Source organism: Cricetulus griseus, chromosome 2 (assembly GCF_003668045.3).
Source record: "Cricetulus griseus strain 17A/GY chromosome 2, alternate assembly CriGri-PICRH-1.0, whole genome shotgun sequence".
Classification (NCBI taxonomy): domain Eukaryota; kingdom Metazoa; phylum Chordata; class Mammalia; order Rodentia; family Cricetidae; genus Cricetulus; species Cricetulus griseus.
The window spans coordinates 377,908,409-377,980,497 of NC_048595.1; the positions used below are offsets into that span (position 1 = coordinate 377,908,409).

General features: G+C 40.8%; 1 long non-coding RNA gene across 1 annotated transcript; it reads left to right on the forward strand.

The window, feature by feature from the left end:
- The first annotated feature begins 10,526 nt into the window (after positions 1-10,526).
- On the forward strand, positions 10,527-43,730 carry LOC113834511. Its single transcript, XR_003483067.2, has 4 exons — positions 10,527-11,287; positions 18,672-18,760; positions 37,042-37,109; positions 42,716-43,730. It is a non-coding gene; the product is annotated as an uncharacterized LOC113834511 (long non-coding RNA).
- Positions 43,731-72,089: the final 28,359 nt, after the last annotated feature.

Genomic DNA, 72,089 nt, shown 5'->3' on the forward strand with positions numbered 1-72,089 from the left:
ACAGCAATAGAAAACCCTAAGATATCTCCACTTGCTATGCATTCTGTAAACTTCTGTGCCGCACAGCTCAGTGCTTAGTTTCTTTATGTATGTGAGTGACAGGTTATGCATTAGGTGACATTTCTTCAAGATTTTGAGGGTACACTATGCCTAGTGTAGTATAAACCATTGTTCACAATTATTTGCACCATTCTTGTCATCCATGTCAATGTCCAATTCATTGGTTTATCTAAGAAGCGGTGTACATTTAAAAACTTGGCAACAATTGGGCATGGTGGCATAACCTACAATCCAAGTACTCTGGAGGCTGAGGCAGGAGGACCACCATGTATTAGAGGCTAACCTGGGCTGTGTGAGACCTACCTCTTAAAAAACAAAGGGATTGGGATGTAGCCCAGTTGGTAGAGTGTCTACCAGTCATGAACAAAACCCTAGGCTTCATCCCTTGCACCCGCCCCCCCAAAAAAAGGCTGGTGTGATAGTTTATGCCTTAATCTCAGCATTGGAAAGCAATGGTAAGAAAATACCATGACCTTGAAGGCCATCATGATTCACAGCAAACCTTGCCTCAAGGAACTCAAGTTAACAGAATTAGTGTGCAGTGTAGAAGGAGAAATAAGACTTTTCTTTACTCATTATAAATGGGTAACAAAAATATTCTGCTGAGTCAGATATGGGCGTAGACACCTGTAATCAACACTTGGGAAACTAAGGCAAGAGGATTGCCAGTTCTAGGCAAGCTATACGGTATGAGGTGAGAGGTTAGGGTATCTAGTGAGACTCTGTTCCTCTAAACAAAAAATAAAGCATAAAAAATGTGAGAGCTGGAGAGATGCTCAGTCAGTAAAGTCCTTGCAAAAAGACCTGAGTTCAGTCCCTAGACCCTAAGGCTGGGTGTGGTGGTGTATACTTGTAATTCCAGCACTAAGGGTCAGAAGACAGAAAATCCCTGAGGCTCACTGTCCAGCTAGTCTAGGCTAACTGATGAGCTCCAGGCAATGGAGGTCCCTGTCTCAAGGGAAGTAGACAATGATCCTGAAGATGACACCTAAAGTTGTCTTCTGACCTACACATCCACATGTACATACATACATACATATACACACACATACATTCATACACTCCCCCAGAACAGGCATTACAAATAAATGAAATAAAAGTCTTATGTGACCTGCAGTTATAGTGAAACCTGACTTAAGTCTTTCTCAGAAAGCTTGATAGCACAGTGTATGGTGTACTTCACAAACATTCTGAAAAGCTGGTTGAGTTCCTACTGTTCCTTATGTGTAGTACTTAAATCCCCCACCAATGCTACCCCAACTTCCAAGAGACTTACAGTAACTTGTGTTCAGGTTTTCAGAGGGCAGTCATGTTTTCCAGCCCTTTTGTTAAAGAATTGACTATTTGTCCTGGAGGCAGGCTGGAGGACCTAATAATTGAACAGACTGGCTTAGTAGCCCAAGGTGAGATACCTGTCTCTCTGAGATACCTGTCTTTCTCATCATTCCTGGTTTAAACTGCTCTCCTACACCAGGCAGCCTTTCCTAATTTTCCAGGTAGAAGAGTAAATTTGACACTTTAAAGTCAGAATTTTACAACCAGGTGTGGGAGGCAGAAGCAGTTGGATCTCTGTGGGTCTAGGACAGCTTGATCTACATAGTAAGTTCTAGGTTTCTGCAAACCAGTTCCAAGGCTTCCTCTACTGCTCCAAGTACTATGGGGGGAATAGCATGTGCCCTGCTGTACAATGCTTTTCAAAAGAGATGAGTAAGTCATAATATTGTATTGGGTTGACTTTATTTTTTCCTAAAAATGTGTGCTTATCCCACAAAAGGGTTTATTGAGAATGTCTCTTGGGCTGGCACTGTATTTAATGATACTGATGAAGTATTAAGTGACCCTCTGATGCAGACTGTCTTAGTGTTCTGTTTTGTTTCCATGACTAGGGCAACTCTTAAAAAACAAAGCATTTAACTGGGGTGTAGGTAGAGTTTTCCTGTTGCTTGGCACTCACTTCCCAAATAACCATTCAGAGACTTAATATAAAATATAAATGGTTGACCAATAGCTCAGGCTTGTTAATAGTTAACTCTTACATTTTGAATTAATCCATATTTTTTTATCTATGCTTTGCCACATGGCTTGCTACCTTTTCCAGTACAGCATGCCCTTCTTGCTTCTCTCTGTATCTGTTTGTGACTCCTGACTCTGCCCTTCTTCTTCCCAGAATTCTCTGGCTCTCCCCCTAACCTTATCCTGTCCAGATATTGGCCAGCCAGCGTCTTTATTAAACCAACCTCATCAACATATATTCACACAGTGAAAAGGAATTTTCCACACTGGGGCTTGCTTACAGTTTCAGAGGTTTACTCCATTATCATCATGGCAGGGAGTAAAGTGGTACACAGGCAGACATGGTGCTAGAGAGGTAGCTGAGAACTCTACATCTAGATCTGCAGGAAGCAGGAGAGAGCTACACTGTGCCTGGCTTGGGCCTTTGAAACCTCAAAGCCCATCCCCAGTAGCACACTTGCAAGGTCACACTTACTCCAACAAGGCCACACTTCCTAATCCTTCTCAACTAGTGCATAACTAAGCATTCAGATATCTGAGCCAGGAGCCATTCTTATTAAAACACCACACAGAACATACCTTCAGGAAGTTTACAACCTTGTAGCCCACACATAAGCAAGCTTAGGGAGTATTGCCTTTACAGTTACCAACACAGAGGAAGGGCACATTCAGATTATCTATGAGATGAGATGGTGTCAAAGATTTCACAGAAAAGATTACCTAAGCCTGCTTCTGTCTATAAATTGAGAAGTTTGGCCTGTGGGTACCTCTAAGAGGAAATAGCTTGTACACAGGCACATGAAACCATGGGTGCTCTAAGGAAACAAAATGCAAAGTGGCTTTGTAAAATGAAGTCAGAGAGGCAAGCAGGTACTGGACCTGGTACAGCATGGAGTGGAAATTATATTTTCTTAGTCAAGATTTTGTTCTTTCTGAATGTCATTCTAACGTTGAAAGATGAGTATTGAGTATAAGAACACAATTTTGTTGTTGTTTTTCAAGACGTTTCTCTGTGTAGCTTTGGAACCTTCTGGCACTTGCTCTGTAGACCAGATTGGCCTTGAACTCACAGAGATATGCTTGTCTCTGCCTCTGGAGTACTGGGATTAAAAGCTTGCACCCCCACAGCCCAACAAGAAAACCAATTTTTTTTTTTTCTCGAAACAGGGTTTTTCTGTGGCTTTGGAGGCTGTCCTGGAACTAGCTCTTGTAGACCAGGCTGGTCTTGAGCTCACAGAGATCCGCCTGCCTCCGTCTCCTGAGTACTGGGATTAAAGGTGTGTGCCACCACTGCCTGGCAAGAAAACCAATTTTTAAAAATGAGTAAAACTAATAAAAAACAGATGAAGTCAGTGGAATAGGCACCGGTAGGAAAAATCACACTGAAATATTAGAGATTAGAATTAGTAAAATTTGGTGCTAGGCAGGAGCTGATGACATTGCCAGAGTTCTGATTTGAGTGAGATGATGACATTTCATATGAGGCAGAGGGAGAACACATGGAGACAGGCTGTTTGAGTTGTAGTTGTACTGAATTTTAGGGACCTGTGGCACGGGAGGTAGAGAAGTCTATTGGCAGTAGGCAGTAATATATCTGGTTCTAGAGGTTGGTGGTTACATTTGTGAAAAGAGATAAGGACATTGGAACTATAAACACAAGCTGGTTTTTCAGAGCTGGACTTAGTGGTGCACACTTACATCCGGAATTTGAGGCAGGAGGATCATGAGTTCAAGGCCAGCCTAGATTATATAGTGAGACTCTCACTCAAAAGAAAAAAAAAATTCACCAAATATGAGTAGCAGAGAAAAAGAGACACCAGCACAGAATTTAGGATTAAAGGGATATGTATAGTTGTGGTTTTTGTTTTTTACTCTTTGCTTTTAACTCTTATGGGGGCCCACCACCCAGCTCCCAAATAAATACATGGAGACTTATTCTTGCTTAAGAATGTGTGGCCTTAGCTTGGCTTTTTTCTAGCCAGCTTTTCTTAAATTATCCCCATGTACCTTTTGCCTCTGGGCTTTTTGTTAGTATTCAGATATCTGTACTGGCCTGCCCCGGTGTTCTGTCAGGATATGTCTTCAGCTGCAGCCACTAAGAGCACCACCTGTGCCCATTCACTACGCTCCCTTTTAAAAGGTCCCAACTCCCATCTTTCTCTTTCCCTTCTATCTGTTCCCTCTCCCTCTGGCTCCCTCCCTTTCCTTCTCTGCCTCACTGTCTTGTGCTCCTCCCTTCTCTTTTCTCTTCTACTGCCCCTCCCCAGAGGCCAATCTCCCCTCTTCCCTTTCCCCTTTGCCATTCCCTTTTCCTAATTAAAACAAAAACAAACAAACAAACAAAAGAAATAAAAACAAAAGAAAAAAAACCTCTATGTGAGCTCTGTCCCATGGTGTCTTTCTCTGGAGTACCACTTTTTAAATTACAACACTTTTACCTTTCTCTATTTCTTTATATCTTTCCTTCTTATTCCATGTCTGGCTGGTGGCTGGGTGGCTGACCCCCATCATCTTCCTCTCCTCCTTTTCTCACTCCTCCCTCTTCATTTTTTCTCCTTTTATTTATTCCCTCTGCCTGGCAGCCCTGTCTATTCCTCTCGTGCCTAGCTATTGGCCGTTCGGCTCTCTGTTAAGTCAATCAGGTGTTTTCAATGCCCAAAATAACACAGTTAAACAAATTCACCATAAAAGAATGCAATACGTCTTTACATCAATAAACAAATCTTCCACAGCACAAACAAATGTAACACATCTTCGACTAATATCTGTAACAGATATGTGTTTAGGAATGGGCAGACCTAAGCATTTCTAAAATATTGACCTAAATTGAAGCTGTGAAGGTAGCATTTCCAAATCTTGGGGCAAAGTAAACCCTATGTTTTGGTGGCTAAACACTCCTGCCTGCTTGCAACTGTGTTCTAGGCTTCTGCTATTAGCTGTGGAATTTAAGTTAGCAGGTAACCTTTTTTTTTTTTTTTTTTTTCTACTTGGGCTAGCAGTCCCCTCACAGAACTGGCCTGGAAAGACCTTTTCCACCCTCCTTGCTGGTATTCTGTACTTCTCTTACATGTATGGCTTCACTTAAGATACCACCCTTGGACATCTTTTTTGTTTTTGTTTTTTTTCAAGACCAAGTTTCTCTTTGTAGCTATGGCTGGCCTGGAACTCACTCTGTAGACCAGGTTGGCCTTGAACTACAGAGATCCTCCTACCTCTGTCTCCCAAGTGCTGGAATCAAAGGTGTGTGCCACCACCACTGGGCAAGTTGGTAAATTTTTCAGAGACTAGAGCTAAACAATGTCTTCGGATCAAGACAGGACTACCGAACTTGTGAATTTATAGCAGCTGTGGCTGCCTGTAGAAGACCTGTACTAGATCAAGCCTTTGCCTCCCAAGTGCTGGGATTAAAGGCATATGAAGCCACAGCCTGGCCCCCTGAACAGCTTGATAACCAGTTGCCATCAGTGTATGCAGTCATAATTTTCAGTGTTCATTTGTGTCTCATTTGGTTTCACAGGCCTGTAATCCTGGTCATTGGAAGGACAAAGCAAGGGTATTTGAGGTTAGCCTAAGCTACATAGGAAGACCCTGTCTCTCACACCCCTACCCCTGCAAAAACAAAACCCTCCAAAACCCAAAACAACGACCAAAAACAAAACAAAACAAAAAATCCACAATAATAAGGCATTGCTTGGTCTAGAGAGATGGCTCAGAGATTAAGAGCACTGACTGCTCTTCCAGAGGTCCTGAGTTCAATTCCCAGCAACCACATGGTGGCTCACAGTCATTTGTTATGAGATCTGGTGCCCTCTTCTGGTGTGCAGATATACATGGAAGCAGAATGTTGTATACATAATAAATAAAATCTTTAGAAAAATAAGGCATTGCTTGTCTAATATGCACAAAGTCCTGGATTCAGTCCCAGTACTTGGGAAGCAGATACAGGGATCTCTTAGTTTGAGGCCAGCCTGGTCTACAGAGCAAGTTCTAGGACAGCCAAGGCTATACCAAGAAACCCTGTTTCAGAAAGCAAAAAAAGAAGTCTTAGGTTCCATCCTTAGTACTTTAGAAGTAGCAGGGGGATCAGAAATTCAAGTCATTCTCCCCTATTGAGGGAGGTGGGGCCAGCCTGAATTATGTGAGACCCTGTCTCAGAAAATAAATCAATAAAATATATAGTAACAAAAATGTGGCCAGGTGGTGGTGATGCCCATCTTTAATCCCAGCACTTAGGAGGCAGAGGCAGGTGGATCTCTTTGAGTTTGAGCCCAGCCTGGTCTACAGCATGAGTTCCAGGACAGGCTCCAAAGCTAAACAGAGAAATCCTGTCTGGAAAAAACAAAACAAACAAAAAAATTGCAGTGTTCCAAAAAACAACAACAACAAAAAGCCGACTGGGCGTTGGTGGTGCACAAATCCTTTAATTCCAGCACTTAGGAGGCAGAGACAGAGGATGTCTGTGAGTTCGAGACCAGCCTGGTCTACAAGGGCTAGTTCCAGGACAGTCTCCAAAGCCACAGAGAGAAACCCTGTCTCGAAAAACCAAATAAATAAATAAATAAATAAATAAAATAAAATGCAGTGTTTTATTTTGTTGTTTTTGTTTAGGTGCTTTTTATTTGCTTTGTTTTTAGTGCTGGAGTATAGCATATTCCTTAACAGTCTGCATTTCAAGAGCTACACTAAATATATGCAGATGCCACCATCCTTCTTAGTAAGAACTAAGTAAGAACTTAGTAAGAACTAAGAAGGATGGTGAGGGGAGAGACTGACTGATGACGGGCTTTTTCTGTGCTGCTTGAATTTTTTAAATGAGAATTAAGTTGAATCACACTGAATAGTTAAGTTTGAAAATTAAAACCCTGTCACATCAGAGGTGATACTAGAAAAGTAAGTGTCATTTGTTGAATATATATGTCTTTCACCTTGCCATATTCCCTAGGAAACTCTCAGCTGTAATTATATCCTGTGAGTTTAGTTAAATACTTGACTGTAGTCTATTTCATTTAACAAGACCTGCTGGGGATGGATGAGTCCAAGGTCTGCAGATTCTCTGGTTGCTCCTTAAGAGAGTAGAGGAAACTGTAGTAGTTGGTAGCTTACCACCATGACAATGCATGACCAGGTGGTAGGGTTAAGATTACTTCTGAGCATTTCAAAATAGTCGTTTGAAGGCATTTTCCTGGTATTCATCTCTTATAAGGGAAATACTTCTGTAGATAACTTAAACTGTTAGTTTTAGAATCAGTGTTTATGCTCTTCTTCAATATGTATGTACTCAGTACAGATAAGTCAGGAAGCTTTTTTGAGAAACCCAGTTGGAGAATACCTAGAATCCAGGAATGGCAGAGCCCGCAGATAATGTCAGCTACTTGGGAGGCTGAGGTGGCACAGTCACTTGAGCCCAGGAGTGCAAAGATGCCCTGTCTCTTATAAGGAAAAGAAAGCACCTGGAAAATTACCTAGTTTCCCGTGCTCATCTGTTCCTGTCCCAGTGTCTTTTTGTTCTTGATAAGTGTCAGCGAGTGTCCAAGATGACAGTGAAACAGGCAAAGGATCTTGTTGGTTACCATCTCCACCTAAAGTTGTCTGTCAAGAGCATATGTAATAATGAGCTACATTGTGACATTGGTGTAGAGTTTGGACTGATGATAGATCTAGAGAGAAGTCATGGGTCAGTCTGGGCAGAAACTTTAATCAGAACAGAGAGCTAAAATGAGACAGTGTTGTTCTGTTGATAATCAGAGGCTGACAACAAACTTCAGAATCTGACCCTTCTCTGAAGTGCCAAGGGTCACATGTAACTATATAGCATTGGGTCTTCCAGGAGGACCAGATCTGTCTGAGGAGGTGCAGCCATCCCCTTTAACTTCTTCAGTGCCATTTGATGGGGAACTGCCAACATTATGCATTAAACTCCAGGGATGCAGTTGGGGTTCATTTCAGCACATGTGAAAGCCATCTACTCACCAAATTAAAGACATGTAAAACTTAATCTTTGCTGTCAGGGAGCTCATGCTGGGAAAAGAAGACAGACACATGTGTATTACCAGTGTAACACAATGTATCTCAGAGGAGGATCTGGAAAAGTCCTGGAGAGGATACCAGCGGCAATGGAGAGGAAGGGGATCAGCAAAGAACCTCCAGCAGCAATTAGCTCATGTGTGGTGGACAAGGAGACTAGATGCAAGTTGGAATGCACAGTGGAGAAATGGGTCTGATAAGTTCTTTTTTAAAAACCTGCACTAAAGGTAATGGATACTTACTCATTTTAAGTCACAGCATACATAAAGGTCAAATTTACTTTTGAGATTGTTTAACAACAGTGTGTATAACAGAAGCATGAGAGTAATTAAGATAGTCCTAATTCTGCTTGTAATACCATTGGTGTATTGATTCAAACAGTATGAGGTATGGAAACAGAAGTGGTGGTAGATGTGGTCATTCAGTAAAGTACCACTTCAACCGTTGTGACATACTGGGGACCTAAGGCTATTCCTTATAGTGTATAACCACTATAAGCATGGGGAATGGCATGTCCTCTCATAGACAGAACATAAGGTTGGTTGTGAAACAAAGTAGACAACTTCTAGATGGAGACAGTTTTCTGGCAGCCTGGCCTGGCCTTGTTTTTACCCATCTCTACACCCAATAGGTGCATTCTGAACAGGAGAGAGACTTGTCATTAGAAAATAAAGTCACCACTGCATTTACTAGCTGCTGGTAATGAGCTAAATTGAAGCGATTGTACCAACTGTTATTTAGCAGTGGATTGGGGAGGAGCAAGAGTGGAACAGAGACTTTGAGGAAGCAGAGATAATGACAGTGAAAATGAAGAATTATGGGTGGAGCTGAGGTGCAAAAATTGAAAGCATACTGATGGACTTGTATGAGAGGCTTGGGGGTGAGATTACTTGAGATGAACTTAGGTTCTGATCAGGGCCTTGGTATAGACAGTGAAGAAAGAGAGTAGTCTAGGAAGGGTGGAGGTAGAGTTTGGGTCAAGTTGAGTCTAGTGATTATGAGACATCCAGATGGAGACATTGAAAGGGCAATTTGGTATTTTTGAGGTAGATAGAACAAATAAAATAAGAAATAGTAAAGATTTGCTTGTGGTGGGTGTTGGTGGCACACACCTTTAATCCCAGCATTGGGGGGGGCCAGCCTGGTCTACAGAGCGAGTTCCAGGACAGGCTCCAAAGCTACACAGAGAAACCCTGTCTTGAAAAACAACAACAACAACAACAAAAACAAACAAACAAAAAAAGATTTGCTTATATTGCTCATGCTTTTAATCCCAGCATTTGGGAGGCAGAGGCAGGTGGATCTCTCTGAGGCCAGCCTGATCTGCAGAGTGAGTGCCAGAAAAGCGAGGAAAACCTGTCTCCGGAAAAAAAAAAAAATGTGCCTTGTGGCTTGCCTATAATCTTAGCACTAGGGAAAGTGAAGCAGGAGGATTGTGAATTCTTTGTTGTTTCGGTTTTTGAGACAGGGTTTCTCTGTAACTTTGGAGGCTGACCTGGAACTCGATCAGTAGACTAGGTTGGCCTTGAACTCACAGAGATCTGTCTGTTTCTGCTTCCCGAGTTCTGGGTTTAAAGGTTTATGCCACCACTACCTGGTAAGGATTGCAAATTCTTGGCCAGCCTGGGCTATATAGGGAGACACTACTTTTTAAAGACATATTCTTTATTCTTTGAAATTATAATTCTTCCAATCTCTTTTCCCCATCAATCTCCTCTATGCATGCACCCCTAATCTCAAATCCATGGCTTCTTTTGTCTTTAATTATTGGTGTGTGTGTGTGTGTGTGTGTTTTCCTAAATAGATAATTACAACCTGCTCAGTACATATAATGCTAACTGCATATGTGTTGATCTCAGGGTGGTTCACTTGGTATTGTATGGAGCTATTCCCAGGGTAAGATCATTTGTCCCACTCTCAGCATTCACCAGTTGCCCATAGCTCTTTGTCTAGGGTTGAGACTCCCCACTCCCTGTTAGTATGATCATTGGTGTCATTGTTTAGGCATTCATGTTGATGAATGAGACTTAAGGGATGTAGCCTTTCTGACATTTGTAGGAGAAATTTTGTTCCTTTGGCTCTTATAATTTTTCCAGCCCCTCTTGTGAAATGAACCCTGAGCCTTAGGTGTAAGAATTGTGTTGTAGCTGTATCAGTTGGAAATGGGCATCACATAAGGTCTTGTTCTCTGCATTTTGATTAGCTATGTTATTTTTTTTTTAAATAATGGTCTCCATCAGTTTCAAAGAAAAGTTTCTTTGATGAGGAGTGAAGGGTACACTTACCTGTGGGAATAGGAAAAATATTTAGAACGTAGTTAGGGATTATGCAGTTGTAGGTTCTCCTCCAAGATCCATGACTTCATTAGCGCCAGATAATTGGCTAGGTTTTCAGTACCAGGCATGATTTTTCCTTTTGTTGAGCAGGCCTTAAGATCAATTACAGGGCTATTGGTATACATGCCACTGTTGAACCCTTAGGGTTATCATGCCATGCTGGTCATTGTTGTGGGTCATATGGGGAGACAGTATCACCAAGCAAACAAACAAAAACAGAGATGCTCAGGACATAAAGGTGCTTGTCTAACAACCCGAGTTTAATCTGGAACCCATATCAAGGTGGAAGGAGAGAACTGATTTCTAAAAACTGTCCTCTTACCTCCACATGAACACTGTTGTATGCTTTTTCTCATTCACACACACACACACACATTATGCACACAGTAGTAATAAAAAAAACTCAATTTGTTTAAAAAGAAAGTAGTAAAGATTGAACAGATTTTAATGTCACTTCAGAAATTGTTGTTTTCATGTGTTACTAGAGCCTCAGACTCTGGGTCAGGACTTCACCAGGGAGCATCATCCCCAGCCTTTACCCTACATTTTTAACTACAACTTGGCCTTTATTGAACGGGTGTTCAGCACCTTGTGTAATAAGTACAGTTTACTCTTTTTCACTTAACTTTGAAAGAACCCTTGAGTAAGAGGTTTGCAAAGTTAGGCCACTGTCCACAAACTCTAAACAAAAGAGTGAACTCAGATGAAATTTCCTATTCTGCTGCTTCTCTGGACAGCTTACATTGTCTGAGTGGTTCATTGTCATTTTTTCTTTTCAGGGTTTTGGCTTTTTGCACTAAATGTAACCTGGACTGATTGTCTCAGGCTTGTGTTGCCCCAGGATACTGTCAAAGGTAGTAAGTTTTCCTGTTTTTTGTTTTTTTTTTTAAATCATCAGCAGTAAATCAAGGGTCTTCATTTTAAAAAGAAGGAAAGTGTATGGGAAGGCTTCTTTCTTGCATTCGCTTAAAAATTTTTATTTACAAACTGGAGAGATGGTTCAGCATTTAAGAGCACTGGCTGTTCTTCCAGAAGACCTGGCTTCAATTCCTTACACCCACAGTGTGTCCCCAACACCACACATGCACACACTCACAAAATGCACTGGCATTCATATTGATACTGAGATTTGATTCTTGGTCCCATACTGAGAAGTTAGTTGTTAGGATTAGGAATTACAGATTTAAGTGGGCATTCTTTACTGCTCTAACCCACATTTGCCTTCTAAAGGAGATTTAACAAGTCACTTTGCTGAATCTGCTCCTGTGGCATCTTGGGGCCTATAGAACCCTTCAAAACTTAATTTCAGTCTTTGAGTCTGCATTGTTTAATAAAGAATCTCTATCTGTAAGTCTTGTCTTGAGTTGTCTTATTTGGTGGCGCTGGCATCAAACCTAAGGCTTTGCATATGCTAGGCAAACTCTGTACCACCCATGTTGTCCCTATTCTTCTATAAGACTGTTTCCTGTTTCCTAGATAAGCAGTGGTTCTTTTTGTGGTTTTGTGTCTTGGTTGCTGCTCTTTCCCTTCTTTCAGCATTTAGAAGAGGAAGGAGACACAGCTGCTTTACCTCTCCTGCTGTCCCTTCTTTCTGAGTTGAAAAAGCCTGCTGTTATTGCACTAGTAGTTATCCATTGTTTTACCCTGATGTTATTCAGCATCTGTAGTCTTGCCTATAAACTTCTTAAAAACTTTGAAGGGTTTTTTTGTTTGTTTTTTTTTCCGAGACAGGGTTTCTCTGTGTAGCTTTGGAGGCTGTCCTGGAACTCACTCTGTAGACCTGAACTCACAGAGATCCACCTGCCTCTGCCTCCCGAGTGCTGGGATTAAAGGTAACACGCCCAGCATGTTTGTTTGTTTGTTTGTTTGTTTATTTGTTTTTAACAGATATATAAAAATAGAAAAATCACCAGGTGGTGGCAGCACATGCCTTTAATCCCAAAACTCGGGAGGTAGAGGCAGGTGTCTGTATAGGAGCTCGAGGTCAGCTTGGTCTACAAAGCAAGTTCCAGAACAGCTAGGACTATAACACAGAGAAAAAACAAAAACAAACAAACAAACAAAAAAAGACACAGATGTTGGGGTTAAACCTGAAGATCAGAAAAACAAAACAGCTAGCCACTAGCTCTTACCTTTACCTCAGATTGAAAGAGTGATCCTGTGTCCTTGAATCCTCAAACTCCTGCCTAGACTGCACTGAGCTCCTGCTTTATATTTTCTCTAGTGCTGGGATTAAAGGTGTGACATCCCAAGGCTGGGATCAAGGGTGTGAGCTCTGTTTCTCTTTTAGACTGATTCACTGTCATGCAGTCCAGGGTAGCCTTGAACTCACAGAGATACTTCTGCCTCTGTCTCCTGAGTGCTGGGATTACAGGTGGCCACCACTGCCTGTCCTCTATGGCTAACTAGTGATTTAGCTCTTAACTAGGTGTGTGGCTAACTAGTGGCTTAGCTCTACATTCTGATCTTCAGGCAAGCTTTGTTAGATTACAAATAAAATATCACTACACAGAATAGTGAACTTAATTTGGAAAGTAAATATTACATAAATTGGGACAGAAGAGCATCCAGTAAATAATACTTCCCCTACCAAGTCCTGAACTAACAGAGACATAGGGCAAAGGAGTGAGACAAGTAGAGATTACAATTTCCCTTCATTATGAGTATAGTATAGAGGGCTGGCTTCTGTCCGAGGGCAAGTAGGCCTCTTATTCTGAACTCTAGGACCTAACAGGTATATTGAGATGGCAGCCCTAGTCTGAGGTAAGACTCCCTCTTCGAAGAGTGGGGAATAGAGCAGAATGAATATCTGCAAGGTAAAGGAGCAGCAGAGGATTTGGATCCTGCAAGTCCAGGTTGAATTTCTTCTAGACACACTAATCAGATAAGTACTTCATCCTGACAACTTGTGTCAGGATTTGCATCTCTATTATTAAAACATTGATACTGTATCATGAGGAAGAAAGTATCAAGAGTATCAGCGGAGGGGCTTTCTTTTTTTAGCATGCCCTTTTATCTCTCAGAGGAATGGTCTTAACCAGTAGGTCTGGGTCTGCCAGGGTATGCCCAGACCCTTCCTTCCTCTCTCACAAGAGTTACAGTCAGAAACATCTTCATTTCCATTTCCTCTGTGAAACACCTACGTATGTCTAGCACAAACAATTTAAACATAGAACTTTGCTGGCTTTGTAATGTCTGTGCTGCTTGAAGTTCAGCTGCCTTGTAGCTTATAGGCAGCTAATAATTGTCTCACTCAAATTGTCTAAAAGGTGTGTGTGAAGAAAGTCTCTTGTCCACCATCTAATCTTTGCCTCAGCCATGCTGGTTTAAGAAAAGCTGGGCAGGCATAATTCAAGGTCAGACAGCAATCTCTCTACACTGAAACTACCCAAGCCTGCTAATGCCCTGTTCTCTTTGCTGAGGCCAGCACAGCCGGCATTTGCTTGCTAGGCCAGAGTGGTCAGTGTATGCTGAGGCTACCTGCACAACTGACATTTAGTTTATATGAGCTTTCAGTACCACCAACCACTGTGACAAGCTGTGGCTTATTCTTGGTGAGACCTACAAACCCCTAAGCTTTTGCTAAGGCTCTGAGCCTAATGCATGCAGCATTGTCTCTATAGAAACAGCCACTTACCTAACGACAAAGTTGCCATAACTACAGTCACTGCTGAGGTCAAAATGCTGGGTGGCCTCTAGATTATAAGACTCAGTAGCTAAAAGCTAGTGTATAGCTATAAACACTCACTTGGCCTAATGTACAAGAAAACACATTGTGCCTCCCTGAAGCCCAGCTTAACAGAAACCTCAAAATCCCACATATAAAATGCCCTAAAATTTTAGTTCATGTCTTTTTATCAAGATTTTAGTCTCAGAGCTGGGAAGTTGACTCAGTTGTTAAGGCATTTGTTGTTCTTGCAGAGGACTCAGGTTTGACTCTCAGCACTCACATGGCAATTTATAACTCCAGTCTCAGGGGATCTGATGCCCTCTCCTGACCTCTAAGGACACCAGAAAAAAAATAAAAGTAAATTTCAGTTCAGTACTCCAGAGGTTAGGGTTGTTGAAATGGCACTGTCCTTCTGCTGATAGTAAACAAGATAAAAGATGATGTCATTCAAGGGGCCATGATGCCGCTTCTGTTACTAAACCTATATATGGAGCAGAGAGTTTCTTAGTACTAAACCACAGAACTCAACAGACTTGGTAGGTGTGTTTGTGTATGCCTATAGTCCCAGCACTTTGGGAGATGAATGCAAGAGGAGCAGGAGTTCAAGACCAGTCTCAGCTACATAGTTTAAAAAACACAAACAAACAAACAACCCTCAGTTGACTTTGTCTTCTATGGGAAATTGTGAAGTTGTCCCACATTTATGAGGAACCAAGGAGAATGCGTGCTTCTTGGGCTGCTGCTGCTTGAAGAAAAAGGATGAAGGCCACATATCTTGTCTTTCGGAGTTCTCAGGCAAGTTTCTATACCTGTTCTGGGGCAGGTACAGAAGTAAAGTGGTGCAGAAAGATGAGGAAGGCTTCCTTTCCAGGTGCAGTCACAGCAGTCATTTTCTCAAGGTCACACATAAATAAGCATTAGTGTTTGAGTCTGTGGTTATAGCCACAGCTATCTCCGAATGTCACTTGCTCTTGCCCTTTTGTGCTTAGTAACAGTAAGGTTGTCTGCCTTTGTCAGCTGCTGGGTAATTCAGTATTCTTTGTTAGTCTGTTTTAGCCATTTCTACTCTAACAAGTTAGAAATTTGAGGGCTGGAACAGACCAGACCAGACCCAATTGGGCTGTGATGAATGGGAAAGAACTTGTGAAGAGATAATGGATTGAGAAGTGATTATAGGGGCAAAAGTTGAGGTTAAAGTCTTGAAGGTAGAGGGTAGTAGGAAGGGTGGAAGACAGATGAGTGTTTCTGGGGATGGGGAAGGGAAAGAGCAGTGACTGACAGAATAGGGGACTGATAAGCCAAGCAAGTCAGGCTAGAACAAGATATTAGAAAAAAAAAAAAAGACCAAGTAGGCAAATCCAAAGGGTTAAGGTAGTAAAACTATAGCTGAAGTTAACCTGATAAGAATGAGTAGTTTGTAATAGAACAGCTGCTCAGCCACTGCCAGTCTTCCTGTCTACTGTCAGTGAGTATCACATGAGCCTAGTCAGTGGCCAGCAGATAAGAGGGTTCAGGAAGGGGCTAGAGAGATGGTTCAGTGGCTCATAACTATCTATAACCCCATTTCCAGGGACTACAGCAGTCACACATGTGGTACATATACATATATTCAGGCAAAACATTTATAACATATAAAGTAAGATAAAATAATCTTTTAAAAAAGAGGTGAAGAGCTGGTTAGTGGTGGCTCCCACCTTTAATCTCAGCACTGGCGGGCAGACTCTTGAGTTAGAGGCCAGCCTGGTCTACAGAGGGAGTTCTAGGACAGTCAGGGTTACACAGAGAAACCCTGTCGGGGATGGGCAGGTGAAGATAATACCTCCTAGATGGGGCTGGAGAGATAGCTCAGCAGTTAAGAATATTTGCTGCTCTTTTCAGAGGACCAGGGTTCAATTCTCAGCACCTACATTGCAGCTCATAACCATCTATAATTATAATTCTAGGGAATCTGATAGACCAGATCCACACATGATGTGTGGACATATGGAAGCAAAATACCCATACATGTAGTAGGTTTTGTAAAAGAAAGGCTGGAGATAGAGCCCTTGCCAAGGAAGCAGGGATCTAGAAGCTGTTGGAGAGAAACAGCATCATCTGTGAGCCACAGAGGCCTGGAAACCCAAGCAAGCAGGGTCTGAGTTATGCTGATGGTACATGGTGTATGACTGTGATCTTTACTTTAACCAAGAGGGAGACAGTTGTGAAGCACTGTGCATGCCACATCTTTCTGGATAGGTTATTAAATTTTTCCGGTGTTGCCAACTTTTTCTTCTCTTCCTCCTCCCTTCTCTTTTGCTTTTGAGGCAGGGCCTTGCCCTGTCTCCCTCAGTTTGACTTCAAATTTAAAGCATCCTCCTGATCAGTCTTTGAAGTGCTTACATTTTATAGTTATACACACCACATCTAATTTTATAGGGTACTGGGGATCAAACTCGGCCTCAAAAATGCTAGGCAAGCACTGTACCAACTGAGCTGAATTCCCAGCTCCACCAACTTAATTTTCATAGAAAGAACAATTCTATTTATGCATAACTGCCATAAAAAGTGAAGGACATGATCAACTCCAGGAAGCTTGTTTCACTTGGGAGCACAGACAGTTCATCTGGGCTCGAGTGAATAGAGGTTGAGTGACAGCTACTACTATGCCAGTTTTGCATTTCTCATTACATAAATATACATTTGTTCCTTAAAAACTTTATTAGTGAGCACAGAATTTTGATACCCCTTTGTCTCATAACCAATGTTAAAATGTAGAAGTCCCTTCTTGGCTTCAGGTCTTATGACTTGGCTATAGAGAGGCCTGCACCAGAGTAGATATCGAGGGCTGGGTACATTCCCAAAGACTTTCTCTGCATAGAAGCATGCATTATGATCATCTTTTAACTGTCACTTAGTGGTCATTGTGCTGTTCAGTTGTGTCCACTGTGATTGTCAGCCATAATAGTAATGGCCATGGGTACTTTGGTGGTCAGTTGTAGTGTACACTGTAGTGGTCAGTCATAGTAGTCATTGTGGTGGTCAGTGATAGTGCCCACTGTGATGGTTAGTCATAGTGGACACTGATGATCATGTAGTCATCTGTAAGTGGTCACTGCCATACACACTGTGGTGGTCAGTTGTAGTGTTCACTCTGAGGGTCAGTCATACTGGTCACTGTGGGGGTCACTTGTAGTGTTCACTGTGATGGTCAGCCACAATGGTAACTGTGGTGGTCAGTTATAGTGTTTCCTGTAATGGCCAGTCACAGTGGTCACTGTGGTGATCATTGGTGTGGTCAGCTGTAGTGGCTACTGTTATCACTGTAGTGGTCACTCACATTTTTCACTGTGATGGTCATCTTAGCGCTGACTGTGGTGGCTAGTTTTAGTATTCACTGTGGTGAACATTGATGTGATCAGCCATATTGGTCATTGCCATAGTCACTGTGTTGGTCAATTATAGTGTTTGTTGTGATTGTCAGTTGTAGTGGTCACTTGCATCCATTGTAATGGTCAGTCACAATGCTCCTTTTGGTTTGACTGATTATTTCTTAATAATTGCATATTTGGATTCATTAAAATATAAGCCAGATTTTAAGATAAATATTGCATATGTTCTTTTATATGGGAACTCTAGGTTTAAAAAGAAAAGACTAAGCTGTGGGCAGTGGTGGCACATGTGTTAGCAGAGGTGGGCATATCTTTGTGAGTTCAAGGTCAGCCTGGTCTACACAGCTAGTTCCAGGATAGCTAGGGCTGTCTCAAACAAACAAACAAACAAACAAAAGAAGAGGAAGAAGAAAGAGGAAGAATGTGACTAGGATGGATGACAGGCAGTTTTGAGAAATTTGCAAAAATAGAAAGTGTCAAAAGGAAACTTTAAAAGTTAGCTTTGAGGGCTTGAGCAGTGACTCAGCAGTTAAGTGTACTTACTGCTTTTACAGGGATCCAAGTTCTGCTCCCAGCACATGCATGATATTTCATGTCACTGGCCTTTAGCTCTTACTATTAGAGAAAACTTTTATTAGACTACTTTTATTGTAATCTATAGATAGCCAATTTGTGTAAAAATGAATGAGCTGACATTTAGTTTCTTAGGCATATTTCCTTTAGAAGGTACACAAAATGATAAAGTACATCAGTTACAAAAGCCTAGGATGTTCAACATAGCTATAACCCAAGAAAGACAGCCAGTTTCAGTAGTGTAATACTCAGGAAGGTAAACCCAGTGTGGTATCACCTCTTTGCTCATTGGCATCCTTTCTGGCAGGTGTCTATTGTAAGTGTCATTGAAATTTTCTATATCACCTTTGCCAGAAGTCTAGCAAATAGGTCAAGAAATATAAAGCTATTAGTAACCCATTGTCTTGAACCTTTTCCAACTGTCCTTCAAGATGGAGAAGATTTCCACTCTACCTTTTCCCAAGGAGGATGCCTCACCATACATATATTCACACTGAGAAGTACACTTGGTTAAAGTCATTGCTTCACATCATCCAGAATCTCCACGACAGATTTCCATCTAAATATTTGAAAAAGCAAACTTTTACCTTGAAGTCTTTACATGTGTTTTTCTCTTTTACCTTCCAGGCAGTGTCTGTGTTTCTGCAGAGTTTTGCACAGAGTCTGTTCCCATGCAAACCAATGAGGGAGAAGTAGAGGAAGAAAGCTGTTCCAAGGTCAGTACATCACTCAACAGGGGAAACAGCTGGAGTAGAAATTAAACAGTTAGTGGCAGTGGATGGACTGAGTGGGTGTTCATTTTGGGTGAATTGAGAAATCAGATTGATGAGATCTTTCTTCTCAGTATACTTCATTATGCTACATGACAATGTAAAAACAAATTTTTACCGGGCTGGAGAGATGGCTCAGAGGTTAAGAGTACTGGCTGTTCTTCCAGAGGTCCTGAGTTCAATTCCCAGCAACCACATGGTAGCTCACAACCATCTGTTATGAGATCTGGTGCCCTCTTCTGGTGTGCAGATATACATGAAAGCAGAATGTTGTATACTTAATAAATGAATAAAATCTTAAAAAAAAGAAATTTTACCAAATTGATGGATTGATTGACTTCTGTGCATTTGTGCATGCCTCTGTGTGTGTGTGTGGGGGGGGGAGACGGGCTACTATGGACTAAACCCAAGGCCTGACTGATGTTAGGCAAGTACTCTGCCTCTGAGCTATACTCCTATTTTTTACTTTTTTTTATTTTGAGACAGTGTCTACATAAGTTTCCTAGGCTAGCCTTGGACCTACTTGGCAGTCTAGGCAAGCCTTGAATTTGTGATCCTAAAACCTTAGCCTCCTACACAAGGTTGGGTGATGGTTGTAATTCTTTCTTAGAATACTAGTATTGTATTGTAAATTGTTTTCTGAAAGTTGTATATACTTGTGAAATTTGAAACAAACCAGAAATATATGAGGCAAGGAAAGATTGACTTTCTTGGGTTTTAGTTACTTAAAGGTGTAGTTCAAAATCAGACCAAAAATAAGAGAACAAAGCTGGGCATGGAGACTCAAGCTTCTAATCTACTTAGGATGCTGAGACAGGAAGATTGCCTGGGCTATCAAGTGAATAGCAAGCCATGCAGGCCTGCATAGCAAGCCCTTGCCTCTAACAAAAAATGAAATTGGATTTTAATTTCATCTTCAGCAGTCCTTTTAATTAAAACATTTTATCTCCCTGTCTTGCTTTTTATATAAAATCTTATATTTGTAATGATGTTTTTGTTAATGTAGGACTTTGTCACAGTACTATGTTAACTTAACTTATGGATATCTGTGAATAGAAAGCAGGTTCTGAGGATAAGTGGAACATTTTCTATAAGATGTGGTTTGAGCTAAATCTATTTCTTTTGTTGTTGTTTTGGTTTTTTTTTTTTTTTTTTTTTTGAGAAACGGTTTCTCTGTGTAACTCTGGCTATCCTAGAACTTGCTCTGTAGACCAGACTAGCCTCAAATTCACAGAGATCTGCCCACCTCTGCCTCCTGAGTGCTAAGATTAAAGGTGTAACCCATCATTATCTAGCTTCTATTTCTTTTTTCAATAATTATACTTTTAATGTTTTGCCTGCATGCATGTATGTGCACTCCTAGTGTGTCTGGTGCATAAGCAGGTCAGAAGAGAGTGTAGGAACTCCTGGAACTGGAACTGAACTGGTTGTGAACCACCATGTGGGTGCTAGGAACCAATCCTGCGATCTCTGTAAGACTAATGAGTGTTCTTAGCCACTGAGCCACCTCTCCTGCCCCTCAATAAATAATTTTTAGTCATTTGTTAAAAGGTGATATAGCAGGGAGTGGTTAATCTCACGATGGCCACTTTCTTAAGAAAGGCAAATAAAAATAAAGATAGTAATTATAACCACTATAAGTATTGTGAAAATGGAAAATAAAGCATAGATTAAAAGGGGCCTAGGAACAGGAGCTTTGACTATTGAGGAAGGCCTCTGAGACAAGATATTAACCACAGGACCAGGACGCCAGCTATGTGAATAGTGAGGAGAGCAGTGTTCTAGACAGAAGAAAGGTCTACAGAGGCCCCCAGCCTGTTCCAGGAACTATCAGATGCCCAGGTGGCCTGGTGTGATAGCAGATTAGAAAAGGGTGTAGAAACTGTGCTCCTCAAAGGCTACATGTGGACCTATTCTCTGAACTGGGCAGCCTTGTAAATTGTTCCCTTTGGCAGGACCAATCTACCATGAGTGTTTGAAAGGTCAGTCTAGTTACCTGGAGACTGCTGGAGAGCCATGATTCTCCTGTCTCCAGTGCTGGCATTGTAGGCACATTTGGTTTCTGTGGTACTGGAGATAAAACCCAGAGCTTCCTTAGTGCTAGGCATTCACCCTACAAATTGAGCTACATCTCCAGTCCTGGATATTTTTTTTAAAGAAGTGATAAAAGCTAGTATGGTGGTTTACACCTGTAATTCCAGCACTTGGGAGGATGAGGTAGTGTTGTGAGTTTGATGCCAGCCTGGACTACATAGAAGTTTCTTGGTAATCTCAGCTACATAGCAAGACCTTGTCTCAGAAGACAAACAGAAATAGTGACAGGGTACATCACTGTGAAAGATGCCTGTAATCCTAACACTGAGTCCAGAAGTTTGAGGACAGCCTAGCAGAACCCATCTATAAAAACAATAGTAAAAGACTTATTAAAGAGAAAAGTCAAGAAAAACCTACAAGAAATGATGGAGATGCTGTGTTTGATAGAGTGGTGTAATTTACAATGATAATAAAAATTGCAACTTTATCCAGTAAAATTGTAAAGTAATAGTTATTGAAGCCAGGCGGTGGTGGCACATGCCTTTAATCCCAGCACTTGAGAATCAGAGGCAGGTAGATTTCCATGAGTTTGAGGCCAGCCCGGTCTACAGAGTGAGTTCCAGAACAGAGTAACACAGAGAAACCCTGTCTCAAAAAAACATAACAACCCCCCCCAAAGTAGTCATTAAATATGGTGACAGATGAGTTGAGGTATAGATGAGACAAGAATATCAGACTGTGGACAGCTATTGGAGCTTGAGGATGGCTATGTTGAAATTCATTCACATTTACTTTATACATATATAAAAATTCCTGTAACAGAAGTTGTAAAACTTAAAAAGCTTTAAAAGTTTTTGATAGTTTGTTTTTGTTTCTTCTCTTTCTCCCTCTCCCCTCTCTGTTCTGTCCCCTCTCCTCTTCCCCTCTTGTTTTTTGTTTTGTTTTGTTTTGTTTTCAAGATAGGTTTTCTATGTGTAAACTCTGGCTGTTCTGGAACCCACTGTGTAGGCCAGGCTGTGTAGAACCCAGTGAGCCACCTGCCTCTGCCTCCCAAGCACTGGGACTAAAGGCATGCACCAACACCATCCAACTCTTTTTGTTTCTTAAAACAGGATCTCTCTATGTAGTCCTGGAACTTGATCTATATACCAGGCTGGCCTCAAACTCAGAGATCCAGCTGCCTCTACCTCATATTGTTGGGATTAAAGGTATGCACTACCATGCCCAGCTTAAAACCATTTTTTAAGACTGGAGAAGGCTGTGCTTGCTTAAGAAAAGAAAAGAATGAGTGGAAGGAACAGTGGAAATATAAAAGGGCCATCAGATTTGCAAGCTTGATGGAAGCTAGGAATCAGTGTGCTATCATATCTGAGCTCAGGCTAGATCCTGCTCCTACTTGGTGGTGGGTGTTGTGGGGTGACAAACATTTAGAGGAAAGCAAGTGATTTTAGCTTTTCTTTGTATTGTCTTGGAAATGGAATCACTGATCCAGAGAGTGGAATACGTAGTTGAGGACTTGGAAGGACAAGACTTCTTGAGGGGAAATAGAAAACAAAGATGCTTTAGAGTGGGCCTAGGGAAGGGACGGCTTCTTGGAGCATGGTATTCCTCATGAAGAGAATCTCTAGAACTGTGAGTGTTTTCTGGACTTGTTCCTGGAGAGATGCTTATGTTCAGAGATTATATATTATTCCAGAGTTGGGAACTGCAGATTTTGATTGCTTGAGCTGAGGAAGATTCTTTTTTCCTGCCAAAAAGAGATAAAGCAGTCAGTAGGTAAATCATAGATAATTCTTAAGTTATGGGATGTGTTCTTTCCATTATTTCGTTCTGTATTATTTTTGAATTTTTAAAAAATTTATCACACATATGTGTGTATGTGGACACATGGCACAACACATTTGTGGAGGTTAGAGCCCAGCTTTAAAGAGTCCACTTTTTTGTGGGTTCCTGGGCTTGAAGTCCGATCATCAAATGTACTTTTACGTGCTGCCTTGTTATGTAAGACATGGTGTTTGCATGCTGAGAACTTTTAGTCTACTTGAGACTCATACATGGGCAGTAGTACTGTTATTAAATGTTTATCTATCATAAAGTATTCAGTTCTTCCTGAAAGGAAGCTCCACAGTGAAGAGTGAATACTAGGACTGGGCTTTTGAGGAAGAATAAAAGGATTTTATTTTGCTGTTTTGTGTGTAGGTGGGTAGAGGTAGAACAGTATTATAAGTAGACAGAACAGTGTGGTACATAACTAATAAAATATGGCAGAAGGTGCTGAATAGGTTTGAGTGTGTTTCAGATATTCTACTATGTTGAATGTACACCAGAACTTATTAAGTCAATTCAGTCTCCAGAACACAAGACTACTGAATGATTTATGTAGATACTCCACTGAAGGATGTAGATAGTTACTTCCCATTCTTTTTTTGTTTTAGTTTTGGTTTTGGTTGTTTGGTTTGGTTTTGGTTTTGGTTTTTCAAGACAGGGTTTCTCTGTATTGTTTTGGAGGCTGTCCTGGAACTCGTTCTGTAGACCAGGCTGGCCTGGAATCACAGAGATCCGCCTGACTCTGCCTCCTGAGGTCTGGGAGTAAAGGCATGCGACAGCCACCAATGCCTGGCTACTTCCCATTCTTTTAATGTGGCTTCACATAGTGGAGAAACCTGGCAAACACCCTTCAGCCAGAGGATCAAGTTCATCGTCATCAGTGATGCCATTTTTTCATTCTTGAAGGAGTGTGAACTTTAAACTTGTTGCCCTACTCTACTCAAAAAAATACAAGAATGATCCGATTGTGAGGATATTCTACAAAATACCTGACTGCAGTTATCAAGGAAAAGGAAAATGTTGAAGAAACAGCTAAGAGGAGCCTAAGGAGACATAATGATTACATGCAGTATGCTGTCCTAAGTAGGATCTAGGGATGTATGTAAATACTAATGAGATCTAAGTGAAATGTGCACTCTAGTAAATGATAATGTGTCATTATGGTACTATAACTATGACAAATGGACCAGGTTAGGACCAGGGTAAAAATGAGCTTAGACCGGGTTCAGGGTTTATATAGGAATGCCCTGTCTTTGCAATTTTCTTGTAACATTTAATTTGTCCTAAAAAAGGTAAAGTTTCTTTACATATTTTAAAACTCTAGTATAACAGCCTTGCTGTCTTTAATGAGTTGGTGGTTGACTGTGCTGAGTAGGGCAGTTCTTCTGCTCCATGTTGTATTGGCTGGCTCTGTAATCAACTGGATGCCCAGTTGTCCAGAAATGTCCAGAACAACTCAACCTATGGCTGGCAGCCAGTGTCAGCTGCCAGCTGGGAGCTCAGCTTGAAGCTGTTGACTAAGCTTTGAGGTGCATTTCCATGTGACTTCTCTACTTGCCTTAGGGTGGCTGGGATCCACCAGGGTATGTTCCAAGAATACAGAAACCACAGATACCTTAAGGCCCAGCCTCAGAAGTCCTCCATGGTCTCAAATTAAACCATGTCACAGAATGACTCCAGATTTAAAGTTCAAGGGCAGCATTATTACCCCTCAGTGAGAAGTTGGCAAAATACTCAAGGCTGTCTTTACTCCACAGTGATTAGAATGCTAGATGCCAGATTGAAGAAGAGGGGTGACAAAAGAATGGATTATTTAAGACTGCAAAGTTTCCAGAATAGGCAGCAGAATTTGAAAAGGAAAATCCTTATTTTACTTGACGGTTTGCTTTGACTAGGCTTGATGGAGGAGATAGACTAAAATACTTGCATCTTGACCTTGAGGTTTTCAAAGAAAGAGAATCTGAGCCCCACATGGTAGCACATAACCATAATCTCAGCACTCAGGCTGAGACAGAAGAATTGTAAACTCAAGGTCAACCTGGGCAACACAGTAAGACCCTGTTTCAGAAAAAAAACAGGGAGTAAGAGAGAATAACTAACCCAACATGTATGTCAAGTTCCTTTGGGTCTTAAACTTTCAAAGTAGGTCCTAATATGAGGTATGAGGAGGGTACACATGATTAGAAAGCAGCTACCACCTTTCTTGGGGTTGTCTCCTTTTTTTGTTTGTTTTCGGGGTGTGCGTGTGTGTGTGTGTGTGTGTGTGTGTGTGTGTGTGTGTGTGTGTGTGTGTGTGTGTGTGTATGTGTGTCTGTGTCTGTGTGTCTGTGTGCGTGCGCGTGTGCGCACCTACCTGCCTGCCTGCCTGCATGCGTGCGTGCATGCCTACCTGTGTGTGTATGGGGTAGTCTCCTGGTATGTGTGTCTGTGTGTGCTCCATAGCATGTTTGTGGAGGTCAGAGGACACCTTGCTAGAGTTATTTCTCTCCTTTAGCCATCCATGTTCCAGGGATGGAACTCAAGTAGTGAGGCTAGGTTGCAAATGCCCTTACTAGCTGAACCATCTTACCAGCCCTGTACACCCTCCCCCCTCTGCTTTTTGAGACAGGGTTTCTCTGTGTAGCCCTGGTTGTACTGTAAAACTCTCTCTCTCTAGACCAGGCTGGCCTGGAACTCAGAGATTCACCTGCCTCTGCCTTCCAAGTGCTGGGATTAAAGACTTGTGCCACCAAACCTAGCCTTTTTTGTTTAGAGTAGAGGCTGGCCTAGAACTCCTGAGCTCAAATAGTGCTTCTCTTTCAGCCTCCTGAGTAACTGGTACTACAGGTGTATGTCACTGTGCTCTTCGTTTACTTATTTATTTTTGAGAAAAGGCTTCACTAACCATGTAAACCAGGCTGGCCTTGAACATCTGCCTCAGCTTCCTGAGTGCTGGGATTTAAGGTGTGTTACCATGCTTGGCTCCTCCTTATGTTTCTTATGAAGAATGGACTATGGTGATCATTTTCAACTCCGTGGCTATTTCTTTTTTTTCTAAATCATATTTTCCTCCATCTCTCATACTAGGGAATGGAAGCTGGACCTCATGCATGCCAGACAAACACTATACCACTGAGTTATATCCCCAGACTTCTTCTTATTTTTTATTTTGAGACACAGTCTCATAGTTAACCAGACAGGCCTTGAATTTGCAATCCTCCTGCCTCAATGAGTCTCCTTTAGCCTACCAAGTACATGGTCACAGGCCTATGCCACCAGGCCTGACCTCCATTCCTTATTTAAGTTTAATGTAATTTAAGTTGATATTCTAATTGTGTTGGTATTATCTTAGTGGTTATAAAAAGTGTCTGTAGTTTGGAATGTTGGTTTCTTTGAAATCTAGAATATAGTAGAAATCACCATACCACTGAGTAGTTATGTCTTCGATAGTATTCTCTGGTGTTTTGTTGTTGTTATTGTTGTTTGTTTGTTTTTGTTTTTGGAGATGGGGTTTCTCTGTAGCTTTGGAGCCTGTCCTGGAACTTGCTCTGTAGACCAGGCTGACCTCAAACTCACTGAGATCCACCTGCCCTCTGTTGGGATTAAAGGCATGTGCTACCACTGCCCAGCTAATATACTCTATTTTTTTTGCTTAAATATTTATAGTAAAACAATGAAAATAAAACTAAAAGTTAGATCTGTAGATTTAAGTAGTCATACATCTCACAATTTACTACAAATAAAAGCATTTACTCTCATGTATGTTGACTTACACCTTTAACCCCAGCATTCAAGAGGCAGAGGCAGGTGGATCTCTGTGAGTTCAAGGCCATCCTGGTCTATATAGAGAGTTCCAAAGTAAATTTAGTCTTTTTCTACAGTGAATACAGTGATCTATTGACTTGCTTATCATTGACGACATTAAGCAAGATGATTTGGACATAAACATACATTAGTATTTTTTTAAGTTTAGACACCTTAATAGAAGTCTTTTGCTTTTTATAAGTTTGGGTGTCTGTCTTAGACTGAGTCTGCATTAGCACATCGTAACAAGGTCTCATGGGTGTTGAAATCAGGGGGTAAATGTGGGTCTGAAGAGTGGGGGCTCACAGAGACATGTTTAGGAGTAGGATGGGAGCAGCTGAGACAAACATGGGAAGAGTGGCTTGGATGGTAAGAAGTAGTGGAGACTTTGTAGCTGTTGTTATTCTTGTTATTACTGTGCTTTGGGTTGGTTTGTTTTTTTCTTTCTGTGATTCTGGGATCAAACCCAGGCCTTCTGTGTATTAGTCAAGTGGCTGCCACTGAGCTGTAGCACTATCCTGTTGCTTTTTAAAAACTATGTATGGGTGGGTTCTGAATTTAAAGGCACCTCAGAGAAAATATTTGGTGAATTCTAGGCCAAAAAGAGACCTAGGTAGTAGAGCACTCTTTTGCCAAGAATTATCTTGGGTGTCTTTCTTAACTTTTTCAAGCAGCTTTATTGAAGTCTATTTCATAAGTCATTAAGTTTACCCACTTGTTGGGGCTAAAGTTCAGTGGTAAATCTGTATTTACCATGTGTAAAGAAAGCCCTGAGTTCAGCACTCATTGCATGTCAGTGCACAGACACACATACAAACCTCATCCATTTTAAAGTATTAGTTTAGCAGAGTGGTGGTGGCTCATGCCTTTATTAGCAGCACTTGGGAGGCAGAGGCAGGTGAATCTCTATGAGTTTGAGGCCAGCATGGTCTACAGAGCTAGTTCCAGGACAGCTAGGGCTACACAGAAAAACCCTCATCTCAGAAAACCAAAAAAAGAAAAAATAAATTCTAGGTCCATTAGCCATCACTCCTCATTCATTTCCTCTGGTCTATTAATCAACTTCTTGCCTTAATGGAATTGTGCATTCTGGATATTTTTTTTTTCTGAGACAGGATTTCTCTGTGTATCCCTGACTGTCCTGGAACTCACTCTGTAGACCAGACTGGCCCCAAACTTACTGAGATCCACTTTCCTCTGCTTCCCAAGTGCTAGGATTAAAGGTATGCACCACCACTGCCTGACTGGATATTTTATACATATAAAATCATTACACATAAAATAATATTTTTTCTCTGTATGAAACTTCTTTCATTTGGTATAATGTTTTCAGTAGTCCTTCATATTATGGCATAGTATTAGTATTTTATTATTGTTTTTGCTTGAATAATTTACACATACAACTTTATGTATTAATCAGATGATAGACATTTGGGTTATTCCCACTTTATTACTATTATGAATAATGTTTCAATGAGCATTTGTGTACAGGTTTTTATGTAAACATATATTTTATTTCAATTATATATTTAGAAGTAGAATCATTAGCTGTATGGCTTATATTTACCTTTTTTAGGAATTGCCAACCTGTCTTCTAAATTGATTATACCATTTTATATTCTACTAAGTATGTGTGCATACACGTGTGAATACACACACACACACACACACACACACACACACACACACACACACACACACACACACACACGTACGTACGTCATGGGATATGTGTGGAGGTCAGAGGACAACCTCCAGTGTCAGTCCCTGCCTACTAACTTATTTGAGAAGTATTCTCTTATTGTTCACCACTGAGAATGCCAGCCTTGCTGGCCAATACACTTCTAGAAATTCTTCTGTCTAAGCCTTTATTTTGCTGTAGGCATGCTGGGAATGCAACAGCTTTACCTTGGTTTAATATTCTAGTCCTCATGCTTGCTCTGCAAGTGCTTTAAACATTCAACCATTTCTACAGCTCCAAGAATGCTTTATTTTTTTTAAATGAAGGTGAGTGGGTGTCATACTGGATTTAATAGAAATACAATTTTAAGAGGTAGGATCCTGAAATCAATATTTTCTTTCTAAGCACCCCATGCAGTTACTATGCAAGTTATAGGTAAACTGCAGTTGAACTAGGGAAGCAGCCAGTGGAAGACGAACAAGTAAGTTTGTTGTTGTGACTTCCTGGAGGAAATGTGAACAAATCTCTGTTTACCACAAATAGGCCACAACCAAGAGATCAAATAAATGATCCCACCCTAGTCTTTCCTAGTGAACCATTAGTTTGTTGGGGTTGTTTACAAGAGCATGGGTGACTTGCTGGTCCAGACATCACAAAAAAGCCAAGCCTGAGTGACAGCTTATGAAACCTGCATCCCTGGACCCTCTTGGCAGCTTGCAGATAGTTTCTATGTAAGTGTCTTCTCCTCCAGCAGTTATTATTTATACGATCTTGGGAAATGGCCTGTGGATAGTGTATATTCTGGGAGCTTTCTGAGAAGCTCAAGGTTAATTTCCTTTACTTCCTAAGTATTAGAAGCTTCTTTCCTCTCTCTAAGAAGAAATGTCAAAGTGATCTTAAATTGCTATTCACTGAAATTTGTGGTTCTAGTCTAAATTTGCTTCTTTGGCTGGGATATAGCTTGGGGATAGAACATGAGCTAAGCATTTACAACACCCCACCCCCCGCCCCAAGTTTATTCCCTGCACTGAAAAACACAAAAACTAATTGTCTTAGTGTTCTAATGCTGTAAAGAGACACCATGGGAAAGTCAGCTCTTAGAAAAGAAAGCGTTTAATTGGGGCTGGCTTACTGTTTCAGAGGCTATTTCGCTATCATCATGGTAGGAAACATGATGGCATATACGACCCTAAAGAAGTATCTGGGAGCTTCACATCCTGATCCAAAGGCAGAAAAAGAGGGAGGGAGGGGTGGGAGGGAGGAGGGGAAGAGAGAGACAGAAACAGAGACAGACACTGGGCCTGGCATAGGCTTTTGAAACCTCAAGCCTGCCCCCAGTGGCTTCTTCCAACAAGACCACACCTCCTAATCCTTTCAAAATTTCCACTCCCAGGTGACTAAGCATTCAGCATTATGAGCCTATAGGGCTATTCTCGCTTCTTTGTTTAAGAAGTTAGTAACATTGTCCAGCACATTGCTTTTTTTTATTTTTTTAGATTTTATTTATTTATTATGTATACAACATTCTGCTTCTATATATATCTGCACACCAGAAGAGGGCACCAGATCTCATTATGGATGGTTGTAAGCCACCATGTGGTTGCTGGGAATTGAACTCAGGACCTCTGGAAGAGCAGTTGGTGCTCTTAACCTCTGAGCCATCGCTCCAGCCCCCCAGCACATTGCTTTTATATTGGCCTTGTCTCTCTGATAGTTGGACTGTTGATTCATTGAACTGAAGTATAAGACCACAAAATGAAAAAAGAAAAATTACCCAAAGACTAATGTGATTCAATAAGAAAAAAGAAAGCAAAATGTAGTAGTTTATAACTATAATCCCAGAACTCAAGAAGCTGAGGCAAGAGGGAGGTGAGTTTGAAGTTGGCCTGAGCGACATAGTAAAACCATTTCTCAATGACAACAAAAACAGGAGAGGGAAGAAGTGCTAGAGCAACTAGATAACCATATATTGAATGCATGGACCTTCATACCAAATACCATGCATAAAACCTAATTTGAGGTGGTTCATATAGATCTCTGAGTGTGGGGCCAAAAGTATAAAGCTTTTGGAAGACACATAGAATATGTCTTCATGGTCCTTGTGAGATTATGAAAGTTTCTCAGTAGGATGCAAAAAGCAGCAGGACAGTTGTTAAATTGAATTTCATTAATTTTTCAACTTTGATGGTGGCATATGCCTATAATTCCAGCATTTAGGAGACAGAGACCTTCTATTTCAACTTATGTCAGGACCCCAAAGATGCACTGGAGTTGGTGGATCAGGTCACTAAACCTCTTTGCTTATCTTTCCATTGTGGCTACATTCTCTAAATCTCCTTTTTCTGCTTTTCACCATTATTTCCCCGTTTGATTGGCTGATTGAGGACTGGTAGCAGAGCCTTACTTATTAGGCTGTCAAGGCCCTAGCTCTGGTCCTAACCCTCCATGAGAAAATCAAGTTTGGAAATGAAGAGGATGAATGCTGTTTCCCACATGGGATTTGAGATGCCATGTACTAGACTTATTGCTGAATCTGCCCTCCAGGTAAAGATACATGGATGAAAGGCAGGATGGTTGGATGCAAGACAGAATTGGGAATCACCCAAATGTAATAGTTGAATTTGTGAGATTAGATTAAATTGCTGTGGCAGAATGTGGAGAGAAAAGTTCAAGGACAGATGCTGGGAGAAATGCATGCTTAGGGAATAGGGAAACAAGAAACAAAATTCAGTCAGCATAGCTTTATCAGATATCTTATTTGTGCCAGACTTACAATGAAGAAGACATTCAGAGTGTCTGACTCAAGAATTTGCATTGTTGATGCAGAGCCAGACAGCAAAACACATGATCAAGTAAGAGGTCCTTCTGTGGTACTCAAGAGAGCGACTGAATATAGAAGGTGCTCCAGCTTCAGTCAAAGAGATGGCACTGGAGTGGATTTCTAAATGATGGAAAGAAAGCTTTCATGTAACAATATTGGGGAAAAAGCATTCCCAGTCTAAGTAATGAATCCACAGGCTCCAATATTGGGTGAGGGAAAGAAAAGGAAATAGAATGGAAGTCTATAGGGGAGTACAAGACAGAAAAGATGGTAGCTCCTCTGTTACCACTTAGCAGAGGTCAGGGAATAATATAGTAATAAAAATGCACTGGGGAGCCAGCAGATGGCTCAGTGGGTAGCGGTGCTTCCACCATACCTGGCAACCCACATAACGGTAGAAACAAAGAACTGATTCCACAGAGTAGTCTCTGACCTGTACATACATACTGTAGTAGGCACACACAGTAATCATTATCATAAATTTGTTGGGAATTTTAAAAAGGGATGCAAACGAATAATTGTCCAACCTGTGTTTGTAACAGCATCATTCACAAGGTTCAAAAGATGGAAAGCAATCAAAATGTTTACTAATGGGTGAATGAATAAAAATCTGGCACATACATATGGAACATGATTTATCTTCAAAAAGGAAGAAAATCCCAACACATGCTGCAACATAGGTGAGTTTGGTGATGCTATGCTAAGTGAAATAAGCAGTTACAAAAAGACAAGTGCATCATCCCACTTAACCTGGAGTTGTCATATTCATAGAGACAAAGAGTGGGGAATAAAGACCTTTAGTTAAATAATACTGGATTTCAGATGAGAAACATTTGGTTGGTTGGTTGATTGGTTTTTTGAGACAGGGTTTCTCTGTAATTTTGGAGCCTGTAGACCAGGCTGGCCTCAAACTCACAGAGATCCACCTGCCTCTGCCTCTCGAGTGCTGGAATTAAAGGTGTGTGTCACTGCCCCCCAGAGAAACATTTTTTAAAAAAGTTCTGGTGATAGAGAGCAGTGGTAGTTACACAGCAATGTGAATATGCTTAATGCCAATCAGCTGTACAGTTGATGGTTATGAGTGCTAAGAGTGCACAACCACAGTAATAGAGCACCTATCTAGCATGGATCATTTTCTGGGTTCCTTCTCCAGTACCACATAAAAATATACATTTATACTCTGTATTGGGAGATAAAGTTAGGAGAATTTCTCACAAAGAAAGATGAAAAATAATGGCAAGATATACATGGAGAAGTAAAAAGAAAGCGATCAACCCCAGAACTGAACACTAAATAACAGGATTTCTAAGAGGAGAGAGAACAGAAATTGGAGGGGAGGAAATTGTCAAGTAAGCAGAGGAAATGTCCTGCACCTGAAGGAGCTGGGTTCTAGAATAGGAATAGCTGCCTCGAGGATGGGAATTATAGAAAAACTACTGCGTAGAAGAGGTTATATAGATGGGACATGCATTCATTCCTTCAACTCAGTCTACCTTTTGGAAAAGGGGCTTTGGAAAGTGTGTTGAATGAATGAATGTTCATATTGGAGAACTGTGTTCTATCCACAAAGATTGCATTGTTTCTGTTTATTCCAAGCTCACCCAAAGGGGAACTACAGCAAAGGGTCATAGAAGGCACTTCAGGAGGCTCTGCAGGGTAGAGGTGTAGGAGCAAGTGGAGGACAGAGAAAGGAGTACTAGATGTCAGCAGCCACTTCCTAGAAAATAAATACAAGTGAGTAGGCTCCAGAGAGGGATAGCTGCCCTCCAGGCAGCACCAAAATGGGAGGAGGGAGAAGTAACTTATATACCCCTGGTAAGGGACCAGCTTTGTCACTTTCTACAGCAATGCTTTGCAACCCAGGGGCAGATGTCGTAGGTGAAACAAGGGGATTGGCAAGACAGGAAATGTCCTAAGAGCAAGCCAATTGAGGGTCAAGTTTGGGATATTAAGAAGGAAATATTCTGAGTTCCTATGTGTTAAGATCCAAATGGTCTTTGGAAAAGAACACCCTGAAAACAGAAGTTAGGAAGATTCCTTGCAGGTTTCAATAGAAGGGAGGAGTAGGGAAATTTTTGTGTACACAGTCAAACTTTAGGATTTTTTTTTTTATTTTCAGAGTAGATGTTGGGGTGAAACAATATGGATTGTTGGTGAGGCTCAGAGCCCAGGCTGCCTGTTTCCTAGCTGAAGTAAAAGAGAGATAGGTCACTGGTTTGAGACAGGTTGAGAATGTGACGGTTGTGAAAATTTGACAATAACAGGATTTCTGAACATGTATCAAACAAAAATTGATGCAAAGTCAAATGTCTAATGAACACAAGGTGTTTGGGGCAGTGCTTGCCACTGTTAGATTGTGCCACTCCAGTGCAGCCTTGATTCTGACACACACCATGCGTGCTTTGCATTGCAGATGTTGTCACACCATGCAACACCAACAGTTGCTGACAGAAACACCTTTACCTGAGATGGAAACTGTTGTATTATGCATTTCAGTGTCTTGTTTTTGTGTGTGCAGGTATATGTGTGTGGGGACATATGATGACCAAAGTCCTAACTTCAGCTGTCATTCTTCAGATGGCAACTTTTTGCTATTGTTTTTGTGCATGTGTGTGGTGTATGCATGTGCATGTGTGTGTGTACATCTCAGCCTACCCACTGCTCAGCTCTGCCTTTTGTTCAGTTTCAAGAATCTGGCTACTCCTGGCTCTCAGCTCTGCACTCTAGCTGTTCTGCTATTGCTGTCCTTCTCTGCCTCTGGCACTGCCTCACTGTTGTTTTTCTCATTTCCAACTGAGCCTGAAAAGGTAAAGAAAACTGCTTAAGAATAGCCTTTTATGAGTATAATGTTACATCCAAGCCTGCTTGCTTATATAGCCAGAGAAGGGGTATTTGTACCCATAATAGCAAACATCTTGTGCAAATGAGGGTTTGTGTTTGCACTGGCCAGCAGTGTTCCTTTTCCACCAATCACAGAATTCCCTCTAATAGACCACTAGGGAAAGTATACCTTCTCTGGCTACAGAGTCACCTCCAGTTCACTGAGGTTTCTGATAGCAAAACATCTGGTACAAACTGTTTGAAACAGTCCTCACTGGGCCTCATATTTTCAGAGCCAAAGCAAGCAGCTGGATTATCATGTGTTTTCCTGAATGTGTCAGAGGAGTGTTTAAAACAGCTGGTGCTAGAATAAGAACAGGCATCTGGCTGTTTGACTGACAGTCCTTTTGCTCAAGGAAGATGGGGCAGCAAGGGAGACTACAGTAGCTCAACAATAGTGAGTTAACACAACCCCTCCCCAATATTTTCTTACAAGAAAATGAACTTCAGATGGAGTGGTTATGAGAATGTAAAGAACTTATCAACCCTAATAATGATTTTAACAGTTTTTAAAAAGTGCTTTAACAATGCTTAACACCTGCTCAGTGCCTCAGGGCAGGTAAATCTTGGAGTCTCATTGAATGTGAGATGAAGGAAGAGAAATTAAGGACCTCATATAATTACAGATTTCTTGTTAAGGGATCTTAGTAAATTGTGATACTATTCACGTAAGAATAAAGAATATAGGAGGCTACGGAGATGGTTCAGTAGTTCAAGTGCTTGCAAGCATAAGGACAGGAGTTTGGATTCCCAGAACACACATAAATGCCAGGTGGGTATGACAGCCCATTGTAATTCCAGCCTTGAAAGATAGAGACAGGGGATCCTCATAGAAAGCTGGATAGTGAGGCTAATTGTATCAACAGATTCTGGGTTTCATTGAGAGAAAGGTGGAAGAGCCATCAAGGATGATTCCTGACATTGACCTTAGGCCTTCACATGAATGTACAACATTGCATGTGTACCCCACACATGCAAATACTACAATTGTGTACACACCATACACATGAGAGCCTGAAAAAATGGACAAAGGAAAAAATGGAGGATTTAAATAGGAGAAGAAATTTAGGAACTAAGGTAGTGTTTCATTCTGGATCTGTTGGGTCAATCAGCTTGAACATGAGGGCTGGAGATGAAGATCTGGAGCTGATACAGAGGGTTTTATGAGATTTTCCATTATTGCTGCTTAGCATTATTGTGATATTATAGTATTGATTAGCAGTAAAACACCTTTTCCATCTGATTAAAAGATGATGTTTGTGTGGCTAAATGCACAAAATACACAGCTTAGTGCTTTTTGAGATAAGGTCTTGCTATATAGCCATGGCTGACCTGGAACTCATTGTGTAGGTCAAGCTAGCCTTGAATTTGGAGTGGCACTCTGCATTTGTATCATGATTACACGTGAGCCACCATACCTGGCTAGTGATTTGTAAAAGCATTTGTGTTTATTTTGTTTTTATATAGTGTGTGGTGTAGTTACATGCATGTCACAGTGTGAAAATCAGAGGACAACTTGCTGAAGTCAGTTCTCTCCTTCCACCATGTGGGTTTCAGGAATCAAACTCATATTGTCAGCCTTGGTGGCATGTACCTGACCCTCAGAACCCCATAATACTTGTCTGTCTTCCATATTAGTAGGTCCCATAAGAAGTGGATTTTTTTTTTCTAAATTGGGAGTGACCATCTCTGGACATATCTGTTTGTTTTTAAAGATTTATTTTTATTTTGTATATGAATGTTTTGCCTGAATGTCTGTCTACATGTGCACTGTGTGAGTTCCTTGTGCTTGCAGAGGCCAGAAAAGTATATCAGATACTCTAGAATGGTTGTGAGCTATCATATGGTTACTTGGGAAAAAACCCAGATGCTCTACAGAAACAGTAGGTGCTCTTAACCACTGAGCCATCACCCCATCCCTTAGTTTTGTTTTGTTCTGTTATTTTTTAAAAGATTCTATTTATTTATTTATTTATTTATTTATTATGTATACAACATTCTGCTTCCATGTATATCTGCACACCAGAAGAAGGCACCATATCTCATAACGGATGGTTGTGAGCAACCATGTGGTTGCTAGGAATTGAACTCAGGACCTCTGGAAGAGCAGTCGGTGCTCTTAACCTCTGAGCCATCTCTCCAGCCCTTGTTCTGTTATTATTAAATTACGCCTTTGAGAGGTAGTTTTCACAGCCTGGTCTACATAGAGAAAACCCTGTCAGAGAGAGACTGAGGGTAGGGGCGCAGAGAATATAATATCAAATAGATACTTGTGTATATGTATAAAAGATTCTTTAGAGCACATACCTAGAAATGTGTTTTAAGTTTGTATGATGGCTATGTATTCAAATGTACCAAATAAGGTGGTTGTAACAGTTTCCCCTCCCGCTAGGAGTGCAGAGTTGCCATGCTTCTAACCTCTGCTAACATTCCATGCTACTGGGCTTTGTCATTTTACCCAATCTGTCAGTTGTGAAATGGTATCTCTTTGTGGTTTTAGTTTGTATTTTCCTGACTGACGTGAAATTAAGCAACTTTGCATATTTCTAGGGACCACATTTGTTGTAATCCAGGCAAACCTGGCCCTGCTCCTCACCCACCAGCGCATGGCAGATGTGTGTACCCTGACTCCACCCACTTCTGTTCTCTCTTTCCTGTTGTTCCCTGAAGGGATAGACAGGACTTTTCCTGTCTCCCTCTTCTCTACTGCCCTCTCTATCTCTGTGTCTCTTTGCCTCTTTTCTCTTTCCTTCCCCCAACCCTTCCCTTTCTGATAAAACTTCTCTGTCTGCCTGACATGTTTGTTCCTCATCTGCCATGGAATCCGCCAAGGTTCCACACGCTTTATTATAATACCATTTATGTGTTCTCGTCTGTGAAACTCCCACCCAATAGTTTTGCAGGTTTTTCATGGGCTGGCATTTTCTCATTGACTCTTAGTCTTTTATGTTGCAGATGCTAGTCCTTTGTCACAGTTGCATGAGTTACTGATCAGCACTCTTCCTTTTTCATCCTGCAAATCTAGTCACCCAAGGAGAAGTGCTGTAAGCACACCTGGAGAATGAAAGTCTCAGGCCCTCACTTCTATTCTAGACACTTTAGTGACATAGCCCTGTGGGTGTGAACAGAGCAGGGGCTGGCACTGGAATAAGTCATATCACAGTACTGACTACTGCTGACCCATGGTGCTTGCCTTTGCAGGTGGAACAGGAGGATTTTGTAATGGAAGGGCATGGCAAGACTCCACCTCCTGGAGAAGAAAGCAAACAGTGAGTCACAGTTTATTAAAAGGGTCCTATTACAGATCCTCAGAAGCACTTGGTTCAGTGTGCTGAGAGCAAGTTTGCTGGGCTGTGTATACATCGGAGATACAGTAGGGCACACCAGTTTCTTTGTTGATACATTACTTCTATTTATATACTAACTAGAGGGACAAGAAAGTTGGCTTTGTTGTTTTTCCGCACTTGGCTAATCAAAATTTATGTTATGTTTAGGCAAAGGCTTTAAGCCTCAGGATGTTCTAAATTGAACTAATTAAGTTTGGGTGTTTTCCAAAGTATGAAATGGTGCTTCCTTTCCTTAGCAATGTCTTCATGAAGGAGGCTCAATTACTAGCTTGTCTGCACACCCCAAGTGTGTACATGGTACTTCCTGAAATTCAATTCCAGTGATAATTGAAACTTCTGATCATTATTTAAATATCAAAGTTTTTATCTGATGGAACAAGGGCTTTAATACCATAACTTAGCCAGCATTCTCAGGATTTCAGGATTTATCTCCTCCAACATCTGAAAAGGTGGCTGATTTTAAACTTCAGTTTGGCACATTTGTTGTGGCTTTTTAGTGGTGGTGAATAGATTTTATTTTCCCTCATCTGTCATAGGATTTAGAAATTGTGCTTCAAAGCAGACTGGTTTTTCATATGCCCTTTTAAAGGAAAAACACTTAAGATGGGCTTAAAGCACTGACATAATTCTAAGTTTTATTTAGACAGTAGTTTCCTAAATTGAATGGGATGGTGATTCATAGGATTCACCAAAAATCTGTAAAGAAAAACTCCTCTTCTTCGTCTTTCTCCCTCTTTTTTTTCCTAGAAAATAGTTTATTTTGGTGTATCTTAAGAAAATGTTTCCTAAACCCTTAGGAATGAATTATGCAGAATAGACTGTGCTGCCAAGAGGCCAGCCTCATTAAAAGAGAGTGCCTTGTCTTGTGTTTGTTGTGAATGGAAACTAGGAGATCTTCACAGCCGTTTAATTTGCTAAGCTGGCAGTTTTTAAAATAGCTCACAGTATAAATCCTAACTTTTCTCTGATCTGTCTAATGCACTTTCATTTTAGATGGGTTGATGGAATCCATCCCTCTTTAGGGAATTAGAATGCCAAACCTCTATTTGGTCTCAGTGCAAGGCAGAAGTACTTCTGGTGATTTTCTCCATAGCCCCACCCACTCTCCTATCCCACAATCTTGTCCTATAAAAATCACAATTTCGAAGCTGGGCTTTGGTAGTGCACGCATTTAATCCCAGCACTTGGGAGGCAGAGGCAGATGGATCTCTGTGAGTTCGAGACCAACCTAGTCTACAGAGCAAGTTCTAGGACAAGGCTATACAGGGAAACCCTGTCTCGAAAAACAAAAACAAAGAAATACCACAATTTCATTTGTCAAGGGCTTTCTGTATTCAAGGTAGGTACGTGATATTATTACATTTTTTAAGATTTACTTATTTTTACTTTATGTATATGGGTGTTTTGTCTGAATGTATATTTATGTATGCACCACATGCATGCCTGTTTCCCATGGCCACTAGAAGAAAGCATCAGATCCTTTGGAACTGGAGTTGCAGATGGTTGTGAACTGCTTTGGGAATGCTGGGAATCAAACCTTGGTCTTCTGGAAGAGCAATCAGGGCTTTTTGTTTGTTTTGTTTTGTTTGTTTGTTTGTTTGTTTTACCACAGAGCTATCTCTTCAGACCCAGTGCCCAGAGATCAGCCATGTCAGGAAAACTCAGAGTTTAAGATTTGCTCCCGGCCGGGCGTTGGTGGCACACGCCTTTAATCCCAGCACTCAGGAGGCAGAGGCAGGCGGATCTCTGTGAGTTCGAGGCCAGCCTGGTCTCCAGAGCGAGTGCCAGGACAGGCTCCAAAGCTACACAGAGAAACCCTGTCTCGAAAACAAACAAACAAACAAACAAACAAAAAAAAACAGAATTGATCCCAAATCTTGCTGATTTAAGGTGCTTATAGTATTATTCTGTCTGTTCTTTTGCTATCCCTGAGCAGTGCTCCTGAAAGGGACTGTGGTTTACACAGAGACAGAAGTTAAGGTCAAAGTCCCATGAGTAATAGGAAGTTGGGAAAAACAGTGAAAGGGCTTTAGGAATATTTCCTAGACACCAATGAAAGTTCTGTTCTTTAGAGGGTGCCCATTTCTTAAGCAAACCTGTCTTTGTCTTGAGAGACCTTCTCTGGTATAACCTTCAATGAGTTGGCTTCTTCCAGAGCTCAGAAATCCAGGGGGAGGGGCAGATTCTACACATATGTGTGTTCTGCTTTTAGAGTTTCATAAATTTGAATATCTTGTGTGGTATCTTTACCATTCTCTAGAAGCCCCCTAAACCCTGAGGTTTTGTTGTGGTGGATTGGTTTGGCACTACGGATGGAATTGAGGGTCTTGCAATTTGTTGGTGAGCGCTAAAGCATAGTCCCAGCCCTCATTTGTTTGTTTTTGTTCATTCATTAATTAGTTGATTCATTTATTCTGGGTCTGCTCTGTTACCATCTATTGAAGTAATTAAGCAGAAATGTTCCTTCTCTTCCTAAATATCTGTTTACCCTTTGTGAGAGTCAGGAGCAAATAAAGTTTTCATTTGTTTGTTTTATGGTTTCTGTGTCATATTCCCTCCCACACCCCCGTGGTACTGGTGATTGGACCCAGGTAAATGCTCTGCCACTATAGTCTATACTCAGCTCTTACACAGACTCTAACTTAACATTTTTCCAGATTTGTTTGGAATTTGCTCCCAAATTGCTCATTTATTGTTAAAACAGGCTATGTAAATAAATACCCTGTTACTTGGAAGGAGGGCAGATGAAACTCAAGGGTTATAAAATTTACTTAAGATCACAGAGAAAATTCTTGTAAGGATTAAGACTAAACTTATTTTGTTAGCTAGGCTATTCTTTGTTTCCCATTTAATTTATTGACCACAACAATTACTCAACACAGCATTATATTCTATTTTATTAACAGGAAGACTTAGGTTTCTGTACACTCTGTTAAGAGTAGTGGACTCTGATAGTGTGATTGTAGTTTAGTGGTATGTTGCTTGCCTATTGTGTGCAAGGCCCTGGGTTTGAGTTCCCCAGGGCTGCAAGAATGAAAAAAGAAAAAATGAACTTTGAGTGTGATGACTCATACCTATAATCCCAACGTTTAGGAGATGGAGGTAGGAGAACCATTCAAGGTTACCTTCAGCTACATAGTAAGGTCTAGGCAAGCCTGGGTTACTTGAAATCTTGTCTCAAAACGACAACAAAAACACCCCAAACACTTGCAAACAAACAAGCAAACAAACAAAAAAAGAGACTTCTGATATTGAGGAATTACTGTGCTAAACTACTATTAGCTTATTACTAAATATAAATTTTTATTATCATGTATTTATAAGCTTATAAATATTTAGATTAATGGACACATATATTATTTGGATACTGCTTTTTTGTTTTGTTTTGTTTTGTTTTTCGAGACAGGGTTTCTCTGTATTGTTTTGGAGCCTGTCCTGGAACTGTAGACCAGGCTGACATGGAACTCACAGAGATCCACCTGCCTCTGCCTCCCGAGTGCTGGGATTAAAGGCATGTGCCCGGATACTGCTTTTTAAAAGATTTGTTTGAATTTTATTTGTTTATATCTGTATGCCTGCATGTTTGTATGCCACATGTCTGTGGCTATCTAGAAACCAGAAGAGAGCATCAGATTTCCCTGGAACCAGAGTTAGAGGTGGTTATGAGCTACCTGATGTAGGTGCTAGGAATCGAGCTCGTCCTTAGAAAAGCATCAAGTATTCTAACCCACTGAGCCATCTCTCTATCCCTTTTCAGAGGAGTTTTGTTATTAGTATGTCTAGTATAATTTTTTTTAGGATATCCACTTTAAGAGTGTTACTATAGCAAATCAGATAAGCCAAGGTTATTGCCTTAATTACTACATTTACATCAGACAACTTTAATTGCATAATGTGCTTAATGGGTGAGTAAAAATAAAAACCATGGGGACTGGAGAGATGGCTCAGTGGCTAAGAGCACTGGTTGCTCTTTCAGAGGTCCTGAGTTCAATTCCCAGCAATGACATGGTGGCTCACAACCATCTGTAGTGGGGTCTGATGCCCTCTTCTGGCATAACATTGTACACGCATACAGAGCACTCATAAATAAATTAAAAAATAATAAAAGCCATGATGTTTTCTTTTTGTTTGTTTGTTGTTTTTGAGACAGGGTTTTTCTGTGTAGTCCTGGCTGTCTGAAGCTTACTCAGTAGACCAGCTGGCCTCGAACTGGGATCAAAAGCATGCACCACCATCCTTTTTGTGATGACTTTAAAACACAGCATGTGCAGATTGTTCATATATTGTGTTGTATCATGTGTAGTAGTTACTTTCCTACTGCTGTAACGGAGTACCTGGCAAAAGCAACTTAAGGATGTTAGGGTTTATTTAGGTTCATAGTTTGAGGGAATCCATCATGGTGTGTGGCGGCAGCTGGTCACATTGTGTAACATTCAGTCAGTGGAAAGATGAATGCTAGTACTCATGTTGTGACTGGTTTTCATTTTCATTTAGTTTCAGATCCTAGCCTATGGGATAACACTACCCACGTTCAGCATGGGTTTTCCCTCAGTTAAACATCTTTGGAAATACCTTCACTACACTCAGAAGTGTGTCTCCTAGGTAATGGTAAATCCAGTCAAGCTTCATCATTCCATGCTCTTGGAGAGCTCAGTCTCAAGCATGGAAAGGGAGAAAAAGATTCTTTTTGCTGTGGTGGTCCTTGTTTTATATCTGGCCACTCTATTTAACACTATGTCTTTTTGTTTTCTTTTGATTGTTTATTTTTTTTTTTTAACCTACAGAACTAGGGATTGACCCTAGGGCCTCACACATGCTAGCCGTGCACTCTGTTACCAAACCTGTTTCTGCAGTCATCTTTTTACTTTTTAAATATCGAGGCTCACTAAATTGTGTGGGCCTGTCTTAAACTCACTGTGAGCCTAGGATGGCCTTGAATTTTTTTGGTCCTCCTGCCTCAGGCTCTGGAGTAGCTTCAGAGGAAGGTCTGTGTAGACCTGCAACACTTCTTTTTAGAATTACTGTTTTGATGGTTGTTTCAAATCCTTGAACATCTCTGTGGCATCTCCTAAATATGGGAACCATGAAAATATTCTCAAATCACAAAATTTACAGTTAACTCATCTTCAAATCTTAAACTTGTTAGTTGGTCATAGGCAGAGAGTTCTTTTTTATTTTTATTTATTTGTTTGTTTTTGCTTGTTTATTTTGATGACAAGGTCACACTATGTAACCCTGGCTGTCCTGGAACTCAGAGACATCCACATGCCTCTGCTGAAGTTAAAGGCATATGCTCCTAACAGACAGATTTTTAAAAAATTTTATTTATCGCCAGGCATTGGTGGCTCGCGCCTTTAATCCCAGCACTTGGGAGGCAGAGGTAGGCGGATCTCTGTGAGTTTGAGGCCTGCCTGGTCTCCAGAGCGAGTACCAGGATAGGCTACAAAGCAACACAGAGAAATCCTGTCTCAAAAAACCAAAAAAAAAAAAATATTTATCATCTTATATGTATGTGTGTTTGCTTACAGAAGAATCATGTATGCATATACATCATGTGTGTGCCTGGTACCTGCAGAAGACAGAAGAGATCATCAACTCCCCCCAAAACTGGAGTTATTGGCAGTTGTAAACAATTGTGTGGGTGCTGGGAACTGAACCCAAGTTCTCTAGCAACAAGTGTTCTTAACTGCTGAGCCCCCATAGGGAGGGTTTGGGTTTTTTGTTGTTGTTGTTGTTGTTTAATTTTAATTTTGTGCTTGTTTGCTTGCTTGCTTGCGACGGGGTCTCACTGTGTCTGGCTGACCTGGAACTAACTATCTACACTAGCCTGGCCTTCAACTCCTAGAGTGATCTGCCTACCTCTCTGCCTCCCAAATTATAGGATTAAAGGCATGCACAACCAAGCCATGCCTATTTTGTGTATTGTATAACCAGGTTTTCACAAATTGTTGCTTCTGCCTCTGCCTTCCCCTCCTTGTCCTCATTCTTTCCCCCTTCTTTGAGCCATTAGAACATAAGAATGTTGAAATCAATTTGTTAAGAAATACTAAGTTGAGAGGCTGGAGAGTTAAGCTCAGCAGTTAAGAGCACTGACTGCTCTTCCGGAGGACTCAGGCTCGATTCCCACCTGGAGGCTCACAACTGTCTGTGACTCCAGTTCCAGGAGACCTGACACCCTCACACAGACATACATGTAGGCAAAACACCAACGCACATGAAATAAAATAAATTTAAAAAAGAAATACTAAGTTGAACTCTCTGCAAACTCAGGAATTACCCAGGAAGCTAGAGAGCAAGAGAATACTGTACTTTTTTATGTAATCTTTTCAGAATTGTAGGAAAGAGAAATTAGGAATTTTGCTTTCAAGTTAATTGTTATTTTTTGAGTGCCATAGTAGTTTAATAGATATTTTATACTCATGAAAGTTTTGCTTTTAAAAATTTGGGTGAAGGGCTGGAGAGATGGCTCAGAGGTTAAGAGCACTGACTGCTCTTCCAGAGGTCCTGAGTTCAATTCCCAGCAACCACATGGTGGATCACAACCATCCGTTATGAGATCTGGTGCTGTCTTCTGGTGTGCAGATATACATGGAATCAGAATGTTGTATACATAATAAATAAATAAATAAATAAATAAATAAATAAATAAATAAAATCTTTTAAAAATTTTGGGTGAAACCATCAATACTTGTATACCATCTGTGGGAAATTTTCTGATGCTAATAAATTTTTCAATTTGCATTGAAGTTGCTTAAAAGAATTACTTCTCAGAAAAAAATGTCTTTTTGTCTCTTGAGTGTCTCATAATGAATAAGCTCTGGATTCTGTTTTGTAAGTTTCTCTTCAGATACCTGTGAGACTGGTCTCCTCTTGTAAGTGACATTAACCAACAATAGGTAGGGTGGCTCACATAGCTCATAGAAAATTGGGATTAATTCATTAGAAGTCTTATTTTAATTTGCTTTTTTGAGATAGGGTCTCACCATATAGTCAGGCATAGCCTTAAACTCCTTATCTAGACTAGGCTGGCCTCAAACACGTAGAGCTAGATCCTCCTGCCTCTGCCTTTCAAGTGCTAGGATTAAAGGAGTGCACCAATCGGGTGGTGCATGCTTTTGATTATTACATGGGGTGAACACCCACGTCTGCCCTCAGCACTTTTCTTGGACTCCTCTCCCCACCAAGAATCCATAGATATGTAGGGATGCAAGGAAGGTGCAGCCTGAGGATACACAGCCCAAAGGCCCAGTTCTGTGAGACTTTCTGCTAGACCCCAGCTCTGTAAGCACAAATGAAGATTTTGGTTGCCTTGGTCTCTACCTAAGAAGTACCTACTGGACTAAAACTACTAATAAATACATTCTGAATGAATGAAGGTGGCCCTAAATCCCCATCCCTGTCTCACACATGCACTTTAAAAATCTGAAATGGGAAGTTGTCAAGAACCCTGACATTCTAAGATGTTATTTGTTTTGTTTTTGTTTTTCAAGACAGGTTTTCTCTGTAGCTTTGGCTTGTCCTGGAACTTGATCTGTAGACCAGGCTGGACTCTTAACTCACGGAAATCTCCCTGCCTCTGCCTCCAGAGTGCTGGGATTAAAGGTGTGTGCCAACACTAACTAATGTTATTTGTTAGTAGCAAAAGAAAAAGTAGCTGATAACATGTTGTTTGACTCTATATCCAGGGCTTGCTTCCCTTTTTTGTTTTGTTTTGTTTTCAAGATGATGTTTTTCTGTGAAGCCCTGGCTATCTTAGAACTCACTCTGTAGACCAGGATGGCCTCTAATTCAGAGCTCACCTGCTGGCCTCCCAAGCGCCAGCATCAAAGGTGTGCACCACTCTCCCCCCCCCCCCCAATTTGATATCTGGAATTTTCTCGACTATCCCAGCAGATAGCTTAGCTCAGTGCTGCTCTTTTCAAGTGTTCCTACTGGTAAGCCCATCATTGCTTATTGTTTACTTTGTGGAAAATTCTAGCCTCTTAGCTGCCTTTTTTTTTCTTTTTTTTTAAGGGATTATTTCCTTATTTCTTTGTTTCTAATGGCCTCTATCAGACACTTCTAGCCTTCCCACAGATCTGCACTGCTGTTTAAGAACCTGTGCTGCCCCTTGCACAGCTGGTCCACCTCCCAGTACCTCTGCTCAGGCAAAACAACGATGCTTTCTTGCCAGTAAGAAGTCAGGGTTATAAAGATGCTCCTTAAGAAAAAGATAATTAGTTTCAAATAAATAATTGGGTTCAAAAGTGAAATGCTTACTTTAAAATTGGTATATTTATGGGGACAACGTGATGTTTTGATATATGTATACATCAAATCATGGTAATTAACATACTTATCACCTGCACACCAGAAGAGGGCACAGATCTCATAACGAATGGTTGTGAGCCACCATGTGGTTGCTGGGAATTGAGCTCAGGACCTCTGGAAGAGCAGTCAGTGCTCTTAACCTCTGAGCCATCTCTCCAGCCCATAGAATCCAGTTTTGTTTTGTTTTGTTTTGTTGTTGTTGTTATTGTTGTTTTTGTTTTTTTGGTTTTTCGAGATAGGGTTTCTTTGTTTAGCTTTGGAGCTTATCCTGGCACTGGCTCTGGAGACCAGGCTGACCTCTAATAGAGATCCGCCTGCCTCTGCTTCCCGAGTGCCAGGATTAAAGGCGTGCACCACCAACGCCTGGCTTATTATTGTTGTTAAGAGACCATTAAATACCATTTCTTTTAGACATTTGAAACATAAAGCACAGCTGGACATGATATATGCCTATAATACCAGCACTCAAGAGGCTGAAACTGGATGATTCAAAGTTCAAAGTCGACAGGCTTGGTGGTTCATGCCTTTGATCCCAACACTTGGAAGGCAGAGGCAAGAGGATCTCTGAATTTGAGCTTAGTCTGATCTAGAGAGAGAGTATGTGTTCTCTGTTAAAGATAGAAAGCCTGTCTTGAAATATTGAGGGGATGAGGAGTGAGTGTTTCTAAAAACCAAGAGCTGGGGATACTCAGTGGTAGAGAACTTGGCATGTTCAAGGTCCTAGGTTTGATTGCCAGCACTGACATCATATATATTACTATTGTATCTGTAGTTAAACTACTGTACAGTAGAACACCAGAAGTATTCTTCTTGAGTAACTGGAAACTACCTGTTGGCCAGCTTCTCCCCATCTCCCACAACCTGATGTTCTTCTAGCTTCTGGTAATTGCTGTTCTGCTCTGAACAGTTTTTTAGATTCTATCATTGGGTGTGATTGGTATTTGTCCTTTCTGTGCCTGGCTGTCTTAGTTACTTTTTTATTGCCATGAAAAGATGTCATGACCAAGAAAACTTACAGAAGGCAGACCTTATCAGGGCTTAGAGTTACAGAGGGTTAGAGTTCATGACCACTATGGCCAGGAACATGGCAGCTGGCAGGCAGAAATGGTGCTAGAGCAGTATCTGAGTATCACATCCTTATCACCAAGTAGGAAGCAGAGTGTGTGAGCTAAATGGGAATGGCATGAGCTTTTGAAACCTCAAATCTCACCCCAGTGGCACATCTCCTCCAACAAGGCCACACCTCCTAATCCTTACCAAACAGTTCTACCAACTTTGGACCAACCATTTAATATGTGAGCTTAGAGTGGCCATTCTCATTCAAACTACCACACTGGCTTACTTAATTTCTTATGTCTGCCAAGGTTTACCAATGGTAAAATGGCAAGATTTTATATTTTTATGGTGTTCATATAAATGAATATTGTTTAAGTTGAAATAAATCAAACAATGGCAACTCACTTAAAAGTTGACAAACTGGGCTTCTTAGTATACTCGTGTAATCCCACCTCCTGAGACCAGAGGATTGTGAGTTTGGGACTAGCCTGGGCTTCACAGCAAGACTGACTCAAAACAAAACAAAACAAAAAGTTGACAAATACCACAATGTGGGTATGAAGATACTGCCGTGGAGGTTTTTATGTGGTACCATGGAAATAGAGGAAAGTATTGGAATTTAACTTTTGAGATTTGGATCTGAAGAAATTGAAGGTTTTTTTTTTTTTAAATGGGGAGGGGGGTCCAGTCATTAAAGAGATGGTTCAACAGTTAAAAACATTTGCTGCTCTTCCAGAGGAACCAGGTTTGATGCCCAGTAACCACTTGGCCGCCCAAAACTGTTCATAACTCCAACTTACAGGAGATATGACATCCTTTCCTGTCTTCTGAGGGCACCAGGCACAGACATGGTACATAGACATACATGCAAGAACAACAAGTCATAACACAAAAAATTTTTTAAATGTGCATATAAATTTTAATTTTATTAAATTAAGGTTTGGGCTAGGGAGCTAACATAGCCAGTAAAGTACTTGGGGATCTGAGTTATGTTCCCATAATCTCTGTATAAAAATGCTGGTCTTGGTGGTATGTCCTTGTAATCTTAGCTCTGTTGAGGTGGAGCAGGTGGATCTCTGGGCTCACTGGCTAACCAGACTAGCCTGTGGGTGAATTCTAGGCCAAAAAGAGACCTAGGTAAGAAAGCACTCTATTGCTAAGATGCATTTGCAGCCCCAGAATTGGGGAGGGGGGTTGTTTGGTTGGTTAAAAAGTTTTTCCTGAAAAATAAGGTGATGTGAGCTTGGTTTATTTTTTTAATGATTCATTTATTTTTATTTTATGTGCATTGTTGTTTTGCCTACATGTATGTCTATGTAAGGGTGTCAGATCCATTACACAGAAGGGCTGGGACTGGAGAGATGGCTCAGTGGTTAAGAGCACTTGTTGCTCTTGTAGAAGACTTAAGTACACATTTTGGGCAACTTACAACTGTTGCTTATGCCTGTAGCTCTACTCTAGGAGATCCAATGCCCACTTTTGGCCTCTTTGGACAACCATACAAATGTGCATACAGACATACAAAATAATAAAAAATAAAGCTGGGCATGGTGGTGCATGCCTTTAATCCCAGCACTTGGGAAGTAGAGACTGGAAGATCTGAGTTTGAGGCCAGCCTGGTCTGTATACTAAATTACAGGACAGCCAGGGCTATACAGAGATACTTTCTAAAAGAAAGAAAGATGAAGAAAGAGAAAAGTAAGGAATGTGGGGTAGTGATGGCACACACCTTTAAACCCAGCACTTGGGAGTCAGAGGCAGGCAAGAAAAAAAAAAAAGAAAAGGAAAGGAAAGAATAATAAAATCAGCCTCTTTAAAATTTGTAATTCATAATATAATAGAGTATAATAGTAGCATTCTGGGCTGGAGAGATGGCTCAGCGGTTAAGAGCACTGACTGTTCTTCCAAGGTCCTGAGTTCAATTCCCAGCAACCACATGGTGGCTCACAACCACCTTGAATAAGATCCAGTGCCCTCTTCTGGCGTGCAGGCAGAAGACTGTATAGACTGTATTCATAATAAATAAATAAAATCTTTAAAAAAAATAGTAGCATTCTAATTTCTAACAATAATCTAGAGATTATTGTATCCAAGTTGTATCGGGGATTCCTAGGTAGTTTGAGATACTATTTCTGCTTTCTATGTTGATAGTAAGACAATAGAAACAAAATTCACAGTTACTTTTTTTCCATACACAAAATCAAGTCAGTCAACATTCTAACATGGAGAGGGAAGGGGCTCATAAGTCCCCATCCCTAGTCAAGGAACTACTGACAGTTGATGGTATTAGGGAAGGGAGAGAATCAGTTTTTTAGTGGTATGATCCCTCATAGGTCAGCCATGCTCCAATGGGTGTTCAACATCCATGAATTTATGGGTAGCACAAATAGGATGTAAGGTTGGGAACAGATGGTGGGATGGATGAAGGAGGAGTTAGCTTTATCTGTGTGTGTGGGTGAGGTGGGGGAGAAAGGTATGTTTAACTTTCTTTAAATATTATACAATGTGCACACCTTTAATCCCAGCACTCAGGAGTCAGAGGCAGAGGCAGGTTGATCTCTGTGAGTCCGAGGCCAGCCTGGTCTACAGAATGAGTTCCAGGATAGCCTCCAAAGCCACAGAGAAACCGTGTCTCGAAAAAAAAATTAAATAAATAAATAGATAGATAGATAGATAGATAGATAGATAGATAGATAGATAGATATTATACAATGTATACATGCAGTAAAGCATATGTAAATGTGTAATTTTTTATGTTTTGTGTAACAGAAGAAAATGTAATGTAAAATAAAATAATAAAAACATTTTTCCAAAAAAGAAAAATATCAGATGTAATTAATGTAATCAAGATAATGATTTGTCAGTATCAAAACAGAGACTAGGCCTAGAGGTGGCACATGTCTTTCTTTGATCCCAGCACTTGGGACTTGGAAGACAGAGGCAGGCAGATCTCCAGCCAGGTCTACAGTGTGAGTTCCAGGACAGCCAGTGAGGGCTACACAGTGAAAACCTATCTCAAAACAAAACAAAACAAAATAAACAAACAAAAAACAACAGAAACTATAAATCAGTGGAACAAATAATGAGAGTCCAGGAATAAGCCTTCATGTATATGGGCAATAAGCTTTGACAAAGAAGCAAGAATACATTTACAAGTTAATTCCAAAACTAATGAGAAAATGGAGTATCTTTTTTGTTTGTATTTTCTTGTTTTTGTTTTTCCTGACAGGGTTTCACTGTGTAACAGCCCTGGAACTCACTCTGTAGATCAGGCTGGCCTTGAACTCATAGAGATCACCTGATTCTGCCTCCTGAGTGCTGGGATTAAAGGCATGTGCCACTGCCTGGTGAAAATGGACTATCTTTATGCAATGTATGAGCTTTAATCCATATTTCACACACATGCAACATTTCTCAAAAATGATTTATGGGCTTAAGCTTAAATTCTGCAATTTTGAGATGTTCCACTATAAAACACAAGACATTGAGTTTGAATTGAGAGGTTTTCTTTTGTTAGTATAATGTTTTGTTAATTCTCTAAGCATTTCTATGTACATTTTATTTTGTTTATTTGTTTGTTTGAGACAGCCTCACTATGTCACCCAGCTGGACTGAAACTCAACTCTGCCTGCCTCTCCTTCCTACTCCTGGGATTAAAGGTGTGTAGCACCATGCCCGGCTAATACAGTGTGTTTTGATCATATTCATTTCCTGTCCTTCCCTTAACTCCTCCTAGATCCATCTGTTCCTAACCTTACATCCTATTTGTGCTACCCATAAATTCATGGATGTTGAACATCCATTGGAGCATGACTGACCTATGAGAGATCATACCAGTAAAGATAAATGATTCTCTCCCTTCCCTAATACCATCAACTGTCAGTAGCTCCTTGGCTAGGGATGGGGACTTATGAGCCCCTTCCCCCTCCATGCTAGAATGTTGACTGACTTGATTTTGTGTAAGATACCTTAGCTGATAGAAGTTCAAGAATGCATTGCTATTGTCATATCCAGAAGACTGTTTTCCCCTGATCCTTCCCAACCTTTCTGCCTCTTAAAATCTTTTTACTCCCTCTTCCAAGATTTTCTCTGAGCTTCAGGGAAAGGCTGTATTGTGTAGACATACTATCTGTGGCTGAAAACTCTACAGACACATATTCTTTGCATTTTGACCAGGTATAAGTTTCCATATTGAATGTTGTCACTGCACAAATAAGCTTCCTTGATGAGGGCTGAGAACTAAACTAATCTATGAGAAAGGGTATTAGAGAGCAATTTGGTACCATGTCAGTTTAGCAAAATGGTAATAGTATGTTAACCCCATAGAGCCTGTGGTCTGTCTCCTCAGCCATGGTTCTTAATCAGTTTATAGTATCAGGTATGTGTTTCCTCTCATGGAGTTCCAGGCCTTAAATCCAATCAGTAAACAGTTACTTATCGCACCAATTGGCATATCTTGCCAATCTGGTTCATATTGTAGTTGCAGGTTTCATAGCTGGATAGACTATTGATGACCTTCCTTCGACAGTTCCCTTACATAGCACTATGAAAGCTATCCTGTTAGTATCAACTTCATTTCTTCATGTCCTGTGACCAAAGTGTGTGGTGTCTTGAGCAATAGGGTCTTACCATAAAGACCTTGTGGCAATCAAGAACAATGCCAATAGCTTTATTGCTTTTGGGGTCCCCAGGATAACCCTGACTAGCACTTCAGGGGACAGATATCTCACTGAGAACTAGACATTTTTTGTTTGTTTTTTGAGACAGGGTTTCTCTGTGTAGCCCTGCCTGCCCTGAAACTTGCTGTGTAGACAAGGCTGGCCTTGAACTCAGAGATTTACCTGCCTCTGCCTTCCAAGTGCTGTGATTAAGGATATATACCAACAGCAACACTAGACTTTTATTTGGCAGTCTATAGCTTCTGGGAAGAGGGTTAGCCTCTGTATAGGGTAATTCTGATTACACACACACACACACACACACACACACACACACACACACTCACATACACACACACACTGTCTACTTGTGAAATAGTAAGTTTCCATATGTGTTTTTCTTCCTTGTTTTAGATTTATTTTTATTTTATGTGTATGAGCATTTGCATGCATGTGTGTATATGTACCAAACATGTACCTAGTTCCTTCAGGGGCTAAGAAAGGATGTCAGATCTCTTTGAACTGGAGTTGCAGACAGTCGTGAGCTGGAAACTGAACCCAGGTCTTCTGCCAGAATATCCAGTGCTCTAAACCACTGAATCTCTTCAGGCCTATGACTTTTTCAGATATCCCTAGTGTTAGTTTGCCTTTCCTCTGCCTTTCCTTCCCACCCTTCCCTCACTTAACCCTTCTTCCCATCATTCCCTTTCTCATGTGTTCCACTGTCCTTTCCCCCTTAAGATCTTCCTTCCCCTCCCCTCAGTGGTCCCTTTCTAGTTTCTTGGCTTCTACAGGTACTCTAGGTTAGACATGCAAATCTAAAGATTTGACACTGAGAAGATTGAGCCCAGGATCTCAATCATGCTAAGCAAATGCTTTGCTAATGAACTGTGTACCCAGCCTAGAAGTCCTAGTTTTGGATGGGCTGGCTAGCTTGACTTTAATGGTCATAGATACTTTTTTTTAAGATTTATTTATTTATTATGTATACAATATTCTGCTTCCTTGTATATCTGCACACCAGAAGAGGGCACCAGATCTCATTACAGATGGTTGTGAGCCACCATGTGGTTGCTGGGAATTGAACTCAGGACCTCTGGAAGAGCAGTCAGTGCTCTTAACCTCTGAGCCATCTCTCCAACCCCATAGATACATTTTTATTTTTCTCTGCTGCAAGTGTGTTCTATAGGTAATGGTTATTGAACCCAGGGTATTATGTATGATAGGCCCTAGCTTTTTAAAAATTATGTTACTTTTTATACACGTGGGTATTTTGCTTCCATGTACATCTGTGTACCACGTGCATGCTTGGTGCCTGTGGAAGCCAGAAGAGGTTGTGGGAGCATCTGGAACTGGGGTTACAAATGGTAGTAAGCTGTCATGTGGGTGCTAGGAATCAAACCTAGGTGTTCTGGAAGAGCAGCAACTACTCTTAACTGCCTACCCATTTCTTCAGCCCCAAGCCCTAGCTCCTTAAAACTGTGCATTGTGAGCCTATATGGAATTGTATAACTGAATTCAGGGGTTGCAAAAATATTGGGCAACAGCAAAACGTTTCTAAATGCACAATGACTGAAAATTGATTAAAAAACCAAATGCATAATTAGTCTGAAGAGTTTGCAGCAGTGCTCACCCATGTTGCATTGTGGAACTTCACTGTTGCCTTGCTTCTGAGCATACAGTACATGCACTTTGCACTGCACTTGCTTTCACACAATGCAGTATCAGCAGATGCTGCCCAAAACATCCTAATCCAGACTCAAGACTATTGTATGTTCTGGTTGCAGTGTTTTTCATTTTATACAAACTGTTCTACTCTTATAGGAACATAATAATTTAATTGTGGAAAACAAAGACTTAATATATTTTCCTATTGTGGTTCTTCATTAAGTATAAATTGGTATCTCTGGATTGTATGTACTGTTGTATTAGAATGTTAGATTTTTAAAGATTTCTCTTTAAGTTGCTGTTGATAATATGTATCTTTGGATGAATTTTGACTTTGGATTAGGAGAAAATTCTAAGAATTTTTGAAATGGCCCTAAATACATTTCTGCCACTTGGTACTATGTATTTATGTGAAGTGATATTCCCAGAGTTCATGATTATAAAATCAAAATATTGATCAGCTCCGAAAATGTTAGTGATTCCCCATGCCCTGCAGCATCAAATATTCAGCCAGGATTTAATTCATGTAAAAATAAGCACATCTACTCGTCAGTGTGAGTATTTGTTTTGGTCTTTAATAAATGGTGATAATACAAATATACCAGAGTTATTTTAAAATATTTTTCATGATTTATTACCAGTAAATACTTTATTTGCATACCTATTTTATTTTCTTGTGTGTGTTCACATGTGTGCCAGTGCATGTGAGAGCAGAATTCACCCTCTGGTGCTCAGTGCTTTTTTCCCAGGGGTGATTGAAGTCACTTCCTTAGGCTTGCATGGCAGATGCTTTACTGACAGAGCTCTCTTCACAGCCCATTTTTGATTTTTTGAGACAGAGTCTCATGTAATTCAGATTGGTCTCAAATTCACCTTGTTGCCTGAGGCTGGCCTTGAACTCCTGAATGTTGGAATTATGGGTGTTCACCACCACCAGGTTTTATATAACCATTTATCTATAGACCTGGGTTGTATAAAAATTGGTCAGGTGAACAAAGATTATTAGTGGAAAAAGTATAAGAAGCTCTGTGTAGTCTTGAATAAAACAGGAAATAGATTTAAACATCTGTATAATAACACTGTGCCTTAGAGAATAGAGACAGCAGAATAAAAATTTTCAAACATCACAAATTGAAATAAGGTGGCTGAATAGTCAGTCTCCACACATTTTTCACATATTGAGCATCCTCCACATAAGGTTTTCATAACTCATCTGGAAGGTATTGGGAAGGATAAAAATAGATTAATGTTCAGAATTTCCAGCCTAGGAGTTTCCTGCTTTTGCCTACATTTCAATTGTCAGTTCAGGGTTTGGCCCTTGGTGCAGTGCAGTGGAAGTGTTTTACTCCAGAGTATCAGGGCGGCCACATTGACAGGACAGTGGCCTCTGCCCAAAGCAGCTCCTTTCCTGTCCTTTTCTAAGTGGAAAATTGGAGGGAGACAGTATAAAGGCCTAGAAAGCCAGAAAAACACGCATGTAAGGCTTAGACAGAATTAGCAGGTTTTTCTGGAAAGAAAGCCTGCACAACCTTCAGAGTCCTTGGTTCTCCACTGACCAATTCATTTGGAAAAAGCACTTTAGCCAGACTACTGTTTCTTTATGTCCTTAAAGAATCCTTTATGTGTACCTGGGCAGTGGTGGTGCACACCTTTAATCCCAGAGGCAGGTGAATCTCTATGAGTTTGAGGCCAGCCTGGTCTACAGAGCTAGTTCCAAGATGGCTAGGGCTGTTACACAGAGAACAGTCTCTAAAAACTGAAAAGAAAAAAAAATCAAAAAGTAAGAGAATCCTTAAAATACACCCAGGGCTACACAGTGAAACCATGTCTCAAAAAACAAACAAACAAACAAAAATCCTTAAAATAGAATTCATGGGGGTTTCTGGAGCTCATTTGTGACCTTCTGTTTAGCCCAGCCCTTCTGAACATAGCTCCAGGTAGTTTGGTTGATAGATTAATTCATTCATTTATCTGCAGTTTGGGGTTCAGTGTGACACCTCACTGAAGATGAGGAAGATGGTGGTGTTTGCCTACAGACAGTTGACAGTTTGTAGGGAAAGACCAGCATTAAGCAGTGTCTGTCATAAAACTAAACAACTCTGAAGTAGTCAAGTGTGTCCTAGGAGTGCCAGTATTGAACTAGGAAGCTCAAGATGCTTGCTTTGGGTAGTAGTGACTGACTTTTTGAGTACAGGTCACACTGCATCTCTGGCTGATCTGGAGCTTGCTAGGTAGAGCAGGATCCACCTGCCTCTGCACTGGGATTAGTGACATGCATCACACTCCTGGCCTGTGACTAACTTGAGCAGGATAAAGTGAATAACGTCACCAGGAGAAGGAAACCAGGGGCAGGAGAGATATAGCTTCTTAGAAGCACAGGCTACTTTTGCAGAGGACCTGGTTCACTTCCTAGCACACACATGGCAGCTCACAACTGTCTGTAATTCCAGTTCCAGGCATCTGACACCCTCACTCAGACATACATGTAGGTAAAACACCAAAATTAAATGCACATAAAATAAAAAATAAATAAATCAAAAAGGAGAGGGGGGAGGGGGGAGGGGAGGGAGGAGAAGAGGGAAGGGGAGGGGGAAGGGGTTGGAGATACACTAAGGTGTACCATCTGAGGCCCAGGGAGGCAAGGGATGGACTTTTACTTTAAGCCCAGGGTGGGTTTTCAAGGCAGGAGAAATCAAGGTGTCCCTAAGGAGGAGGGACTGGGCCTGCAAGGAAGCTGAGTAGTCTTTAATTGAGTGCCTAGACTCAGAGCTACTTCCTGCGGGGGGGGGGGGGGGGGAGTATTTAAGATGACTCAGTGCTGCCCAGCCTGGAGGGATCCTTTGTGAAGCCCTAGCTTAGTTTTCACTTAGGTTTGGGTGAGAGGCTACTGAGTGCTGTACTCACACAATAGGCACCAAGTTCAAGGGCAGAAAGCAGCCCTGTCTGTCCCTGTTGAGCTGTGTGATTTGGGGTGCTGCTTAACCTCTCTGAATTACCACTCAGTTTGCGGGTGGTTAGGGTAACTTTCCCTCTTTTTGTGTATTTCAGAGGTAGCTAGAAATCGGTTGTGTCTTATGTTTCATCTTAATCAAAAAACTAAATTCTCTTTTTGTTTAGGTAAAGCTTTGTTTAAGCCCCCTTTTAAAGAGCAGTTTGCCAGTCTGTTCTTGCCCAAACATCTAGAGAATAACTAGCAAGGGAGCCAAGATCAGATCCAGGATCTGCAAGCATCGTTAGCAACTGAGCATATTTCTATAAACCAATAAAGGTTTTTGTATTTTGTTCATCTGTTACCCTTATGGTGTTGCCACTTTCACATGCAGTATCTGTAGGCGGGAGAATAAGATAACAGCATTGCACAAATGAAAGCCGGTGGAAAAAGGCTGCTTTCCCTTTAAGGCAGCTTCAACTCCAGCTCCCTCCCCCTTTCCTGATTGACAAACCTACCCGAAGTCACGTGATCCGCCTCTATTTGAAGGTCACAAAAAGCTGCTTCCTTTAGAGACAGAGAGGGAGAGAGAGAGCAGGAGGGAGAGTGAGTGAGAGAGTTAGTTCAAGCCAAAATGGCCGACAGAGTCTCTGCTGGTTTCTGAATATTTAAAATACAAAATACAGATAGACAAAAAGAATTCACTTTTTGGACCTTTTTTCATTTCTATTTCTACCTTGTATGCCTCAATTTGCTGGATTTAAGCACTGCTGCACTTTATGAGGTTGGTAAATATTTTCAATTTTTAAAAACCAATTGATTTATATGGATCGTGTCTAACCGTTTTCACTAGTGGTGTTGCAAATCGACATTTCTCTAGCATGGAGACTGGCTTCAGACATTTCGCGAATCTGTAAATCAGACTCGTGATGTACTTTTGGTTCAGCATTTTAGAAATGGAAAAGACCTGGTAAAATATTTAAATTTTGAAGTGATTTAATTGCACTTTTAGTTTATATGTAGCTTTTCATCATTTTTATCATGCAAATAAACGGAGCTCTGAGTAATTGGAATTTGATATTTAGGAAGAGGTTTTTTTAAAAAAAAAACACAAACCTCTCCCTCCCCCCTTAAATCTGCTGCAAAAATTTGCATAAATATAAATGGGTTTGCATTCTTTGGGCTGCTAAGGCCGACAAAGGATCCGGGAGGACTAGCCCTAGAATGGGAAAGCTTTTTTTTTTCCTCTCTCTCTCTTAGGTCGGCTATGCTTCCTGGAGATGTGTAGAGCCTAAAGTGAGACCAGATACATTTTAAACTAGGTCCGGGGGGTAACTGAATACACCAGATTTGGGGTTATAGATTCCCCTGCTTGAAATGCAAGCAAAATGTGGCTCACCCTCTTCTTTGCGCGCGCTCCTTTGCACTAGGTCCCAGTGTGTGTTCTCAAATGTTCAGCCAGATGCGCTTTTATTTTGATTGTGGCTTAAACCAAATGGTGGGACTGTCTTGTAAACACGTTTATTTTAAAGATATAAATGGCTCTTTACTCCGTTTAGAAATTGTTTCTTTACCAGTTCTCAGTGTATGTATATTGGTCTCCATTTCATATGAAATAAAATATTTTATTTAATGTTAGATTTTCAACGCCAATTGAGTATGTGTGATGTGTGTCTTTTCGGACGTGTATTTTTTTGTAAAGTGGTCATTTAGGATCATATAAATGAGTGTCTGAGTTTGTTAGTAACCCTGAAAGTGCAGTGCCTCAAGTTAAATTCCATTACTCCTAATGCAGGGTTCTAGAAGCCTGAGCAGGCTGGAAAGAAAGCCCAAAACTTGCTTTCTCAGGGCCACCTCCCCCGATCATTGTGAGAGTGTGATGTAATGCCTCTTGGTCTGCTGTGCTGAAAGGACTGGAGTTTGTGATGTGGCGGGCAAATTACCTCTACCCCTGACAAAATCCCTCCCTCTTCCCCCAGCACATCTTTAGCTCTGAGAAACCTTGCTTTCTGCCTCTTTTCTCCTAATTTGTGTTCTCTTGATTTGTGCTGTAGCATATTGGCAAGAGAAAGATACTGTTCTTCTAAATCTGCTACATAATTTAGAAAAGACATTTAAAATATGCAAATGATTGAATTGTCATATCCCATCATTAAAAATGTAGAGTTGAATTAAAGCTAATTAAGCATAAATGGAATAATTTTGATCAGAAGGGAGTTTGGTTTTTTTTGGTTTTGGTTGTATCCTTTTTAATTAATCTAATTAAGAGATGCTAACCAGCTGGGCCTTAAAGTGTTAAAAAATAAAATGGGAAAACTGCTGGACAATTTTGAAAATTTGACAGTGTGGAAGAGGGTGTGTAGTGCTTTCAAAAGCTTTTTTATTCACTGTTAAAATGGGTTGGCCTCTTGTACTGAAAATGGCCTGTTTCTTTGGGCCAATTGTGTGTAGATGAAGGGACTTTTCACGCTAATTTAACAAAAAGACTTTCCATTTGAATATGTAAGGATAATTAGTCTTCTGTCTCAGAAGAGCCATCATTTTACTGTTTTTTAAAGTAATGTTGTTGTTATATTAGTAATGGTTCTAAGCAGAGAAGTGCCTGAAGTGCTAAAGACGTCCATGTAAATTTTATGGTGATATAAATTCAGCTTTTGTGTGAGAGGAATTGGAAACATTACATTAAAGAAGGAGACACATTTGACTCTGAATTATCTTTACAGTTTGGATTAGTAGAAATGACCTCAATGATAGAAAGGGTTGCATTGTCCTGGGTCTGAGGAGAATTAGAGCTGGTTTTTGTTGTTGTTTTCTCTGAAAATGAAAGCAATTATTTGGGACTTCACTTGTTGGGTGATTCATTTTACTCCTGTTTCCCAAGTTGTCGCTGAAGACTAGAGAGAAAAAAGACTCAGCTTTTCATGTTTTGCCTCCAGCTTGTTTTTGTGGACTGTAAACATGTGAATGGCAGGTTTATTCCGTTTGCAGAGAGGAACCAGAGCAGTGCCCAATCTCCTAGGCAGAAAGGAGAATGGTACTAAGCACATTAGCAGAATGCCATCAGAGTCACTGGCATGTTTTTAGAAGTCCTCTTTCCCAGAGACAGTGAGGAGTGAGATGATAAAGGCATGGTGTTCTGAATGGTAAGCATGATGGCTCTGTGGAGGTTTTGAAGCTCAGCTGCCATTTTGGCTCTAAGTTCCTGTAAAGCCAATTCTTCTTCTCACCAAAGTGTAATGATTCAGAGCAAATAAAAATGAGCAACACATCCAGTGTACAGATGAATAGTATTTAATTGTGTCTTGTTTAAGGTCTACTGCTTGTAGTGTGAATTGTTGGCTTAAAAACTCTAAAGATGGAAAAAAAAAAAACTCTAAAGATGTGGTTGGTGCTACAAGGAGCAAACCCCAGCTGTATTAGAACTTGAATGTTGTGGTTTTATGTTTTAAAATGACGCAGTATATGCAGAAGAAGTGTCTTAGTGGAGAGAGTAAATGTAATCCTTAAGCTGAAGCCCCCATTTCTTTTTTCCTTATGCTGCTTGTGGCTTGGAGCTGTATTAAGTCATTATCCTCAGCACTGCTCACTCTCTGAGATAGAGATGTCTTAGGTTCACAACTAAACCATCATCCCAGCACTTGATAATATTATCAGAGGTTTCTCTGGCCTTCCATCTGGTCTGCACAAAGCATTGGCATCGTTGATAGATGGTACAAACACAATGCTGTTGCTCAGCTCTGAGTGGCCTCTTGTTATTTGCTGTCACTGCTAGGGCAGTCCTTTAAAAAGAAACTTCTGAAAATTGAAGCAGAAACTTCTCCAACTCTTGGACTTTACCAAACTGAAACGTGAGCTGCTCAGGGCTCACAGAGCAGGCGGAGCAGTAACATGACTGAAAAGTTGAGGGAAATTTATTTCTTATAAGAGTTTAATTTGTTCTGGTTAAGTGATGTGGTGCATATAGAATATACTTGGTCCGTCTCCACCAGTAAGGTTATTAAACATATCTCAACTTGGTTATGTATGTGCAGCATTCAGAACAAGTATGTGACAACAGAAGTGTCCTGAGTATTTTCACTGAAAGCCTTTATTTGGAGAACTCAAATAATTTTCCCTTTGTTAATTTTTAGTCATCATTTAGATATTAGACTTTAAGTGGAACTTGCTATTTAAAGATGGGGTCTTTGAGCATTGCCTGGAGAGGTAACACCATATGCCAATTGTTTCCCAGTATAGTATTGTTCCTGGATTTATCCTAATCCCCCTTGTCTCACCTGCTTCTTATGATTAAGACCACAGAGTGGCTGGAATGAATTGAAGTCACTTGGCCTAAGGAGGGATTTAACCCCTGAGGGTTAAATACGATTTTCTTTCCTTTATATATTTCTTCAGCAGTCATTCATCATATTCTGGTATACATGCTAAGAGAATCCACGAATTTCAACCCACCAGCCTCTTGGTTCCTGTGGAAATACTCAGTATCAGTCAACTATAGTGACTAATGGGATAAAATTCTGTAATTTCCTTTACTGATAATCTGGGCATGAATGGCAATTTTTGTTTCTGATAGTTCCATAGCAGTGGTTCTTAACCTTCCTAATGCTTCCAACCTCGAGTTGTGATGACCTCCAACCATAAAATATTTTTGTTCCTACATCAACTACAATTTTGCTACTGTTGTGAGTCATAATGTAAATATCTCTGTTTTCTGATAGTCCTAGGTGACCCCTGTGAAAAGGTCATTTGACACTCTCTCCCCCCAGAGGGTTTGGACCCACAGGTTAAGAACCACTGTTCTTTGAATTTAAGGTTTGTTATGATCATTCCACTTTGTTTTCTATAGCTCTGCAATAGCTCTTAAACGTTTTGAGAACCTGAGAACCTTTTGACCTCAGTTGCCTTCCTAGTTACTTTGTAACATCCCTTTTACTTTTTAAATTCCCCTCAATCGTTACACCGGGTGAAATAATATACTACTTGTGTATGGAACACTCGCTACACAAAATAACCTTTTCCAGAACAGTAAATAGATATATTACCTGCCTACTATTCTGTTCCCAGGGCCTAGACCAAGAAGAGGTGCTCATGATTAAACTTATTTGAGTGCAGGGCATAAAGGCATGTGTTTATGATTTCAGCCCTTTAGAGTTGCAAGTTCAGAGGCAGCTGAAGCTTCTTAGGTAGACTCTGGTTTAGTTTGTGTTGGTTTGTTTGTGTGTTGTTGTAATTATTTGAGTTTGACCTAACTAGGATCCGAGTGTGCTTCCTCCTATATAAACATGGGGAGAAGCCAGCAGATACAAGTCTTGTTTCTTCCACCTTCATGGATTCTGACTTTGTTGAGAAGCCAGAAAGGCTTTTTTTTTTTTTCCTTTTTTTTTTCCTTTTTTAAATAAAAACAGGGTTACAATCTGTAGCCCAGGCTGGCCTGGAACTTGTGACTTCCAGCCATGGCCTCCACAGTGTGAGGATTACAGGTGTGAGATACCATGCCCCCAAATAAACCAAGAAGGCTCTTGTGGCCTGCCGAAGGCTTTTATTCTTTCTTGTGGCCACCAGGGTCATTGAGCTTGTTCAGGTTGTGGACAAAGTCAAGAATGGGCTGGAGCCTTTTCTTTTTAATAAAGTCCCCACAGCCCTATGTTTTGATGTTATTTCCTCCTCTTAAGGTAATGTTATTTATGTCTTATTGATTGGTTGCATTTATATATTTAGAGACAGGGTCTCACTATGTACCTCTGACTGACTTAGAACTTGAACTCAGATCTGCCTTCCTCTTCATGATTGCTGGGATTACAGATGTGAGCCATCATACCTGGCTGATGCAGTCTCCATACTCCTTTTCTTCCAGCTCTGGCCCATAAATATTTTCTTGACAGCTTTTCATACCTTCTGTTTTGTATCACGTTTCTAGGTAATTTTACATGAGTTATTATTAGGGTTGACAAGACAAAGGAGAATGTAGAATACAGTATTTCATCTCATTTTTAATGTTTTGAGCCCATACATATAAATTATGTTTAGTCAAATTATTACTTTTTTTTTTAACTCAAAGGATGTATTAAAAGATGTGTTAAATACAGGTCAATTGTCCACTATACAAAAAAACACTGTTAAAATTATACAAATGACATAGAAATGTCTTTCACCCTTTGATCTTGAATTTTTTTAAACATTAATACAGCAAACTAGTGAGTACATGCCAAGCATTAAATAATAGCATCATAGAGTGTATAGGATAAGCAGTTTGATTTGATGCCTGCTGTGGTCCACGAGGGAAGAATTCATATCTGATCCCATAAACTTAGTCAAAAGAATGTGGTTGGGGAGGTCATAGCCACGGCTGTTGCTTGCTGAGTGGACATGGTATGCCTATCAAACTGCCGTCTGACTGTGTTTATTCTCATAGATGAGTGCTGCTGTCAGCTCTGGTAGGGAAGCTGTCCTTGTGCAGTGGTCTGTAGTGACTGCAGAAACTCATAACAGGTCAGTCCTGAGAAGGCATGACTACTGATTGAATGCAGAGAGAGACACAAATGGGACATCTATATCTCCCTCTCTAAAGTGTAGGGAGCATCTTGGAAAGGGGGACAAATGAGTTTAAGTGGAAGCAGGGTGTGGAATCCTGGCTTTATGGCTGGCTACCTGTTGAACTCACAGAGTGTATGAACATATGATTACCCTCACCAGATTGGATCTGAGGACATCCAGACATGGAACAGGAAGAGACTTTTGGGAGTCCCACCCCTTCCTGAAGAATGTGTGAATGTGTTTGTATGTGTGTGTGTGTGGGGGGGGGAGATATAGCCATTGGTAACCTGCCCATACTCCTGTAAACAAACCCTCACACTTGCTCCTGTGAGCAATGCATTGAGTCTCAAAGTAGAACAACCTGTGAAAGTAGATGGAGAGATGGTTGGGAAGGGGAAGGAAATTGTATCTGGAGTGAGAGCAAGATGAGGGGTGGTGAATATGAATGGCACATTATGAACATGTATGAAAATGTCATTATGAGATCCATTAGTTTATATAATAGTATGTGCTAAGGAAAAGAAAACAGAAAAGAAAGTAATACAGAATTTTCCTCTAGGCACTGTTGTTGATTTTACAAAGAATTTAAATGTGAGGAGGCTGGCAGGTTCAGGATGTCACTTGATTCAAAGGAAGATCACCTAACTCAAATGGAAGTAAACTTGTACAGAGGCCCTGCATGCATGATCTAGATGACAGGCAGATGTTGGTTGCAGTCAGGAGTTTAGTTTTGGAGTTACTAACTTTGCAATTTTTGAATAAAGATCTGCAGAAGTTAGCTAGTCTGAGATAAAGATTTAAGAATCCTTTGTAGTTTCAAGTTTTCAAATTTTTCCTTTTTAAAATTGGTTTCCTCCAGGTGTTGGTGGCACATGCCTTTAATCCCAGCACTCAGGAGGCAGAGTCAGGAGGATCTCTGTGAGTTTGAGGCCAGCCTGGTCTACAGAGCGAGTGCCAGGACAGCCTCCAAAGCAATACAGAGAAACCCTGTCTTGAAAAAACCAAAAAATAAAAAATAAAGAAATAAAATAAAATTGGTTTCTATGGTAAGCTATCCAAAGATGAAATGGACATAATATGCCATGTAAGGGACAGTGGTGGTAGAAGACATTTTTTTTTATCATTTTTTAAAATTTGAATTAGAAACAAGATTGATTTATATGACAATCCCAGTTCCCTTCTCACTCCCTTCCTCACCTACCCCCCCCCAACTAAAACCCTACCTATCACATACCCTTTCTTCTATTCTTCACCTGACTCAACCTTTTTGCTCCCTCATGACCTCTGGAAGACATTATTTTGTAAAGAAGAAAAAAAGTCAGCTGGGCTCCAAAGCGACACAGAGAAACCCTGCCTCGAAAAAAAAAAAAAAAATGAGGAGGAGGAAAGTTCTATAGTTTTCTTAGCATCACAGTAGTAATAGTAATACCGAGTTTTTTGTTTGTTTTGGTTTTTCAAGACTGAGTTTCTTTGTGTATCCCTGACTGTCCTGGAACTCACTTTATAGAGCAGACTGGCCTTGAACTCAGAACCTTTGCCTCCCAGTGCTGGGATCAAAGTCTTGTATTACATCCAGCACCCAAGGTCATTTGAGAGAGGAGAAATACTAGTTTGAGCTAGATTCATCAGGGAATGCACTGTGAGGACTTTGCATATGAACAGAGCTTTTTGATTGGGCAGAATTGGGAACTCTGAGAGCAGGTCATTTAGCTTGAGGTAGTGGGAACAGGACTGTCCAGGAAGATTGAAGGTTGGTGAGGTAAGGAGGAGCTAGGTGCCTGATGAGTAGTTAAAATCACTGTGTTAGGCCATAAATAGAGATCAGCACACTTGGTGACAACATAAGCACAGTGGTATTTGGGGACTGAAAAAACAGCAATAGGCACAAAAGGATATTGCTGAGTGTAAGGGAGATAGTGGGAGAGAATTCAGAGTCCAGGCCAATTAGAAGAGTTTGGTGAGCTGGGTAGTGGTGTTCCTTGTGATGAAAGCCTTTAATCCTAGCACTACTTGGGAGGCAGAGGCAGGCAGATCACTGAGTTCAGGCCTGCCTGGTCTACAGAGCGAGTTCTAGATGGCCAGGGCTGCACAGAGAACCCCTGTCTGTGGAGGTGGGGGAGGCAGTTTGGTGAAAGAACTGTGGTGAGAAGACCTTCTTGCTCTGATTGAGACTGACCTTGGGACTACAAAAGGGCAAGCTCCAGGTTTTCCAAGTGAATGATGGGGTCTTCTTACAGTGAATTCTTCCTCAGACATACGGAGTTGAAGAAGTGGGGCTGCTGCCTGCGAATGAGGTCAGAATGGAGATGAGTTGGATAACCTCCGTGTTAAAGTGATAGTGGATGCCTAGGAATAGATGAGGTCACCCTGGGAGTCTAAACAATAGAAAAGAAAATGAGAATGGGGACAGGAAGAGAAAGAAGACCTGGGAAGAATTAAAAGAAAGGTAGACAGCCACAGGTGCCAAGGATGAGGGAAGAACTTTTCAGTTCATTGCAGGTGTGGCCAGCAGTTTCAGATGCTGGGCTAGAAAGAAGGTATCCATCTGGTTATGGCACTGTTCTCAAGCTGGTGTTGAGAGATGCTCTGACAAGAACAGTTGGAGAATCATTAAATAATGCCAGCACAGTTCAAGGAAAATAGAAAACAAACCATCTAAGAGTGAAATTAGTTTAAACAGTGTTTTATTTAACCCAGTATGTGTAGAATATTATCAGTTTAGTGTGTAATTGATCTAAAGCTGGTGGAATGTTTTCCTTTCTTTCATACTGAGTCTGAAATCTGAAGTGTGTTTTACAGTTAGAACACATTACAGTTCGAACATAATGTTTTCATTGGGTCTGTATTTAGATTCTGTAAAATTTACTACTTTCTCATGAAAAAAGTAAATTCACATGCCCAAGTCTTTTCCCAATCATATTAAGTTTTTCCAGTAATGTAGATAACTGTCGGTGTTTATACTAAATTAAATTTGAGTGGCACTAACCACATGTTACTACTGCCATGGATACCATGGTAGTTACTTCAAGGTTATACAGAGTAAAACCAGGTTGTTTGTGGCAATGGGCACTTTGCAAATATCCAAAATGGCTTCACTGGGCAGATAGCCTTTCACAGGGTAAGCACTAAACCTTTCAGGAGACTTGAAATGGAAGGATCCAATCTTTTAATTTTACATGTGAAAAGGCAAACTTTTTACCAGAATACATAAATTTCCCACTTAAAAATACTGTTTTAGTTAAGGTCAATAGCACATTGGTAGAGGTGCCTAAACACACCAGTGTGGATGGTAGTTTTGAAATGTCCATTCCTACATTTTAAAACAAACTCGGGGAAGGGTGGGAACAGCCCCTTTCTGTGAGCTTCCTTTGGACCTGGTTGAGATGGTGGCTGCATGTGGGGAAAGAGGCAAGAGCAGGTGTCCTCCAAGCTGTGAACAGTTTATACAAGCATGGATACTCTCTCCCTCTCCCCCACCTTCTCTCATTAGACCCTTGTACATGGGGAAGGAGCATGCCACAGGGTTAATTTGTGCTTGTGCCTCACTTCCCTTGAGTAACATGCAGATCGTGTTTTGTGTTACTTGCCCACCTGCATCAGTACATTGTTATTTAGTGGAGATGGTAGTTCTTAAGAGTTTATAAAATGCAGATTCAGAGACCAAGTTCATCATCTGTTGGTTTAAGCTGCTTTGTAGCCGATAACTATGGAGAGCTTCTAAGTAATGGTCAGTGAGGACAGACATGACCATGAATTCTGCATGGAACTGAATCTTGTTCACACTGAAAAGTCATTGTTCCTTGGTTACTCTTTACAATTTAGTTAAGGCCAATAGTCACGTAGGTAGAGGTGCCTCTCTCATGTGTGTGTGTTGTTGTTATTTTTTTGTTTGTTTGAGACATGGAGGGGGGTGTCTCTGTGTAGCCCTAGATGTCCTGGAACTCCCTGTATAGAGGAGGCCAGCTTTGAACTCACAGAGATTCTGCTTCTGCCTTCTCAGTGCTGGGATTAAAAACAGTCAGTCTTCAGATACATTCAGAATGACTCTTCATTTCTCTCCTACTAGTTTATTTTTGTTGTTGTTAGTACTAATAGATCTGCTGTGCCTTCCCCAAAGGGGACTTTTAAGTTAAGCTGAGTTAAACTAGCCTATGGTTGCTTCAGGTTGTTGGTGTTTAAAATGACAGTGTATAGGTAGTGTGGTGGTTTTTAAAGGACTCAGTTTTTGCTTCTTTTGGGGCTGGGGGATGGAGGGAGATTCTTAGTTGGAAAAAGGTGTGACCAACATTCTATTTTTTTAAGTTTTATTTACATTTATGTGTGACTCTTCACCAGTCTACGTGTTCCACATGTATGCAGGAGCTTTTGGAGGCCAGAAAAAGGCATCGAATCCCTGGAACTGAAGTTACAAATGATTGTGAGCTGCCCTGTTGGTGCTGGAACCAAACTCAGGTCCTAGGCAAGAGCAGCAGTGCTCTTAACACCAAGCTTTCTCCAGCCCTGAGAATTCTATTTCTAGTATTCTATTCTAAAATTGCATTGTTCTGAAGCAAGCTGGATTTGGTAGTTCCTGAGCCACCCTAAATATTTTAATATGATACTCCCCAGCTTTAGGTGTCCTTGAACTGGAATTTTGTTTTTTGTTTGGTTTGGATTTTCTAGACAGGGTTTCTCTATGTAGCTCTGACTGTCCTAGAACTCACTCTGTAGACCAGGCTGGCCTCAGACTCAGAGATGTGACTGCCTCTGCCTCCTGAGTGAGATTAAAGGAGTGTACCACCACTGCCCTGGCCTTGAGCTGGAATTTTAAATAAAGTAATTTTGGAGCTTTGAGTGGTGGCTCATGCTTGTGATCCTAGCACTCCAGAGGCTGATGCAGGAGTATTGCTGCAAGAGTAAAACCTTGCCTCAAAATGAAGAAAAAGGGGGAGAGGGAAAAGGCTATGCTAAACTTCAGCATGAGTCACTGGCATTAAATTTTCCAAGTGAAACCATTATTACCATCATCTCAAGGTAAATACTAACAACAAAAGAGTAAAGATAATCTCAGAATAAGAGACATATCATTAAATTGAATATAGCTTTGTGATAAAGCAGTGTAAAGAACTCTTTACATTGCTTTTTTATTTTTCCTTCTCCCTTTCCTCTATTGATCAACATGGGTGCTAAAGTTCAGTATTTGGAAACTGCATCATAATCACAAATAATCTCAAGGTATATTACACTTAACTATGTGTTTGATGGTTTTATTAGCCTCACTCATAGGAGGCTATGGAGTCACTAAGGAGTCTTTCTTCAAGTTCTAGGACTACCTTCGTTTTTGTGTTTTTTTTTTTTTTTTTTTTTTTTTTTTTTTTTTTTTGAGTTTGTAGTATGAATGCCTGGCCCATAGGGAGTGGTATGACTAGGAGGTGTGGCCTTGTTGGAGGAAGTGTGTCACAGTAGTAACTGGCTTTAAGGTCTCTTATGTTCAAGCTACGCCCAGTGTAGGATTCAGCCTTTACTTCTGCTACCTGCAGATCAAGATGTAGAACACTCATCTCCTCCTCCAGCACCATGTTTGCCTGCATGCTGCCATGCTTCTGGCCATGATGATAATGGACTAAACCTCTGAAACTGTAAGCCAGCCCCAATTAAATGTTTTCCTTTAGTATGTGCACACAGGGCAAACATATGCAGGCCCTGGCATGCATGTGGTATCAGGGGTCAGTTCACATTTTCCATCTTACTGGTTCGGGGATCCAGCTCAGTCGGTGAGGCTTAACAGCAAGTGCCTTTAACTGCCAAGACTTTTCACTGACTGAGGTGTTTGTTTTTGAGACAGGGTCTTTCTGTATATCCCAGTTTCCTGGTCTCCCAGTTTCCTCCTGCCTCTGCTTCCTGAGTGTTAGCATGAAAGACTGTAACTTATGTGCATTTTAGCTAGCCTGCTTGTCATCTCTGAATGAGTATGGATAATGGCACAGCAGAGTTTCTAATATATTACATTTTAATTTTCATCCTCCACTGTTGCATTTTAAATGACAAAGAGCTTAATTCTGACAACTCCACATCAGTTGTCACTGTATCCCTCTAAGGATAAAAATGTTTCTTAGATGCACTTCACCTCAGTAACTGAGGCTGTATCCAGCAGCTCACTGGCCTGACCTGCAATGCTGATACTGTCAGCCATTTGGGTGGGGGTGGGGAGTTGCTTCTCAGCAAGGCCTTAAATTTACAATCCCCCTGCCTCAGCCTTTCCAATAGTTGAGCAGAAATGAGTTCTGAAGTCATGTTGCTTCCTGTCTCAGCTTTCTTAAGGTACTGAGTCAATAATACCTTCCTCGGGAAGTTGCTCTGGGGGTTGCATAAGAGTTTATTTCAAAGTGTTTAGCACATTATTGACTCTCATTTTCTGTTTGTTGTTAGCATTTCAGGCAGATGAAGTACTATCAACAAGGAAAGGAGTTAAGGAAGTGAGTGGGGAGTAGTAAGCTTTGTGGGATAGTATTGGCTATCTGGAGGAGTGGCAAAGGAGTTTAGAGTTGTGTTTCTCTTCTCTGCACCCCTTTGTTTTTTGAGACAGGGTCTTAACACTATGGGTCAGGCTGCCCTAGATAGCTGGGATCTGTGACTCTTCTGAGTACTGAGGTTGGAAGCATACACCATCCCATCTAGCTAGCATTGTGTCTTGATATGTTTTGTCATATCAAGCAGGTTTTTCCTAGGAGGTGGTGGCACATACCTTTAATCCCAGCACTTGGGAGGCAGAGGCAGGTGGATCTCAGTGAGTTCAAAGCCAGCCTGGTCTATAAAGTGCCAGGACAACCAGGCTTGTTACACAGAGGAAACCTGCCTCAAAATAAATAAATAAAGTGGATTTTTTTTTTTTTTAATTAGCTTGCCTAAACTGATGTCCATGTTGAGAATCTGACAGTGGAGGGATTATGGAAAGACAAGTGAGAAAGCTAGAGGAGTGACTGGGCAGGGGCTAGAAAGATGGAAAGACCAGCTTCTAGAGGCTTTTGTGAAGTGTAGTCTGTAGGGTAGAGTGAGGACAAGGGTAGGGTGTGCATCCGCCAGGCCAAGGACAAAATCAAGTTGTCATCTGGGGGAAAATACATTGCACTTTGGACATGTTTTACATTTATTTGCTAGATAGTTAATGTAGCAGGGAGTCTAAGGAAGGTGCTGGAGCAAGTTTGGGAGCACTCAGTTTAGGTGAGACAGATAGATGGGAACAGGAAAAAAACTGGTATAAGAGAAGCCCAGGCAGGAAGGCGTTTAAGGAAGTAAAGGATAGGAGTATGCCAAATGAACTCAACAGACCCAGCACATTGCTCATCATGCTTGCTGATTGTCTGTCCCATCATATTCTGATCTTTTCGTTGCCATTACTTTGAACAAATTCAGAACCAGAACTTGTTCTGTTACCTAGCACCTATGTAGCCTTGGACACCCAGTGAGTTCTCAGTGTTGTTGAGTGGGTAAGCAAATCAAGAATGACTTATACTCATCAATGTTTGTTGCATGTATGCCAGGAGCTATGCTAGTATCTAAGGATAAAGCAGTGGACAAAAATAGTTTTTTTTTTTTTTTTTTTTAATTCCTGCCTAAGCAGGCATGGAGACACACACCTTTAATACCAGCACTCAGTCAGAGGCAGGCAGATCTCTAAGTTCCAGGCCAGTCTGGTCTGCAGAGTGGGTTTTGGGACAGTTAGGGCTATTACACAGAGAAACCCTGTCTCAAAAACAAACAACAAACAAATACCCTTCCCTGTAGGGCTTTCTTCAGCTGTCAGAAAAGAAAAGAAGTAGACAGTCAGGAAAAGAAAGTCTGAAGCACCAAAGATCTGTGTTCATCCATGAACTGGGCCTGCACCCCAAAAGGCACTTGTTACTAATCTGGAGCTAAAGAGATGACCCAGCAATTAAGAAGGTTTCCCTACTCTTCCAGAGGATTTGAGTTTCCCAGCATTCACATTGGGTGGTTCACAACCACCTTTAACTCCAGCTCCAGCAGATCTGATGCCTTCTTCTGGATTTACATGTATTCTCTTTCTCTCTCCCACTCACAGGTTAATATCTTTACTCTCATTGTTTTTATGTGAACTCTCTGTCTCTGTCTGTCTCTCTCTGTGTCTGTCTGTCTCTCTCTGTCTCTGTCTCTGTCTCTCTCTCTCTCTCTCTCTCTCTCTCTGTGTGTGTGTGTGTGTGTGTGTGTGTGAGAGAGACAAGAAAAAGAGTACAGTAAGAACAATTTTCCAGCTCCAAAGCTGAAGGAGGGGGAGGCTCTACTGGTAATTGCTGTGGACATGTAGGGTGGTTCTCTGCTGATGTGTCAAGGTGAAAAACACTTGGGGTTATCTGAGTCCCAGTGAAGATCTGCTTGGAAAGGTAGCGTAGGCAATTTCGGTGTGTGGGTGTGTTCATGGGTTCTTAGGCCAAGTTTGGAATAAACTTGAAACCAGTAGTAGGCAATAACCTGAAGGACTAAAATAGGAGGCTGGGCTACAAGAGGTGGTACTTCATACATATACTGGAAGGATAAGCTCAAGAGCTTTCCCCTGTGATTGCTCTGTAAACCAAGCAAGCTGTTTCTAACAGGCCTTTATGTACGTACGATGATAACTCCTGTGCTCTTCCTGGACTTCTAAGTGGTTAGGTAGGAAATGACTCCAACAGCCTTAGCTGTTGAGTTTGGGTGCTTAAGCATTGATATTCTGTGACAGAGGAAGACAGTTGGAGAGGACTATCCCAGGCCAAATAACTTTCAGTGGCATCTTAAATTTCTGGGCCATCTTTTCTTTTAAAAGAAATATTTAGAAGGAGGTGGAAGGGGACCATAGGATGTTCCCCTCTGTATTTTTTGTTTTTTGTTTTTTTCCTAAAAAATGTGTAGCAAAAAAATGTGTAGCCCAGGCTGGCCTTGGACTCGTAATTATCCTACCTCCACGTCCTTCAGAAAATCCTACTGGCATGAACCACCACAAACAACTCTGTATTTTAACAAATGCATTGATACCTTTTTGTTTTTCCTTTTTGAGACATAGTCTCTAGTATGTATGTAGCCTTGGCTGGACTGGAGCTCATTATGTAGACCATGTAGACCTCAAACTCATAGATATGCCTGCCTCTGCCTCTGCCTCTGGAGTACTAGGATTTAAAGGCTTGCATTGTCACTCCTGGCTTAGCATCTGCACTTTAGAAAACAGTGCATATTTGGCCCTACTTAGCCGTGAAAAATAAATTAACAGTTGTATTGGACATGTGCAGAACTTTTTGAGCCACCATGCCTGACTACATGGCTTTAAAAGAAACAACAAACTGCATAATCTTTTACTCATTCCAAGAAACTTCAAATATTGAAAATATAGTGCAAACAGATCATGTAGCATTATTTGCTTACAGTTTTTAGATACACTCCAGATTCTGGTGTTTTCTATTGAGATCATGTGCTTTAAATATCTTAGCTGCTTGGACTGTCCCTGTCCTGCTTGGGTTTTGTTGTTGTTCTTGCTTTGTTTTTAGAGACAGGGTTTCTCTGTGTGGTCCTGACTGTCCTGGCATTCACTCTGTAGATCAGGCTGGCCTCAAATTCACAGAGATCCATCTCCCTCTGCCCCCTGAGTGCTGGATTAAAGGCATGTACAACCACAGCCCAGCTGTTTTTATTTTTTTAATTAGTTACTTTTTTTTTTTTTTTTTTTGAGATGGGTTATCACTTCATAGCCCATGCTGGCCTCAAACTTGTAGTAATCATACTGCC